General features: G+C 41.9%; 1 protein-coding gene across 1 annotated transcript; it reads left to right on the forward strand.

The window, feature by feature from the left end:
- Positions 1-29612: 29612 nt before the first annotated feature.
- FAM241A (family with sequence similarity 241 member A) lies at positions 29613-57779 on the forward strand. Its single transcript, XM_073340904.1, has 2 exons — positions 29613-29808; positions 54913-57779. Exons 1-2 carry the CDS (start codon positions 29707-29709, stop codon positions 55156-55158), a joined length of 348 nt encoding a protein of 115 aa, XP_073197005.1. The 5' UTR covers positions 29613-29706; the 3' UTR covers positions 55159-57779.
- Positions 57780-72089: the final 14310 nt, after the last annotated feature.

The raw sequence follows: 72089 nt of genomic DNA on the forward strand, positions 1-72089 counted from the left end.
TTTGCAGTGACACGGAACAACCTTTTCAAAACAAGCCATCACTTACTAGTAAACTAGAATACCGTATGTTAGGGTCCCTGGGTTAGAATGGAAAAGCAAAGTTTAGATGCAAAGCAATGCTGGCAGTATCACTTACCTCTCTTGCACAAACCCAGGATTCCATCTCCCATTGTTCTGGGTAGCAACCTACTTAACATAGGGTATGTCTACACAGCAGCTGGGAGGTGTAAGTCCCAGCTCAAGTAGACATATGTGTGCTAGCTTTGCTCAAGGTAGTGCCTAAAAATAGCAGGGTAGCCACCGTTACGCGGGAAATGGCTTGAGCTAGCCACCCAAGTGCAATCCCACCTAACCCCCTGGGTCTGGTCTTGGGTGATCAGCCCAGGCCACCACCTGAGCCACTGTGGCTTTTTTAGGCACTAACTCATCTTGAGCTAGTGCGTGAACACCTTCCTGAGCTGGGAATTACACCTCCCAGCTGCTGTGTAGACATACCCACAGTCTGCTCCTGCCTCCCACTTTTGTTTCAACGTGCCGATTCCATATGTTCTGCCTTCCCATCTACCAGTCATTAAAAGTTAAAGTCCAGTTGTTGGTCTTCCATTGTATTGCCACGGTAACTCCATTCACACGTTGGCAATTTTTGGTAATTCATTCACACCAATGCAGATGTGCCTACTGCCTGTGTGACTCCTCTCCAGTCCCCTATCCCAGGGAAGAAATTAACCCTTTAGCACTGAGTGAGTAATGATACAACAGGAGTGGAGAAACCAAGTCATGGATATTTTTCCATAAAAATAATACATAAATTCCCCACGGTCTGGCTTTCCTTTATTGTAAGAGAGAGATCAGATTCTGGTCTTCTATACATGAAGCCATGAGATATGCAAAATATACAATGGACTATGTCTTCTGTGGATTTACAATTTGATTTGACTGTTCCTAACAGTTTCCTGACCACATTAAAAGCCATAAGAGGGAGGGGGGAAATTATCTCTTTAACCAAAAAAAGTGACAGAAAACACTAAAATAAGTTATTGTCCATGAAAATTGTAACAGGTCCCAAGGTCATATCAGGTTTCATTAGTTAAATTATTTTAATTGTCATCTGCAATATTAGCTATGTACAGCTGATCACTCTAGGAACATTTCTTCCAACATTTCAGTGTCTGCACTGGCTCTTGTGCTTTGAGATATGTTAAATCAGAGTTCACACTTCTCCTTTACTTGGAAATCTGTCACAGAGCTTCTTGTAAAAGATCTTACATTTTGTATGAAAAACTGAATATAAGCACTGTAATGTGCACTCCCTGGGCTCTGGCTGCTATCCAATACACTGGTGCACATCATTCGGGCTACATACTGTATCTGGACAAAAATTAGTGATGATACACCTGTGTACAAGCAGAGATTTTTTCCAAGGTACACTGCAGTGCACAGCTTTGCACTGGCAAGACAATACACTGCATATTGAAAATTGCTCCAGCACAAAGGACTTGTGAAGATTCTGTTTCTGTTCCAAGCTTTTAGTTTCTACATAGGACAAGATGGGTTTGAAAAATCTCTTAAAATCTATGCAGTTAGTGCCAGATTCTGCCCTCTGCTGGTGCATGCCCAGCTCTCACTAGTTTCCATGGGACCCGCCAATGCACATGAGAGGACAGAATCTGATCCAAACTGTTCACTCTACTACTGAAATATACTATATACCTTTGTATTGTGACTGCATTTCAATTTACTGTTCTCCAAATATTTGATAAGTACAGATTTCTCTTCCACTATTTGTAGGTCTTAGGTTATAACAACACCTGGCACTTTTAATCTTCAACATGCTTTACTAAATCTAAATAAGTTTCAGTGGTACATATGCACTACATATGGGTGTGTTCTCTTTTGCAGAGAGGTAAACTGAGGCACAGACTTCACTAAACACACACATGGGGGAGGACAGAAGCCATAGCTATAAAAGCAGGATTAGAGTTCAGTTCCAGGAACCTACTCCTTTGCTCACACCACTAATCCACATTCATTATTGAGGGAACAATGCACTTTTCACCCAAACAAGAGAAACCTGAAAAATCAGCAACCTAAGCAAAGTAGTAAATCATGGTTCATGCAAAAGGCATGTTTACAGTTATATAATTATCATTAAGTATATTATCATAATTGTTGGTACAGAACAAAATATATAAAGGTCTCAATAGTATTACATTTTGCAAAATTAGTATAACTCCAAAATTATGTGCTTTTTTCCTCTTGCCAACTCTCCTCCTGTTTCCCCAAGGAAAATCATAGAATATCAGGGTTGGAAGGGACCTCAGGAGGTCATCTAGTCCAACCCCCTGCTCAAAGCAGGACCAATCCCCAATTTTTGCCCCAGATCCCTAAATGGCCTCTTCAAGGATTGAACTCACAACCCCGGGTTTAGCAGGCCAATGCTCAAAACACTGAGCTATCCCTCCCCCCAATCATGTTGCATGTCACCTGCTTTCTGGGTGCTACAAAGAACACTCATTCTACTGAGTATGTGAATGTATAATTCATTCATCACATGCAGATTTTGCATCCCACAGTATTTATTAAGCTGAAAGTAGCATCAGCAGTTGGCTTTTCAAAGGTAGGCAGAGAGGTAGGGAAATCCAGAACTGATCAATCCTGTTTTTTCTGTTTTGACTCTCTTTATTAGGTTTTAATAATAAACATGTACATCAAAATACGGAAATATTGACTGTTTCAGAGCACGTTCACTAACAGTCATGTGACACTTACTTCAACTAAGGTATAGCTACCTTAATTCTAAACATTTGGCTGTATTAGGCAACCAAGTCTGCAAAAAGGAAAAAAAAAGTCTGGTATCTCCTCTGTTAATTGAAGGAGGCTAGAGCACTTACCAACCTTAGGTATGTATAGACTCTACAAAGTCTGACTAGAGCGGTAATCTGTGCTAGTAGCCCCAATGATGTCAACATGACTGATTGTGACACTGTTGTACTAAGTGTTCTCAGGCTCATGTGCTCATATTCCTGCCCCACTCCTTACTCAGGCAAAATTCCCATGGAAGTTTGTCTTAAATAAGAATGCAGGTTAGAGCCCTGTCATAGGGTGGATTGGGCCCTTTAAGAGGGACCTGGTCCAACCCACCTGTGCCTCATTACCAGCCTTGGATAGCACCTGATAGAGGGCAGCTGGTCTCTATAAAGAAGCGGGAACAGAAAGCTGTAGTATAGTGTTGTTACAGAGAGCAGAATACTTCAGCAGAGTTTGAGATGCTAGCAGAAAATATTCCAGCCAGGTAGGATGGGGTTTGACCTACTCAGACCAGAGATGAACGAAGCCTGAGCACTGAGTTTTTCTAATTCTATAAGTAAATAACTTAAAGCTAGGAGGTGAATGTTTTAAGGGCTTTGCACTGGTGGAGTTTATAGAGCCCTGAAGAGGGAAAACTGAGGTAATAAGCTGCAGAACTGCCCCTGGGTGTGAAAAATGGACAGTTCTCTTACAGGTCCATGTAATGTTTAACACAAAAAGGTGGTTCCATGAACTACAGAATACAAATAACTGCTAAGCTGTGGCTTGCTCCTTCCTACTGCTCTTTAAGGTCCTGATCCAGCAAAGCACTTAACCATGTGATTAACTACAAGCATTTGATTAATCCCATTGTTTCAGAGTGTCTGCTTATATGTTTAAAGTTAAGTGCATGCTTTAAATTCTTTATGGAACAGAGTCTAATGGTATGTCTACACTGCAATTAAAAACCTGCAGCTGCCCTGGCCAGCTGGCTCAGGCTCTGGCTAAAGGGCTTTTTAATTGCTGTGTAGACACTACCTGAGCCTACACTGTGTAGACACTACCTGAACATCTACACCACAATTAAATAGCCCAAGCCCCATGAACCCAAGTCAGCTGCCACTGGTGCGTTTGGGGGGGGGGGGGGGAGTTGTGTAAACCTACCCAAAGGCACTGTCTTTGTTGCAGAGTTAAGCTGGCTGATTTGGCACTGGGATTTCAGCACCTCAGTTAGTCTGGTCTAGGTGCGCACATCCCCATGACAAAGCCCAGTCTATGTTACTTGGTCCTCATGTTTCTGCACTTCCCTGTGTGTGTCTGGGGGTGTATTTCTTGGCTTTTTGTGCTGAGATGCTCTTGGGCTCTTTCCCAGTCAACTGAGGGAGGACATAGCCTTCTCACAATTCTCCCCAAGACAGAGGTATCAGCACTCAAGTGATTTTTGCCTACATCCATACTGCAAAGTGGGTAGGTTCCAGCCTGAATTAAACTGAAGTCTGGGTTCTAATCCACACACCCACCTGGATAAGCTAACCTAGATTTAAAGTACCTCCAATGCCAGGTCAGAGGTTTTTGCTGTGTGACTGGTACAGTGACTTGGCTAAAACATAGCTAAGAGCCTGGTTTGATTCTGCAGTGAAGCCTTGCCCTAAGTGTTTTGGAGAGAAAGAGAGTCTCCATTTTCTACTGCTATGACCTCCTTGGTGTATAGGCATGCAGAAATCCCTTGCCACCTAATAAACATTATCTACCTTCTATATATTGCTTTTATGCTTTCAAAGTACTGTGCAAGCATCAACTTTCAGAAAAGCACAAAGCATATAGGTCTGCTAGATTTACCCAATTGCTACAATTTTAAGTTCTCTTCTGGGGTAAAGAACAAATGAAACAATTTGTGGTGTTGCCATCTTGGGGTTTTATATCAAGCCAGAGTCATGCCAAGGATCGTCACTCTAAGTAAAAATTAACCCTATGTATAAGGTGAAATAGTTCAATATGGCCTGTGTCAAATGCATTTCTCCAAGCAGAACATTCTCCTATAATCTACTGTATTCTTCCTTCTATTTTAAAATAAAGATCTCTATTAGAGTAGCTTTTCTTGCTAAACTAAGGTTGCTTTTGATAAATTGAAAACAGTGAAGAATGGTGGTAGGAAAAGTTGAGGTCCCCACCCCATGGGAAAAAAAGTTAGGATTTAATTTAAAACAATGGAAGAGCTTCTCTCATATTGAATAAACAATCCCGATTATTTATGCTGAAGAATTCCAGAGAAGATTCTTCTGCTTTTTAACATGTTGCCTTTAAAACGTATGTGTTGTATACGCTTTGTCTGCTTTTTTAAGTGCAGATCCTATTGATAGCCATCACTGCCGTGAGTTTTAAAAAGCTGTGTAGACGTACCCTTAGAAAGTATCTATTACTACCATGGCATATGCTTTCGCAATGTTAGTTTAGAGATAGAAGGGCTAGTGCCCTTTATTTAGCACAGGCTTGTGAACTTTCTATGCATTCCCACGCATTACTCTGTAATAGAGGTGATGCAGACCTGCACCATCCCAGGGAGTGATTCTGCCTCTAGAGTTGCAATCTCTCCCCAAGTTCCCTGATTAGCCCAGTGTGGCTAATCTGCTGTATGGGCCCGTGTGGCTGATCTCTATAAAGAAGCAGGAACAGAAAGGTGCAGAGATGAAGCAGTCCCTATGCTCCCCAAAGTCCTGGGACTCCAAAAGTGGTTAGTCCTTAAGCAGATAGTGTGAGAGGGGTGGGGCAGGGAAGACTCCCTGTGCATTCACATAAGGGCCAGATACAGTCTGGTCCTATGTCACTTAATGTTCTCACAGGAGTAAGGATTAGGATTAAACCCAATAAATCCTGGTTTCCATCTTGAATGTAAATCTTCTAGGGCTTGTTTCTGATGACCTTACGTGTCCTGAGTAGTGCCTTCCTCCCTGGCTATGAAGACTTTTGGAGAGTAAAATTCCACTAAACACAAGAAAGGGAGTTAGTCTGATTCTGCTGGAATTTGCTATTGTCAGTTTTGTCATTGACATCAGTGGGAGCAGGATTGGACCCTTAGGTTGAAGTTGAATTTCTACATCTCTGGCACAGAAGTCACTCAGCCCAAAGAGCATTTCAGTTTCTTGCCACTCCCACAAGCAATACAGATATGGAGTGCACCTCCTGCCTTCTGTCATGTCAAACGGCTGTCATGTGCACCTCATCACAAGCAAAGCAACATGTCAGATATGCACAGATGGAGCAACCAACAATTCCCATCACTGTGGCAGGATGATGATCAGGTAAGAGTCAAATGACTTTTTCCCCTTGTTGATTTAACCCTGAAATATCTTAAATTCAAAAAATATCAGTCTGGTATTTTCCATGGGGGATCACCACCATCCTGCTCTTGCATTGGATTAAAATGTGGCTGAATCCAATTTTTTTTTTTAAATTTAATCCTACAAAATACCCTCCTTAATAATATCTCAGATGGAATAGCGAGAAATGATTCAAGCAGCCTGAAAGGTGAATGTAGCAGTGCAGTCAACAAGGGCAATCGAGCTGGATCCACTTCTTAGAAAAGACAGGGCAGCTGGCAGTAGTTTCTAGGACAGCTTCAGGACTCTGGAACTTGCTTTCCCCTTGGTCAGACACAGTCCAGATTGGGTGACCTTCCAGATGTGTTGCAAAAGACAGCTGTTTGACAGCGTCTTTGGAGAGGGACTGAAGGTATATTCCCACAATGATGAAGGGGTGGAAAAGAGTCTCGGTAGGTTGCTGGCTGTGTTCCTGTTGAATTGATCATTTTAATGCTGTTGGAATTTTATTGTATTATTAATGATGTTTTAGGGCCTTGGATCAGCATCTATATTTTTAAATCTAAATAAATAACACAAGGGCTGGATCCTGTGAGGTTATAAGAGCCCTCCAGCAAACGGAGTACCCAAACTCCAAATCAAATCCATGGGCACTGAAGGAGCTTGACGCCTTGCAGGATCAGACCCTAATTCTTTAAAGATGTCCAGGGCTCACTAAATGAAACTGCACGTGCTGTAATGATAATACACACACCTATTTGTTTCCTTAGCTGGTAACAGTGACGACAGCTTGGTGCTTAGCACTTCTTTGGCATTAATAAGCAACTGGCAAGAGTTGGTGGTCAAAGGCACAGCTTTTGGGCCACTAACCTCCAACTCTCAATAAGTCCCAGGAAATGTGTTGCACTTATGTAATTCACAAGAGCTGACAGGAAGAGGTGAACCTGCTTTCTCATAATTGTTACTTAATCAATACAACTTTCAAAAACTTCCATGTTCTCTTTAATCTTTCATCATCCCATTCATCTTTCTGCTGCCATGCAACAGATGGACTTGACTTTGGCATGAATGATGTCAAGTATTCATCTAGCAGTAGCTCCAGCCAATATCCCTCCTCTTGCCTCTGGTATGTGAATATTGGGTTTCATATAGAAATGAGAAAAATGCCTTTATCCTCATTAATGTGTGAAACACAATATATTTGCAAAATAAGCCAGACCTTGGTATTAATCATAAATCAGTTATGTTTATCCTTAACCTAGAAAGCACTAAAATTATTTCCTCATTTTGAAATCCAATATGATATTCACTGTAATTATACTGCTTTGAATATGAATCACAAGCTCATTGTAATCATTATTACTATGGCTGATTTGTTTTCTGCCTTGCGGTATTTGAAAATGTCTATTTCACTTGCAGTAGAGGGTTGGGGTTTTTTTTAGTTACGGAAATAAATCCTTTTATTAACCAGATTTTCTCTTTTTATCTTTGCTATAGGCTTTTTAGTTTATTCAGAATTTGCACCACAGAATTCTCATATTTGAGGCAAGTAGAAAGAGAGAACCAGAGGATCAAACCTACAAAGTGCTCTCAGCACCCTCTCCTCCTGGGGACTACATGGGCAGCTGAGCACCTTGCAGGATTGTGCCTTATGTAAATATGCTGCCCTAGGTCTTCCTGTTTGCTGCTATTAACTATTACTTGTATCACAGCAACAGTTAAAATCTCCAAATGAGTCTTGGGGGTCCCACTGTGCTAGCGTGTACAGACTCATAAGAGACAGTCCCTGTCCCAAGGAACTGACAATCTAAATAAGCAGGACAAAAAAATGTGGGCTGAAGAAAACACTATCTCTATATTGCAGATGGAGAACTGGGATACAGAAGGATTAAGGGCTTGACTTTTTCCTTTGCATCTGAGCTCTCATTTTTATGGTATTTTGGTTTTTCTATCCATATTCATTTCTGAAAATAGGTCAAGGTTTGGCAGGGGCTCTTAATTTATTTCTAAACCAGTTCACCCCATCATAGTACTGGGGTTCCATTTCTGATTCCCAATATGACTAATGGTGCCAGATAAATAAATGCACTGCACCTCACTTCAGTTTCTTGGTCAAAATATTAACTAAGCACAGTGATTTCTCTGCAAAACCATATTTAATTGTCAATGTCTAGAACTCAGGCCCCTGAAATATCACATTGTTCCATGTGTATTATGAAATAGGTGTCATGGAATCATCTCCTCTGTTTGGCTCAGACTCTCAGGAATGTAGAGCACGATCTTAGCATCATGCCCTGCTGCCCTTTTCACATTAAATCTGGAACTGTCAGAATGAGTGGAAACAGGTGTATGCAGCAAAAAGGATGGCTATATCTGAAATGATTTGATTCTGAGAGCTGAAACCTGGATGAAATTAGATCTGTCTGTGAAAGGCAACCAAACTTGTTCAGGCTTAATTGCAAGCCACAGTGGATATAGAGAAGTTTACCAGTTGAGTGTTAATAAAAGGCCCACCCCAGTGAGAGATACCTATCCCATGCCAGTCCCATTTATAAGCAAATAATTTCAGTTTCAGAATATCATTTTGTGAAATCCTTCTGTATCATTCTCAGTTTCAGGTTTTATTCTCTCCGATTTGAGATCTGCTTGTCCTTAATGTGTACTTCTCCCAGCTATTAAAGCCCCCTTTTTAGCTGGAAAACACTTGGGTTAGGCCTTTGGAATCTTCTTTTTCACACTACTGAATGGATGAAGTCGGAATAACATCCTTTTTTTAAAAAAAAAAATTTGCACTCAGGCATGTAACAAATATGAAACCATGTCTGTGTGAAGACAAATGACACTTACATCTGGAAATAAAAACACCAGGTGCAAATGCTTCAGAAAGTCAGAGCATCTAATTCTGCTGCTGAGTTTTAATTATTCTTCATTTAACTTGACTTTTAACATTTTCACATTTAAATGGTCTTATTCAACTTTTCTTCTTGAGGGTCTGCAACATTATTCACTAAAACATAGCAAAAAAAAACCCTGAAAATTTAAGATTAATAAAGAGTATCATGCTGCCCCAAAGAGTTGTATTAACTTTGATGGCTAGAATTTTCTTTTCTTATTCAGTTCTGTCAGTTATACAGAATTAAATGTGTAACTAGCTAAAACCATTCTAGTTAATATGGGGTTCAGTTGTACTTCCTGGGGCGATGTGAACATTACCACTTACACATCAGTTGATTTTATAAGCTATGTGAAAGAGTAAGTGCAGTAGCTAACTTGACAAGATTTGCAGTGATATAAACCCATATATAAAGGAGAGCTGAAGTACTAAGGAGCTTGAACTGCCAGTCAAATGGTCCATTATCATCATTTTTGTGGAGTAAGGTTGACATCTGGTGGCCATTTACATGAATTTCAGGAAATTATTTCTTGCATTTAACCAAAATAAGGTGCTATTGTGGAATTAGGGTTCCAGCTGTCCATTATTTTTCTTTATTTTTCTGTTCATAAATTAAACTGTACCAGACTCACAAGACTTATGTTGAAATATACTGCTGCAGAATTCTAACATTCTTGCTATTTTGGTTCCACTCCTATCAATTTCACAGCAAAATGCAGACTATGAAACACAATCAGATGTACATGCAATTTCACATATCAAACAATCCCAGATCAATGTCATTTACCTAAATGATCTCCTGATCTTTAAAAAGGTCTGGGAGATGGGGATGAGGAGAGGGATTGAGCAAGCACGAGCAATGCCTATTAGCGCAGGATATAGCAATGGTGCAATTAAAGACCTTAAAAACAAATAAAAAACTCGGTGTTACATTATTTAAGACTGAAGTGATCATGTTCTCAAGAATCAAACCCCCTTCATCAGGCCATAGAAATTCAATGAGGCAGGGCAAAAGGCAGAGTAACAATTTGGACATGACACATATATTTTAAGGTGCAGAAAATTAAAAGGAGCCTATCCAAAAATATCACATGGGACATAAGCACCTTAGTGCCCAGAAGGGTATTTAGAAATAGAAAGCAATAATAAAATGAATTGTGGGTTTCTTTCACTTCCTGTTTAATTCTTAAACTTTGCCAGCCTCCCCCTCCAAACTTTTTCAGCAACAGCAAAATTGGGACGTGCTGCTCTAGTCTTTTGCTTCCATTTAGATATCCTTCCCTCCCCTTCTGAGGATGATGCACCCTAGAATATACCCTAGAATATAAGGAACCCTCTGGACACAACAGTCCCAGAATGAGAAAATGGGTCTCTAAGTGGCAGCAGACTTAAGAGGGACATACTTCCACATCCAAGTGTTGCTGAACATGGGCTTGGGGGAGCAGACCACCTACTAGAGCTGCTGAGTGTCATGCTTCTTGTGTGATACTCATATATTTGGCATCCCTGTCATGTATTCTTGCATCTCAGTTGGATTTTCACACATCCAGCTGAGCTGCAAGTAAGCTCTGGACTACACTTAAATTGAGAGAGCTACAGCAGTCAGGTGTGAAAAATCCACACCCCTCAGCCCCGTAACCATGCCAACTTATCCCTTGGTGTAGAAGCAGTTAGGTCAATGGATGAATGCTTCCATCCACCTAGCTACCATCACGCAGGGAGCTGGCATTCCTACAGCCATGTAAAAGCCCTTCCATCATTGTAGTCTGCATCTACGCTACAGAGCTATAACAACATAGCTGTGGTTCTGTAGCTATTCTACTAAAGCACACATGGCGTAGACATGACCTAACTACAGGCAATGGCAGCTTGTGACTATATGGGCTACTGTAGTGAATGCTGAGCCTTCCCCCCCAGCCCCCCCCACAGCCTCCACAACACTTACAGGATCACAGCCAGGGAGGTGGCAGCAATGGCACCAAATGAGGAGCCAGATACTGGACCTAGTCAGCTGCCCCAAGGTTCCCCAGCAGCCCGAGAAGATTAGTGGGAAGTAAGCAATGACCTTTTTTTTTTTTTCTTCAAGTACTTGAAGAAATTAGTTAAGTAGACAGTAAAATTCTCAGGAGCTTTCTAATAGATGGAGAAGCTCATTTAATGGACAAGCAGAAGGAAATCCTCCCCCCCCCCCCAAATAAATAAATAAATCTTGGCTTTGCTCTTTTGGACCAGACACAGGCCACAAGAATATTTATTTTCAGAGGGAAGAAATAAAAACTTCTAAAGAAAATCAGAATCACACCAGAACAAGTGATAACAGTGGAATGTGTATAGCCTGACAAAGCTCCAGGGAGGATAGAATCCAGCTTGAGATTCTGCAGGAAGCAGGAAAAAGGTGGTTGTCGGTGACACATGAAGTGATCTCAGCACATCTTTCCAGGTGGCCATGCCTGCTCCATGCACCAGGCGATCCCCTGCTTGGAGAAATGCCGAGCTGCTGGACCTCATCAGCATTTGGGGAGAGGAGGCTGTCCAGTGCCAACTATGCTCCAGCCGTAGGAATTATGATACCTACAGACAGATTTCATGATGCATTACAGAAAGGGGCCATGACCAGGACACACTGCAGTGTAGGGTCAAAGTGAGGGAGCTGCAGAACACCTACCACAAGGCGCAGGAGGGAAACCGCCATTCCAGTGCTGCACCCACGAGCTGCCGGTTCTACAAAGAGCTGGACGCGATACTCAGTGGTGATGCCACCTCCACTGCGAAGGCCACTGGATACTTCGGTGGCTCAGGTGCTATTCGAGAGTGGACCGAGCCAGGAGGAGGAAATCTTGGATGAGGATATGTAGGGGGAGGAGGACCCACAGGCAGAGGACAACTCAGAGGCCAGAGATGCATGCAGCCAGGAGGTCTTCTCTACCCCGGAGGAGGCTAGTCAGCCACAGCTGTCAGATCTTGGTGAAGCGCAAACAGGAGAGACGCCGCTGGTAAGAGGCTTTGATTTTGGGACTCGTTGAAGCGAGTTGTTGGGGGCAGGAGAGTTGCAGAAAGCAGGCTTCTGACTGTATTATGCACGTACCACCACATGGCTAGTCTGAGTGGCGGAACAGGGTGTTGATTGACTCCCTCACTTCACGGGAATCTGCCTCAGAAATCTCCAGGAAACTCTCATGAAGATATTGGGCAATCTGCTGCCGCAGGTTCTTTGGCAGAGCTGCTTTGTTTCTTGCCCTATTAAGGATAACTTTCCCGTGCCACTCTGCCATCACTGGTGGGGGGCGGGGAAGGAACCATTGCTGCACACAGGCAAGCCACATAAGGGCTAGTGTGGAAGCTTCAGTCTTAGAGAAGACCCTCCCTTGATTCCCTGCTCCCCCTCAGCAGCGAGATATCTTCCATAATGAACACAGCTTGTGGAAAATGTGGGGACAGGAATGATTATAAGCCCCCCCACTACAGTACTGGCTCTACCCAAGAGCCGTGTGCCCAGTGTACAGTATAGTCCTGGAACACTGATTTTTTTCCCTACCCTTGCGGTTACGCACCAGCGCTGCGGCCTCCCTGTACCCACTGCACTCAACACCCATCCCTCTGCAGTTTAGCCCTGCTGAAGTACAGTACCCACTGCACTGTACTCCAAAAGAGAAGGTTGGATATGATCCCTCGACATACACAAATCTTTAACCGTCCCAGAACCCCACCTCTTCCTGGGACCTTCTCTTCCCCATCTCCCTCAGTGCTGCTGTGTGGTTTTTTGTCTCTCTCTTCCGGTTGTTGTTGTTTTAATAAAAGAATTATGTTGGTTTGAAAACAATCTTTATTCTATTAATTTAAAGCAAACAGAGCCCTGCAAAGCAACAGGCAGTTTTCTTAAACCTTCATAATGCATCGTCTGAACCAGCCACAATCATTTCCTAGCATTACAAGCACTGCACTCCCAAGCATAGCAACAAATATTAGTGGCTTTCCGCTTCAAATTGCTGCCTCAAGGCATCCCTGATCCTTATGGCCCCACGCTGTGCCCCTCTAATAGCCCTAGTCTCTGGCTGTTCAAACTCAGCCACCAGGCGCTGAGCCTCAGCAGTCCAGCCATGAGTGAAGCTTTCACCCTTCCCTCCACAAATATTATGGAGCGTACAGCACGCGGCTATAAGCATAGGAATAGTGTCATCGGCCAGGTCCAGCCTCCCATATAGGAAGTGCCAGCGGGCCTTTAAATGGCCAAAAGCACACTCAACAGTCGTTTCTGCACTTTCTCAGCCTGTTGTTGGACTGCTCCTTGCTGCTGTCAAGGTGCCCCGTGTATGGCTTCATGAGCCACGGCATTAAGAGGTAGGATCTCAATGGGCATTTCGACTTCCCCATGGTGATCTTCTGATCCGCGAAGAAAGTCCCTGCTTGCAGCTTCCTGAACAGGCCAGTGTTCTGAAAGATGTGTGTGCCATGCACCTTTCTGGACCAACCTGCGTTAATGTTTATGAAACACACACAGTGATCCACAAGTGCCTGGAGAACCATAGACAAATACCCCTTCCAATTAATGTACTCAGTGTCTCGGTGGTCTGGTGCCAGAATTGGAATATGCGTGCCATCTATCGTCCATTCCGCAGTTAGGGAAGCCCACTTGTGCAGAGCCATCCAAATGCATGTTGCCCAGAGTCACGGTCTTTCGGAGCAGGATGCGATTAATGGCCCTGCATACTTCCGTCAACGTGAGTCCAATGGTTGACTTTCCCACTCTGAACTGGTTAGCGATGAATCAGTAGCAGTTTGCAGTATCCAGTTTGCACAGTGCAATCGCCACACACTTCTCCATGTCCTTGCGCCGCAGGACTGGGGCAAGCTCATCACACAGTCCCATGAATGTGGCTTTCCTCATCCGAAAGTTCTGCAGCCACTGCTCATCATCCCAGACGTGCATGACGATGTGATTTCCCCCCCACTCAGTGCTTATTTCCTGAGCCCAAAAGTGGCGTTCCACTGTGACCAGCACCTCCGTGAATGCCACAAGCAATCTCATGTCATAGCTACTACATGTGGAGAGATTAATGTCTCACTCCTCTTGCCTTTGTAGTTTAAGGAATAACTCCACTGCCACTCGTGACATGTTAGTCAGAGCAAGCAGCATATTGGTCAACTGTGCAGGATCCATTCCTGCAAATTGAAGAGGCAGAGCCCAGTACACAAACCGAAAGATGGCGCTATATGTGGACAGAAGCACAGGGATGCTGAGATGCGAAGCAATGCATCACCGGGCATTGGGACAGGTCCCAGGATGCCCCCTGACCCCTTCCACCTTCCCACAACTCTTAGCAGCAGAAGAGGAAGAGATGCTCTGTGGGATAGCTGCCCACACTGCACCTCTCCGAATACCAGTGAAAGTGCCGCAAGTGTGAACACGCTATTGCGCAGGCCGCTGACAGTGTGAACACAGAACAGCAGTTTCAGTGCTCTCTGGGTGGCGATCTAACTCTGCCAGTGTAGACATATCCCAAATCTCATGCGACAGCCTGATTTCACTCTCACGCTCTTCAGTGTATGCATTTCACAGTTGTCACATTATGGCTCCTTTTACCGTAGAGTCAGCTCTCTGACATCCCAGCCCCAGGCAACACAAGCACTTCCATCTCAGCCTGTGCAGGTTCCAGTGGCCCTCATACAGGTTAGTGATCTGCAGACTCCAAACCCTAAGTCCTCCAAGCATCCTCCTGCAGTGTCCAGCCCCTGTTCCCCTGGACATGCAGAATTCACACACCTGCTATTCCCAAAGAATAGTACATACCAGCATATCAGTTTCACCTATATAATGCTACTCTGCTTAACACACAGCACTTAGATATGTTTATTCCGAAAACAAGGATTTGTTTATTTAACAAAGAGAAGGTCTGAGATAAGAAGTAAGTAAAATTAGGATTACATATAAAATAAAATCATAGTACATTCTGAAGTTTAAACTTAACTAACAAGAAGCCCTCTTGTCTAATAAGAAATGCTTACCCAAAGTCCTTTTTACAGCATATTCTACCAGGATGGCTGAGCCCCTCCTTTCATGAGACCAAGCCCTCTGGCAGCTTGTCTCCCCAGACAGATGCTAGGGTGTCTTTCTGCACCCCTAGGTATATTAAACCATTCTCTTGTTCTTTACCTGTAAACGGGTTTCCCTCTTCTGCTGTTCAACTCTTCCTGATAATTTCCTCACTTGAAGTCCCAGCAATCTCTTCATTAGCATTTGACTTGGTATGCAAATAGATTTCCATTTCCATGCAAATAGATTTCCACAGTATACAGAGACCAACCAGAGAGAGAAATGTCTCCCACCTCCTCTGGTGGAACCTGTCTGAAGGCATATTACTGCTGGATGACCTACCTTTACCTTCAAGACTTTAAAAACATAATTTCCAGTATATGTACATAACTCCTTACATATTATCTGTGCATACACTTTGCAAAGATTATGACGACCAGAGTGATGCAGGCATTCAGCAGAAACCTTACATGACATTCTTTGGTGAATTAAAATATAAATAACAGACACGGGCTCCCTGTACCCTTACGCACCCTTGTGCCCTCTGCCAGTTGGCAGTAAGAGGTCGTTGGGTCACAGACACTTGTCTAGGTCTCCAACACAAATTTTAAAATAGATGCTTGTTTATAATAGAGATCATTGACATAAACTAAAAGATTTCTATGCAATCCCCTTGCCACTGAAGCGGGGGGAGGGGGGGGAGAGATCTTTAAAAAGAACGGGTATCCGTGTCAGCAAATGCAATATAGAATCAGATGAATTTTTCATGGCGTCAGGTTCCTTATGAACATTTCTCACGATTGATGATGTACAGTGGGCTAGATCAGCCAGGGATGGGGCTGGTATAAATCACTATAACTCCTTGTAAACCAGTTAACACCAGCTGAGGATCTGGCCCAATAGGTGTGTCTATAGGAATATAAAGTACATGTTCACACATATACTATTTACTGTGAACCTGCAAGAAAATATTTTAAGGGTTCCATGTTCCTCGCAGATTAACACTCCCCCCCCCCCAGCTCAGGAGAGGAAGAAAATCCTGTGGGAGAAGCTCTGAAAAGGCAATATTCCCTTAAATTGAACACACAGGAAAAGACATGACATTTATAGTGCAGCAGTTTATTTCGAAGGGATTAGTGGATGAGATTTTAGAAATAAATACAATGTACATTAGGTTTAGAAAAAGCTTTTCCCCAGAGTACTGGAAGTGCCATTGATTTCTGACACTAGGTTTGTAAACTTAAAATGTAATGCTGAGTCAATAAGAATAGACTATGCCTTGTGCACCAATTGCTTCAGCTACAAGTGTTTTACTGCAGCAGCAAGAGGCCTAGCCATGACTGTAGCTTTGACTTCTAATTACATCCATAACATCAGTGGGCCAAATTAATCCCCGATGTAATTCCTTTGCAATTAATGAAGTTAATTAATTCAATTATCAATTTAAAGTTTGGTGTTTCCTTTTATTTTCTGTGGCCATTGAGCTTTTGCTAAATAGCTGCCAAATTCACAAGGCTAAAACAATGGGATTGTGCTCTATGGGCCTCCAGCCAAAGCCCACTGAAGTCAACAAGAATATTTCCAATTATTTCAGTAGGTTTTGGTCAGGCCTTAAATTTGCTGTTCAGTTTTAAGTGTGTGCTATTTGTATCCAGAGCTCCTTATTATTGTCCCAATCCGGCTGCGCAATTAAGCTTGTACTTAACGTTCAGCTTGCAAGTAATTCCACTGACGTCAGCGGCAGTAGTGCCTGTGGTTGCTACAGCTGTAAAACAAACTGTGGTATAACTTCTTGGCTCTATATAATTGTAGAGGGCGTTGAGCAAACTACTTGTAGCAAATAGTGTATTTGAATTTTCTCTTTTCAAATTATCAAACAGACATTAATTTTTATTAATTTGTTCAGTATTCAGAATTTTCCAAAAACCTTACACAACTGTGGTCCAAGGGTTATTGACAAACTATTTGTTCTGACTGTGGTTTTAACTCTTCATTATTCACTGTGTGCAATTGTTCTCCTAAATAGAGCTGGGTGAAATTTTTTTACCAGAACGTTTTTGGCTGACTTCCCAGGCCAGGTCCACAGACTTGTGCTAGTGGGGCTCACGCTAGCATGCTAAAAATAGCTGGGTAGACCAGTGGTTCTCAACCAGGGGCATGCATGCCCCTGGGGGCAGGGCCTGCTCCAGCATTTTTGCCGCCCCAAGCGGCAAAGGAAAAAAAAGAACTATGGCCTGCCGACTTGGACCTGCCGCCGACTTGAAGCTGGAGAGGGAGTGAAGGGCCCGCCGCTGAATTGCCGCCGAAGACGCGGCCGTGTCGCCTCAATCATGGACAGAGTGCTGCCCCTATCTATTGGCCGCCCCAGGCACCCGCTTCCTTCGCGGGTGCCTGGAGCCAGCCCTGCCTGGGGGTATGCAGAGGTCTTCCGTGGGTACATTAACTCATCTAGATATTTACCTAGTTTTACAACAGGCTACATAAAAAGGACTAGCAAAGTCAGCACAAACTAAAATTTCATGCAAACAATAATTTGTTTATCCTGCTCTATATACTATACACTGAAATGTAAGTACAATATTTATATTCCAGTTGATTTCTAATTATATGGTAAAAATGAGAAAGTAAGCAATTTTTCAGTAAAAGAGGGCTATGACACTTTTGTATTTTTGTCTAATTTTGTAAGCAAGTAGTTTTTAAGTGAGGTGAAACTTGGGGGTACGCAAGACAAATCAGAAAGGTTAAGAGCCACTTGTGTAGACATTGATTTTAGGTTGGAGCTTTGGCTCTCATGTGGTTGGGGAAAGGCTCCTATCTGAGCCACAACCTCAAAATAATACCTACACAGCTATTTTTAGCACACTCACGTGAGCCTTACTAGCATAAGAGTGTGGACCTGAGCTGGGAGGCTCACTCCCACATGCTTTGGAAGAATAGGCCGGAAAGTATTTCTTCTGTGAACTTTGCCCTGGAGCTATGCCCACTCATTATTTAAGGAATGAAATGCCTGCTGCTTCCTGCTACAGCAAGGTTTCTTTTGCCATCAAAATTGAATTGACATTTTTCCTTTTTTTTAACCAAAATATTATTTTATTGTTTTCCCTTTCCTCTCCTCCCCTCCCTTTTCCTTTTTACAACTGCTCTGATAGTTTGAGAAGTCATTTAGAGGGGCATTTATTTTTGAGTATAGACTTTAAGGTCAGAAGGGACCATTATGATCGTCTAGTCTGACCTCCTGCACAACGCAGGCCAAAGAATCTCATCCACCTACTCCTGTAATAAACCCCTAACCTATGTCTGAGCTACTGAAGTCCTCAAATCATGGTTTAAGGACTTCAAGGTGTAGAGAATCCTCCAGCAAATGACCTGAGCCCCACGCTGCAGAGGAAGGTGAAAAACCCCCAAGGCCTCTGCCAATCTGCCCTGGAGGAAAATTCCTTCCCGACCCCAAATATGGCGATCAGCTAAACCCTGAGCATGTGAGCAAGACTCACCAGCCAGACACCCAGGAAAGAATTCTCTGTAGTAACTCAGATCCCACCCCATCTAACATCCCATCACAGGCCATTGGGCATATATATCGCTAATAGTCAAAGATCCCATAATACCATCGCCTCCATAAACTTATCAAGCTTAGTCTTGAAGCTAGATATGTCTTTTGACCCCACTGCTCCCCTTGGAAGGCTGTTCCAGAACTTCACTCCTCTGATGGTTAGAAACCTTGTCTAATTTCAAGTCTAAACTTCCTGATGGCCAGTTTATAACCATTTGTTCTTGTGTCCACATTGGTACTGATCTTAAATAATTCTTCTCCCTCCATGGTATTTATCCCTCTGATATATTTATAGAGAGCAATCATATCTCCCTCAGCCTTCTTTTGGTTAGGCTAAACTATCCAAGCTCTTTGAGTCTCCTTTCATAAGACAGGATTTCCATTCCTCGGATCATCCTAGTAGCCCTTCGCTGTACCTGTTCCAGTTTGAATTCATCTTTCTTAAACAAGGGAGACCAGAACTGCACACAGTATTCCAGATGAGGTCTCACCAGTGCCTTGATTCATGGTACTAACACCTCCTTATCTCTACTGGAAATACCTCACCTGATGCATCCCAAGACCGCATTAGCTTTTTTCACGGCCATATCACATTGGCGGCTCATAGGCATCCTGTGATCAACCAATACTCCGAGGTCCTTCTCCTCTGTTACTTCCAAGTGATGCGTTCCCAGTTTATAACAAAAAATCAATAGGACTACTCATGTGAAAATGGTTGCGGGTCCTGGTGTCATGAGATAGTAGTTTTGCATGTGTTGAAACCTGAAGCCAGGAAAAATTTGATATTTTGTTGAGTGTCTTTGAACCCGGAACTTTAAGAGAAACATAGATGGCCCAAACCCTGCAAGGTTTTAAGGAAAGATCTAAAGGAGGATAACATAGTGACTTTGCAGTTTTTTTACTTGGCGCTCTTCCCAGACATAAAGGGGTGAGAGGGGAGAAAGCACAAAGGATTTTGGGGGAACGTTGAACTAATGCATAATAAAAGCTGGTATCACTGTCAGAGTGGAGGCAGGTGTCATGTTTAAGGTATGAGTGGTAAGGTAGGATTAGGGGAGAAGAATGTTAAAAGTGAAAGCAAATGAAATATTTGCATTGGGAGAAAGCAAAGTCAAACTTTTCTAAAAATTCTTAGATGATGCATGAGCCAGAAAGGAATACCACTCACACTCCCAGAGCTTGTGGTTCTGTGGAGCTAAGCAGACCAGCATAAAAATATAATAGTAAATATTTGTTTGTTCTCAAAGTGGCTTGGGTGACACTAGATACGCACATGGTTTACCTTCTTCTGCCTTAGAAGAGTTTAAATTGGGAGGTTGACATCAGCAGAGTGTAAAGCTGAAGTAAGTGAGCAGAGAAATAGGCCTGGTGGCAGCTGGTCTGTTTGAGTTAAGAAACTGCTATTTTAACAGTCACTTTTCCTGTGTAGAACTGGGATTTTAAATTAGTTTTAAAATGCTTAAATTTACATGTTTTGCATAGTTTTGTCTGATGTTAAAGTGAATTTTAATGCTTGTAAGAGGTGTAGTGGTTGACATGTCTTGTGCTGCTGGAAACTAAAGTTCTGTTTCACCCTTGAACAGGTCCAGCACAGGCAACAGCAGAAAGAGCTACCCTGCCCCTATGCCTCAGACCTATTCAGAAGGCATTCTCCAAAGTTGAGGAAGGAGTTTAACTCCATGTTCAGTGCCTCTTTTGCTGTTACCTCCAACAGGAGTGTCAATGGTAGTGATTTGTAGATAGAAATGCCTGTCCATACGAAACTGCACTGAGATCACCCAGCACATTTCACACAGATCATCACACAGCCATCATGTAATTCTGTGCTGGATAGGTTCTTAGTACTGTGCTTAAAATTATAGCAGCTGAGTACCTTTCAGTAATTAACCTACCTGGGGCTGATTTACACTGGTGGAAAAAAGGTTCTAAGTTTCATGTTAGTCTGCCTGTCTCCAATTTTGCCTTATCTCTGTTGACTTGCATCAGTGATGCGGCACACAGCAGTGAAAGGATTGATCTAGCACAGAATAACCCATTTAAACTCCCAACACTTGACCACCTGAAATGTGCTGAAAGGGGCATGGTTTTCATTGGTCCTTTTCAAGAGCCTAAAACTGCCATTCCCTAGATGCAACATTTAGAGGTAGAGCACTTACCGAACCCAGGCACATGGTTTTTGTTGAAAATTGCAGCATTAATTTCAGGTTTTTGCTGAAAATTGTTAGTGGCATGACTCAAAAGGCCCACACTGAATATTGATTTTGAGTCTTGTAGGAGGACTCTGCATACGAGAAAAGAAAGTCTAACAAATGTAGTTCTCTTTCTACAGAATGGATGAATGTACACTGTGAAGTTAAGGCTTTACATACGTATAACCGGCATAGAAAGCTGCATTACACCACCCAATGTTTTACTATTAAGAAGAACTACTGCTGGGTACCCTTTAGTTCAAGTCAGCAGTATCCACATGGGGCAGTTATAGGTTTCTGTGCTCTCTGCCGTTCGCATCCTGATCATCCGCACTATGGTGCAGTGTAGATGTAGCCTCAGATTGTGGCAGAAAATGTAATCAAATAAGCCTTCCTACACAAGAGTACAACTGTGTGGTAATCTGCACTAAGCACTGGAATCTGCCAGTCTACATATTGTAAACAGAGACACTGGGCTAGAGCTGATTAATCCGGTTGGTCAGACTGGGTAATTTCTAACAATATGACAGCATATTGTTAAATGTGCCATTCACATTTCTGTTATGAAATTTTGTTTTGAGTACATAGGGCAAAGAGAGACAATAGGAGCTTCTAAAAGAGCTAATCCCAGCTGAATAACTGAGGACAGAATAACTTGGAAAAATATAAAAATGAAGGAAAAACAGGAAAGGAACTGAAGTGTGCATATAATACTATGTTTAAGGACCTGTCTACACTTAAAATGCTGCAACTGTGCCACTGTAGCACTTCAGTGAAGACATTACCTAAGATGACAGGAGGTAATCCACCTTTCCAAGAGGCAGTAGCTAGGTTGATGGGCACATTTTCCTGTTGATCTAGTGCTGTCTACACCAGGGTGTTGGTTGGTTTAACTGCATCACTCAGGAGTGTAGATTTTTCACATCCCTGAGCAATGTAGTTATACTGACCTAATTTCCTAGTGTATACCAGGCCTTAAATGGGCTTCAGCATGACTGCACTAGCTTTTCCAAATGTAAAGAACATCTGGACCCTACTGCAAAATATATTTGGAAACAATTCTGCATAGCAATGACTTTGATATTATGAATTTTTCTTCTGTTAAGAAAAAACTGGTTTTTGTTTTACACCTTGTCTGGTTTTGCTGCTATTTGCCTAAGGTAGGTGCTAGTTCTCCATTTGTAACATCAGCCCCAGTATAGCCAAGGGCATGATTCTGCACCACTAGAGTCATTCAGAGTAGCATCAGGCCCCAAATGCAATGTCACACTTTTGGAATAAGTAGTAGTAGATGAATTTAAGAGGCACTATTTTTTCATGCTAGGGTCCTACTGGATATTGTCATCCCCAAGTGTTCAGAAATCATTAGACACCAAAAATCATGAGACTTTTAAAAAAGAAGTGTTCCTTTTATCTGCCATCTGGTTTCTGAACCATTTGGGTGCAGTTCAGTCGTGTTTTCAAGCTTTGCTCCACAGCCCAGATGACTAGAAACTTTTTTGGTTTTGTTTGTTTGTTTTACGTGAGAATCTTGGCTTTCATTTAATGATTGGATTCTGTGTACTGAGGATGTGAGAAATATATCAAATGTCACCAGACTCTCAATTAAAAAAATCACAAGAATTGGCAACACAAAGACCAGACATGACCCTAAGTCATAAAGTTTGGATACAGACCCAGACTTTCCCAAAGTTTGGAAGTATTTAGGGGTGGTGCTTTGATTTGAACTTATCTGTAATGAAGAACAGGAAAAGAAAAATAAAGAAAATTCAATACCAGTGTAAGGGCAGAACTGGTTCACTGTAGCAGTGGAGCTCAAATTTTCCAGGTTCTGTATCTAAATCAAATGGGAACATGTGTATTCCAAAAAGAATAAGGCAAAACAGATGCAGTTATCCACCATCTACTCTATTCCTTCTCCCCCCAGTCAGACTTCTACCCTTCAGCAGTACAATCATCCACACAGTTCCCCTCTGACCTTCCTTCTTGGAAGACCCAAAACACATTGCAGTTCAGTTCCTCTTCTCCCAGTCATAGCTCTCTACATGGCAGATCTTGGCAGCAGCTCTAGCAGCAAACATCAGGGCTAGATAAGCACTGTGACCTGAAGGGGAATGGGAAAGATTATTGTGCTAAATGAGGACTTTTTGCCCCCACTGAATTCTTTAGGCTGTTTGGTGAAGCCTCTGGGGGTCTGGCAGAGAAATAGATTTGCAAGCCGGCCTCCTTCTGGTGCAATTTTGCAAAGCTACTCTAAGAGCTTGTGTACATAAGGAAATTGATTGGAGTAGGTATTGCAGAATAAGATACCCAGCAATAGCTATTCTGAAATAGCTCTCTCTGTGCACAATACTCTGGAACAAAAGTGATTGTATTCCAGAATAATTACTCTGCTTTGGAAGTGCACTAATTATTCTTATTTTTATTTGAGAATAGGGTGTCCACGCAGGAAGCTATTCTGAAATAGTTTATTCCACAAAAGCTATTTTTATTAATTTCCCCATGTAGACCAGTCCTAATCTAGTGTATCCACCCCAGGTTTTGAGAAAGGAGGACATGTGCACCACATACCATACATTAGCGATTTATTTAAAGAGGAAGTATGATCTATTGGTTAGAAAACAGAACAGTTTTTCAGCTGGGCCTATCAGACTAACATGGCTGGCATAGGGGGCTGCAACCCAGAGATGCAGTCTAGGAGTAGTTGTACTGCATGATTACACCTAGAGCAGGGGTGGGCAATAATTTTCACAGGGAGGCCACTCCACGTATTTTGGTAAGTCGTCACGGGCCGCACATTTCTACTATATTAATGGAGGAGGTGCAGGGTCTGGGAGGGAGTTTGGGTGCAGGAGGGAGCTCCGTGCTGGTGCAGAGTGTTGGGGTGCGGGAGAGGGTGAGGGCTCTGGGAGGGAGTTTGGTGCAGGAGGGGGCTCTGGGCTGGGGCAAGGGATTGCGGTGCAGGTGAGGGGTTCAGGGTCTGGGAGGGAGTTTGTATGCAGGAGGGGGTTCTGACCTGGGACAGGGGGTTGGGATGCAGTAGTTGGTGCAAGGTGCAGGCTGTGGCCAGGAGGCACTTACTACAGGGGGCTCCCAGCCAGCACCTCAGCAGGGCTCGAGCAGGCTGCCTGTCAGCCGTGGCCCCACATCGCTCCCGGAAGCGGCTGCGGCTGGCTGCTGCTGGCACTTCTTTGTGTGCCCCTTGGGGGGAGGGGAGAGTGGGTCTCCGTGCGCGGCCTGTGCCCGCAAGCACCACCCCCACAGCTCCCATTGGCTGGAAACCGGAGCTACCTCCCCCCCCCCCCCCATGGCATGCAGAGACATGCCAGCAGCAGCCGGCCACTTCTAGGAGCAGCCTGAGCGCCCCGCTGCGCCACTGGACTTTTAACGGCCCAGAGGTCGCCAGGGGGCAGCCAAAGAGCCTGGCAGGCCAGACAGAAACATTAGACAGGCTAGATTTTTCCCACCCCTGACCTAGAGTGATCTGCCAGAAGCCAGGCCTCCAGAGGGACTAAAAGGGGTCTAATGCATGGGTCATTCAGTAACCGTGACATTAGGGGTATGTCTACACTACAAGCACTGCAGCTGCATCACTGTAGTGTAGGCATTTAATCCATCAATGGAAGGGTTTTTTCCATTGCTGTAGTAACTCCACCCCCTCAAGAGGTGGTAGTGGAATTCTTCCATTGTCCTACCTGCATCTACAGCGGGGATTATGTTGAGCATTACTGTGTCGCACAGGGCATGAAATGTCCCTTCCCTTTTCTTTCCAATTAGCTTATCCCTCTTAAGTAACCCTAACCCCCAACCGCCCCCTCCCAAAAAAAATTGAGGAACTAACGTGATGTTTGCTGCCATCACACTGTTCATTCTGCTTGTGTGCTTTATCCTTCCTGTATCTTCTGTCTGTCTTTTCTCTAGATTGCAAGCTCTTACTTCTATATTTGGCACTGGTATGACTGCTGCTGGAATACTGTGAAGAAGCGAGAGACAAAAAAGCATCCTTTAAAAAGTGAAAGTTAAATCCCAGTGAGGAAAATAGAAAGGAACATAAACTCGGGCAAATGAAGTGAAAACATATAATAAAGAAGACCAAAAATTAGTTTGAAGAACAGCTAGCCAAAGACTCAAAGTCATAGCAAATATTTTTTTTAAGTACATCAGAAGCAGGAAGCCTCCTAAACAACCAGTGGGCCCACTGGACGATTGAGATGCTAAAGGAGCACTTAAGGACGAGAAGGCCATTGTGGAGCAACTAAATGAATTCTTTGCATCTGTCTTCGTGGCTGAGGACGTGAGAGAAATTCCCAAACCCGAGCCATTCTTTTTAGGTGACAGATATGAGGAACTGTCCCAGATTGAGGTGACGTTAGAGGAGGTTTTGGAACAAATTGATAAATTAAACAGTAATAAGTCACTAGAACCAGATGGTATTCACCCAAGAGTTCTGAAGGAACTCAAATGTGAAATTGCAGAACTACCAGCTGTAATTTGTAATAATTTAAATCAGCTATCCTCCACTTATTTGGTACAGAAACTAATGTGGGGCCAATTTTAACAAGGGCTCCAGAGGTGATCCCGGTAACTACAGGCCAATAAGCCTGACTAGAGTACCGGGCAAACTGGTTGAAACTATAGTAAAGAACAAGACACTTAGATGAACATAAGTTGTTGGGAAAGAGGCAAAATGTTTTTTGTAAAGGGAAATCATGCCTCACTAATCTACTAGAATTCTTTGAGGGGGTCAACAAGCATGTGGACAAGAGGGATCCAGTGAATATAGTGTATTTAGATTTTCAGAAAATCTTTGACAAGGTGTCTCACCAAAGGCTCTTAAACAAAGTAAACTGTCATGGGATAAGAGAGAAGGCCCTTTCATGGATTGGTAACTGATTAAAAGTTAGGAAACAGAGGGTAGGAATAAATGGTCAGTTTTCAGAAGGGAGAGAGGTAAATAGTGGTGTCCCCCAAGGGTCTGTACTGGGACCAGTCCTATTCAACATATTAATAAATGATCTGGGAAAAGGGGTAAACAGTGAGGTGGCAAAATTTGCACGATACAAAACTATTCAAGATAGTTAAGTCCCAAGCAGACTGCAAAGAGCTACAAAAAGGATCTCACAAACTTGGGTGACTGGACAACAAAATGGCAGATGAAATTCAATGTTGATAAATGCAAAGTAATGCACATTGGAAAACATAATCTCAACTATACATATAAAATGATGGGTCTAAATTAGCTCTTACCACTCAAGAAAGAGATCTCGGAGTCATTGTGGATAGTTCTCTGAAAACATCTACTCAACGTGCAGTGGCAGTTAAAAACGCAAACAGAATGTTGGGAATCATTAAGAAAGGGATAGATAATAAGATCGAAAAATATCATATTGCCTCTATATAAATCCATGGTACGCCCACATCTTGAATACCGCATCAGATGTGGTCGTCCTATTTCAAAAAAGGTATATTGGAATTGGAAAAGGTTCAGAAAAGGGCAACAAAAATGATGAGGGGTATGGAACGGCTTCCATATGAGGAAAGATTAATGAGACTGGGACTTTTCACCTTGGAAAAGAAATGACTAAGGGGAGATATGATAGAGGTCTATAAAATCATGACTGATGTGGAGAAAGTAAATAAGGAAGTGTTATTTTCTCCTTCTCATAACACAAGAACTAGGGCCCACCAAATTAAATTAATAGGCAGCAGGTTTAAAGCAAACAAAAGGAAGTATTTTTCACACAATGCACAGTCAATCTGTGGAACTCCTTGCCAGAGGATGTTGTGAACGCCAAGACTATAACAGGGTTCAAAAAAGAACTAGATAAGTTCATGGAGGATAAATCCATCAATGGCTATTAGCCAGGATGGGCAGGGATGGTGTCCCTAGCCTCTGTTTGCCTAAAGTTGGGAATGGGCAACAGGGGATGGATCTCTTGATGAGTACCTGTTCTGTTCATTCCCCTGGGGCACCTGGCGTTGACCACTATTGGAAGACAGGTTACTGGCCTAGATGGACCTTTGGTCTGACCCAGTATGGATTGGATGCTTTTCTAAAAGATTTGCTCTCCAAATTACTTTGGGGGAATTCTATGGCCTGTGTTATATAGGAGGTCAGACTAGATGATCATAATGGTCCCTTCTGGCCTTGGAAACTACAAATCTATGAACCAAATTTATTTTTAAAATGATTATGATTTGACAAATACAACTTTTCTATGTAAACAAGACCTCAATTTAGGTCTAAGGTGTTAAAACCATATGCAGTAATACCTGCTATTTATAATATACAACACAAAATGCTACACACAGTATGTACCTGTTCTACGTAATCTATAAATTTATGTGCAACAAAAGTTGTGCACTAATAAATTTCTATTACCATCACATACATGATCCATACTGTCTGAACTGTGGTTCCTTTAGGAACTATGACCTCGTATTTCTGCTTGTGTTTTATAATCTATTGTGTTTGAAGTTAAACTTTCTTTGTATTGACTGTATTAAAACAAATAACAGAATTCACTTTGTATCAATTACATAAAAAGTTGTTTACGTACTCATGTACTACAAAGTAAAATTGTGTGGGAAAAGAAATCAACAATGAACAGTCATGGCATATGACAAATAACTCTACTTGCTGCTTAGTTGAGTTCCTTGCAATAGAGCACAGATCATATTTTAACTCAGAAATTGTTTAGTGAATCACCTATTCTCCTGTTCAAAACTGTGCAGACTTATTGCGCGGAGGCCTGTAACTCTAAATTGGCCCCAGTTAACAGAAGTCCAATTCACCCTGTTATATAAAATTGTTCATAAAAGTCTGCACCAAATAGACTGGCACAAACTGGATTTATTACATGATTAAAAGAACTATGGTAAGTGGTCTACAAGACTCCTGGGAAAGTCGTGGGCTGGCATGACAATGAGCTGAAAGATTGTAGAAATTGGAGGAAGGGGACTGGTGGACTGGAGGAAGCAAGATTCATCATAATGGCTGGCAGCCCCTCTGTCTGCTGGGATCCACAATGACACTGTTGGGCCTTCATCATACTGATCCTGGAAGATGTCCTGACCAGACAGGGACAGAAAGTGGGAACCAGATGGTATCACCACTTTCATTTGTTTCTCCTTTTTCTTGTCACTCTCCTTTTACCTTCTATCTAAGGGTATGTCTACATTTTGAATTGGAGGTGTAATTCCCATCTTGAGGAGACATACCTGTGCTAGCTCTAGGAGGGGCTAGCCACTCCAACTATAATCCCAGCCAAAATGCTGAATACATCCCTGGGTGCACCCTCTGCTGCTGTGCTATATTTTTACAATGCTAGTTCCACCAGAGTTAGTGCAGGTATGCCTCCTCAGACTGGAAAGTACACCCTCAGCTCAAAGTGTAGATGTACCTTAAGAGTCTGGCTTAGCCACAAAGACAACTCCACCTTTTCAAACAATGCTGTGAGCCTGTGAGTAGAAAGACAGCTAAAATCAGAAGCTGCATTTTCTCTTGTGGGGAGAGGTGTAAGAGAAAACAGGACTGGACTCCAACAACAACTGTTTCGGACCATCTAAATAATAGGTAATACCATTTAAAAGACTGTCAGAGTTTTCTCTGTATAAAAGACTATGTACAGCTAAAAGGAAAGGGAATAAGGAACATTGTTAAAGACGAAAGCTTTATTCAATACTTTACATTTCAAACCTTGTAACTGATTTTTGTTTTTCTCTGTCTAATCAAAAGTTTAAAATATTAATGGTGCTTGTTACAATGGAAGTTGCCATCAATACCTTGACATACAAGCCTGGATCATATATAACTGTTTAATGTTGTAAAGTGAGGAAGGGTTTCATTAAAATATTATCCTTTGCTGGTCCGTAGACACTGACGCCCACTTGTCTAAACGACAGATCATCTCCTTTCTCATTCACCATCATTGTTGCAACTCCCTATAGCCAAGGCCAGATTTCCAATTAGGCATAGTAGGCACATGCCTGGGGCACCTAAAAGTTAAAAGTCGGTTAGAAGTTTCATTTTTTACTGAAAACAGGAAGGTCAATTGTAGGTGAGAAGGGGTGTGTCCTGAAGATGCTGTGCCTAGGGTGCGTAAACTGTAAATCTGGCCCTGCCTACAGCCATTGCTTAGATTATAGAAGGTGATAGGAACATTTTTAATATAGTTTTGGCTTTTACTGGGATTTAGAAGCTAGAAATAAGGAGTAGCATGTTGCACTATATAACCATTCAGCTCTCCAGCATATGATCTGATGGCCACCGCCAGCAGTGCTGTGGACTACAGTTTGGAAACTCTAGGGTAGAGCATTACAACTGTGACAAGAAAAATAAAGAAGTCCCAGTGTGTCCAGTGGGGCATTCAGACGACAATATATTAAATTCTGACTGCGTCAGGGCCTCATTCTCCCGGACAGTAGGATATGAATAGCTTCCCCTGAAGTCAGTAGGAGTTAGCTAGATCCTGCAGGGAAGGGCTCTAGCGCTTTGTCTTTAATTCTGTGTTCCGACTGGCAGGGCTGGAATATGAAAATTCAGCCTCTCTTCACACACACACGCCTCCAAAGAAACGCCCACTCAGCCCCAGCCAGCTCCCTCTCCTCAGCTAGACGCACACCCAGGCGGGGTCCTCCCGCCTGCCCCCAGACACATGCCGCCTCAGGCACCCCGCCAGCCCCACGGGTCCCAGCCACACGCCCTTCCCCACCCCGCTCTCTCACACATGCTGGCGCTCGCCCCCGCCCCCCAGACCCCGTGACAGCACAGACCCGCCCTGCCAGGCGGCGGCCGCGGCGGGCATTGTGCGGCTGAGCGGCGCGCTCCGGGCTCGACCCTCCGCCCGTAGCGCGTCCCGGGCAGAGGCGGCGGCGGCGGCGGCGCTGCGGGCAAGGCTGCCCCGGGGAGCAGAGGGCGCTGGTGTCGGAGGGGAATGGCCTCCATGGCGGGGCTGCTGCCGCCCGGAGACTGCGGGTGCGAAGGGGACGCGGAAGCAGCAGGAGCCCGGCACAGACACTGGCAGCCAGAGGAGCGGGTCAGTTTCACCTTCCCCGCCTGGGGCACAGGGCAGGGCAGCCGCGCCCCAGAGCCACAGGCACCAGCTGCTGACAGAGAAGGCAGCCGCTAGCCTCTTCCCCCAGCGCCTGGGGGGAGGGGGGGTTGTAACCAGGGGGCTGTACCCGGAGCGGCGCCATGTGTGTGAGGGGGTTGTACCCCCTGCCTAACCCTGGTGCAGGTTGGTGTCTCTCCCCCCTGCTCCCCGAGCAGCAAGTGGAGCACAGGGCGCGGACAGACCCAGCGGGGCCACCCCATGCCGTGCTGGAGCGGGCAGGGGGCGCGGCCCCGCCCGGCCCAGGGGCACGGGGCGATGCGGCCTTCGCGCCGCCTCCTGCCCACGGTGAAGGGGGTGGGCATAGCAGGGAAGCGGAGCCCCGGGGGGCGAAGCGGGGAGCGGCTGTGCCTTGAGACCTTTCCACCGGGGCGGCTGCTCGGTGCAGGGCCGGCGAACTGGTGGGTGTGTTGGGTGCTACGATGTAGTGTAGGATACCGCTCCGCGTAGTAACGTGCTACCGGTAGCACTTATTGATACGTGTAGATTGTAAGAAATCCTATTGTACGAAATTGCTACCTGATTACTACGCAGAGCAGTATCCTACACTACACCGGGCAGCCAGGGAAGCGTAGAGCTTGGAGCGAGGGTGGCTGAGGTACCGGTGAGTGTGCTGGACCTCAGTGTGCGAGTCACCTGGCAGCCTGGTGCTTTGGTCACCTGGTCTGGAAAAGGGAGAGGATGGGTGATCTTTCTGATGAGCTGAGGCTAGTTATTCAAGGGGTTTCAAGATTTTGGTATCTCCCCTGCAAATTTATAAATTATATCAGATTCATCGTTTTTTATCTCCCTATCTCAAAAAGATCTTCAGTCACTCCATCTTAAGCAGGAAAACTGCAAACAAGATTTAATGGTATCCAGCTTTAGAGTATGAATCCTTAAAAAATAGTACAGCTTTTGTATTGTGTGTAAGCCATCAAAATCAATTTTCTGTGGTTCCTGCAGCTGTGCACACAACTTCCTCAGTTAGCAATTTCGGTTCGTGACTGGTCTGAACTGCAAGAGAAAATTGAGGAGCGACCAAATACATTAAAGACTCAAAAAGACATTACAATAATGCAAAGTGCATGGGAGGCAGTAAGAAAATTAGGTGATCTACTTGAAATTTATTCTTTAGATTGAGGCAAAAGATGATTATGAAACCACTTAAAGCAAACTTCCTATAACAACTCAAATTGTATATTATAGGACTGCAGATTTTAATCATGTCAACAACATCCTTTTATAAAATGCAGTTACATAGTACAGTAACATTTGTTATGCCCTCTAATAATATAACTACTTATGTGGTGAGGTGGCATTGTTTCCCCCATCCCCTTAATAAGAGAAATCAGATTTGGTAAGGAGGAATGTTTAGAATAATTATTGATATCTTCACAATGGTTCCAGTCCTGCATCAGGCTCTGCTAGTACATACGCACCTGAATGTAGTGTTCTATGCTAATAGAATGGAGGCAATAATGACTTTAGATGTAGGTCCTGACAACAAAAAAGCTTTAAAACAAGTGTTGCACTTCACATCAATATTTGGTTGAGCTGCCGCAATTAATTAAAAGGACTTTTTAAAATGGCAGTATTGTAGCCATGTTCTCTCAGGATGTTAGAGAGACAAGGTGGGTGAGGTAATATCTTTTATTGGACCAACTTCTGTTGGTGAGACACACTTTCAATCTTACACAGAACTCCTCAGGTCTGGGAAACCTATTTAAAGCGTCATTACTAACAAGGTGGAACAGATTATAGGTGGAATAAATGGTAACTACTCACCTACCTTGTCTCTCTGATAACAATGGGGTTTATGAAAACTGAATAATTATAAGAATTTAACTAATTACTTAGTTTGTTTACACAGGTTATGCATTTAACATCACTTAGGGAAATTCTGTATTTCACTCAACTAGCCAATGAAAACAGACTGGTTAATTTCATTTTTGTTTAGAGTTACTTTCACAGTGGGTAATCACTAGTGCCCTACCGATTCAAGGTCCATTTTGTTCAATTTCGTGACCTGGAGGTTTTCAAATCAGTCAGTTACACGTTTTCAGATGTTTACATCTGACATTTCACAGTATTGGTAACTGTGGTGGCCCCGACCCAAAAGGTGGTCGGGGGAGGGTCACAAGGCTATTGTAAGGGGGTCATAGGATTGCCACCCTTACTTCTGCGCTGCTGCTGGCAGAGGTGCTGCCTTCAGGGCTGGGCAGCCAGAGAGGAAGGCTGCTGGCCGGGTGCCCAGCTCTAAAGCCAGTGCCACCAAAAGCAGCAGCGCAGAAGTGAGGGTAACAGAGTATGGGGGGTGGATTACCACATGTCTGGTTTTCCCAACAATCTCCTGCCCAAGGTAGGGGCTGACAGCTGGAGCCAGAGGCTCTCCACGAGGGGGCAGGGGTGACAGCTTGACCGTCCTGCAGCCACAGGTGGGTCTGACCCACTCTGAGAGCGGCCCCTGCTGGAGAAGAGGAAGCCTTGTTTCTCCCCATCCCTGGCCAGGACTAGTAGCTGGAACTCTGAGCAGGGTAGGAGCCGCCGGCTGGGCTCCAGATGTCACAGGGAAGATCAGATTTCACTGTCCGTGATGTGTTTTTCACGGCTTTGAATTTGGTAGGACCCTAATAATCACATTTTACATCGTGGCAAAATGTTTGGGTTGCAAGCTCTGCAGATGATTCAAGCAAAGAACAGTGTTCATTACGCATTTACAATATTATGAATATATTTGTATTTACATAAGAGTGGCCCTACTGGGTCAGACCAAAGGTCCATCTAGCCTAGTATCTTGTCTTCCGACAGTGGCCAGTGCCAGGTGCCCCAGAGGGAATGAACGAACAGGTAATCATCAAGTAATCCATCCCCTGTCGCTCATTCCCAGCTTCTGGGAAACGGAGTCTAGGGACACCATTTCTGTCCATCCTGGCTAATATCCGTTGATGGACCTGTCCTCCATGAATGTATCTAGTTCTTTTTTGAACCCTGTTATGGTCTTGGCCTTTACAACATCCTCTGGCAAGGAGTTTCACAGGTTGACTGTGTGTTGTGTTAAGAAACACTTCCTTTTATTTGTTTTAAACCTGCTGCCTGTTAATTTAATTTGGTGGTCCCTAGTTCTTGTGTTATGAGAAGGAGAAAATAACACTTCCTTATTTACAGGTTTCAGAGTAACAGCCATGTTAGTCTGTATTCGCAAAAAGAAAAGGAGTACTTGTGGCACCTTAGAGACTAACCAATTTATTAGAGCATAAGCTTTCGTGAGCTACAGCTCACGTGAGCTGTAGCTCACGAAAGCTTATGCTCTAATAAATTGGTTAGTCTCTAAGGTGCCACAAGTACTCCTTTTCTTTTTACTTCCTTATTTACTTTCTCCACATCAGTAATGATTTTATAGACCTCTATCATATTTCCCCTGAGTCGTTTCTTTTCCAAGGTGAAACGTCCCTATCTTATTACTCTCTCCTCATATGGAAGCCGTTCCATACCCCTAATAATTTTTGTTGCCCTTTTCTGAACCTTTTCCAATTCCAATATATCTTTTTTGAGATGGGGCGATCACATCTGCACACCATACTCAGGATGTACTGTGGATTTATATAGAGGCAAAATGATATTTTCTGTCCTATTGTCTATCCCTCTCTTAATTATTCCCAGCATTCTGTTTGCTTTTTTGACTGCCGCTGCACATTGATTGGATGTTTTCAGAGAACTATCCACAATGACTCGAAGATCTCTTTCTTGAGTGGTAACAGCTAATTTAGACCCCATCATTGTATATGTATAGTTGGGAGTATGCTTTCCAATGTGTATTACTTTGCATTTATCAACATTAAATTTCATCTGCCATTTTGTTGCCCAGTCACCCAGTTTTGAGAGATCCTTTTGTAGCTATTTGCAGTCTGTCTGGGTCTTAACTGTCTTAAGTAATTTTGTATCATGTGCAAATTTTGCCACCTCACTGTTTAACCCTTCTTCCGGATCATTTATGAATATGTTGAATATGACTGGTCCCTGTACAGACCCCTAGAAGACACCACTATTTACCTCTCTCTGTTTCCTATATTTTAACCAGTTACCAATCCATGAGAGCACCTTCCCTCTTATCCCATGGCAGCTTACTTTGCGTAAGAGCCTTTGGTGAGGAACATTGTGAAAGGCTTTCTGAAAATCTAAATATATCCACTGGATCCCCTTGGTCTACATGTTTGTTGACCCCCTCAGAGAATTCTAGTAGATTGGTGAGGTATGATTTCCGTTTATTAAAACCATGTTGACTCTTCCTCAACAAATTATGTTCATCTGTATGTCTGACAATATTGTTCTTTATTATAGTTTCAACCAGTTTGCCCGGTACCGATGTCAGGCTTACAGGCCTGTAATTGCCGGGATCACCTCTGGAGCACTTTTTAAAAATTGGCCTCACATTAGCTTTCCTCCAGTCATCTGGTACAAAAGCTGATTTAAATGATAGGTTACAGACTACAGTTAATAGTTCTGCAATTTCACATTTAAGTTCGTTCAGAACTCTTGGGGGAATACCATCTGGTTCTGGTGACTTATTGTTGTTTAATTTATCAATTTGTTCTGAAATGTCCTCTAATGACACCTCAGTCTGGGACAGTTCCTCAGATCTGTCACCTAAAAAGAATGGCTTAGGTTTGGGAATCTCCCTCACATCCTCAGCCGTGAAGACCAATGCGAAGAATTCATTTAGTTTCTCCGCAATGGCCTTATCGTCCTTGAGTGCTCCTGTAGCACCTTGATTGTCCAGTGGTCCTACTGGTTGTTTAGCAGGCTTCCTGCTTTTGATGTACTTAAAAAAAAATGCTATTACTTTTTGAGTCTTTGGCTAGCTGTTCCTCAAATTCTTTTTTGGCCTTCCTAATTGTATTTTTACACTTCATTTGCCAGTGTTTATGGTTCTTTCTATTTTCCTCACTAGGATTTAACTTCCACTTTTTAAAGGATGCCTTTTTTCCTCTCACTGCTTCTTTTACTTTGTTGTTTAGCCAGTTGGTTTGCTCTTTTTTTAGTTCTCTTACTATGGTTTTTAAATTGAGGTATACATTTAAATTGAGCCTCTATTATGGTGTCTTTAAAAAGTTTCCACGCAGCTGCAGAAATTTCAGTTTTGTCACTGAACCCTTTAATTTCTGTTTAACTAACCTCCTCATTTTTGTGTAGTTCCTGTTTCTGAAATTGCATGCTACAGTGTTGGGCCGCTGTGGTTTTTTTCCTGCCACAGGGATTTGATGTTGTGTAAAATATTTCTGCATAATCAAAATTTTGAATTTAAACTATTTGATATTTCCCTTTGTAATTGCTTTAACAATTTCTCTGTTGAAATATAAAACAACCAATAATTCATCCATGTTAGCATACAAAGCTACTTCAAACCAAGATACAATCAATATTGCTTTTTGTTGATTTTTATGAAATTTCACAAAATGGAGTGGTGAGTGCACTCAATCATGATTCGTCCTTTTCATCGGAAGAAGAAGCTTGCTTGATACTTATAGAATGTGTTCTTTTCTTTTAATCGTAACTTTAGAGACAAGTAGGAATATAGCACAACTTTGTTGAATTAAACTGACATCAGTGCACCTATCTTTTAAAAATGTTGATCAGTTAGAGGGGCCAATGCTTCCTTCCCATTCTCCTGTAAAAGAGATACAAACAAAACTATGGGTGGAACTGGTGTGTGGTAGGGAGGTATACAACAGAAAGAGTAGTGGGTCCATTGCACACTTCCTCCTCCTACCCTGTAGCCTGTGGGAGGTCCTTATACAGGATACCATAGAATAGGGACAGGAAATAGAAGGAACAGACAGTGGTTGCTATACATATTATGCTTCCCTGGTACAAGAAACAAACTGCCTCTGAAGTTAATGCTGCAGGTTCCAACATTAACAATTCCAGTGAGGAAGGAACTTCTTGCAGACTAGCAAAATAAACCACAGTGACAGAGCCAGTGGTAGGAGCAATGCTACCAGGAGATAGCAGAATCCCTTGCGAGAGCACTCAGGGAGATCATGTCCACATGTTTTATCAGGTGCCCATGGCATTTCATCATGGAACCTGAGCCTAAATGATTATGGCCATGCCCTTTCTACCTGTGCAAAGCTGCCATCCTGGAGCCACTAGAAGGAGAGTGTGATGACGACAAGCACATTTGTCTGTTTAAAGCATCTCTGTCCCTCTTTTTTTATGCAGTGAGGATGATCTTCATGAAGGGACAGGAATCTTGTTAAAATGTATAGGCAGACGGGGGAGTTTTAATTGCCAGCTAAGAGAAAATACACCTTCATATTTTTTAGAAATATTTCATTCGCTCTAGAGCATGTTTTCTCATGTGTTCAAGTGCTGAACAATGAGCAAATAACAAAGCAGATGCAGCATTACAAAACGCAACAAAATCAAGGGCATCAGAGAGTTTTCAGTAAAATAATAGGAGGAAAAATCTTTAACAACTTAAATGTTAATAAGCCAAAGAGTCAGCAATACAAATAACTATTTCATATTTTTGCAAATGAGCTAAAAATTTTCTTTGTTCAGAAGAGCCCAGCTGATTTTAAAGTGGGGTGGGCAAACTTTTTGGCCCGAGGGCCCCATCTGGGTAATAGAAATTGTATGGCGGGTCATGAATGCTCACACTACACTGTAGTGTAATGCCCCACGCTACAAGAAGGATGTGGATAAATTGGAGAGAGTCCAGCGAAGGGCAACAAAAATGATTAGGGGTCTGGAACACATGAGTTATGAGGAGAGGCTGAGGGAACTGGGATTGTTTAGTCTGCAGAAGAGAAGAATGAGGGGGGATTTGATAGCTGCTTTCAACTACCTGAGAGGTAGTTCCAGAGAGGATGGTTCTAGACTATTCTCAGTGGTGGAAGAGGACAGGACAAGGAGTAATGGTCTCAAGTTGCAGTGGGGGAGGTTTAGGTTGGATATTAGGAAAAACTTTTCCACTAGGAAGGTGGTGAAACACTGGAATGCGTTGCCTAGGGAGGTGGTGGAATCTCCTTCCTTAGAAGTTTTTACGGTCAGGCTTGACAAAGCCCTCGCTGGGATGATTTAATTGGGTATGGGTCCTGCTTTTAAGCAGGGGGTTGGACTAGATGACCTCCTGAGGTCCCTTCCAACCCTGATATTCTATGATTCTATGAAATTGGGGTTGGGGTGTGAGAGGGGGTGAGGGCTCCAGCAGGGGGTGTGGGCTCTGGGGTGGGGCCAGAAATGAGGAGTTCAGGGTACAGGAGGAGCTCCAGGCTGGGGCAGGCGGGGGTGAGGACTCCAGTTGGGGTGCGGGGGCTGGGGATGAGGAGCTTTGGATGTAGGAGTGTGCTCTGGGCTGGGACCGAGGGGCTCGGAGGGCGGGAAAGGGATCAGGGCAAGGGCTTGGGACACGGGATGGATAGGGGCTCTGGCTGGGGATGAAGGCTCTGGGGATGAGGAGTTTGGGGTGTAGGAGGGTGTTCTGGGCTGGGACCTAGGGGTTCAGAGGGCAGGAGGAGAATGGGCAGGGGGTTGAGGCACAGGGGGGTGGCTCGGAAGCGTGGCTTGGGGTGCAGGCTCCAGGCACCACTTACCTCAAGCAGCTCCCGGAAGCAGCAGCATGTCCCCCTCCCTCCGGCTCCTATGCAGAGGTATGGCCAGGCAGCTCCGCTGCATGCTGCCCCATCTGCAGGCACCACCCCTGCAGCTCCCATTGGCCGTGGGAGCTGTGGGGCAGCGTGCAGAGCAGAGCACCCTGGCTGCCCATACGCATAGAAGCCGGAGGAGGGACATGCCGCTGCTTCTAGGAGCCACGCGGAGCGGCCCCCGACCCTGTGCCTAGTTGTGGAATATTTCATCAGGGAATATCTGCCCAGAATGCTTAGTTATTCTGAAAAAGCACAGAGCTGTGTGGACACAGTGACACAAGGGAAGTAGCTTAACCTAGAATAAACAAGGCAGGATGAACCCACTCTTTTACTATAGCTTTCTGCTTGTTATAGTGGAGAAACATGAAAAATCTTTCCCATGTAGATGAGGGCTAAATGTCATATTATGTTCTGTATGTATTGTATAAGAGAAAAGATGAGGATAGCAAACAAACTTTGTATTGTTAACTAGCATAGAACTATAAATGCCTGTTACTGATAAAAGTGTTACAGATAGGCAGGCACCATGTTGGTTTATCAAAACTGAAACTAAAACCTACATTAAGAGCTGTAGATTCTAAACGTCTTTTATCATCAAACCAGAAAAATACTGCTTTGTAAAAGGGGGGAAAAAGTGTGTCATGCAGATTGTACCAAAAGCTCTTTATGTCTCCGCTCAGAGAAGTCCACATTTAAAGTCTTCCTTCACTAAGGGTATGTCTATACTACCCGCCGAATTGGCAGGCAGCGATCGACTCCCGAGCACTCTCCTGTCTACACCAGTACTCCACCAGCACGAGAGGCGCGGGTGACAGGGGAGCGTCAGAAATTGACTCACTGCAGTGAAGACGCTGCGGTGAGTAGATCTAAGTATGTCGACTTCAGCTACGTTATTCACATAGCTGAAGTTATGTAACTTAGATCAATGGCAAAATTCCCATTGACCTCACTGAGACCAGGATTTTCACCCCTGGTTAAGTGTAGTGAGGTGTAAGTGGCTTCTCCTTTAGCTCAGCCACATGATCACAATCCTGCATTTCCTCAGCCATCCAGACAGATAAGCCAAAAATCTGACTTCCTCCCAAACATGGTATGTGGTGTAGATGCAAGAATTAATGTATGGCATTTTTGCACATAGAGTAGTTAATTGATCCAGGCACACACCTGTACCAAATGTAGCGTGTCATTTTTTAACAGTATTTTATTTCCAAAAGCATGTTTCTTCTTGGTGTTTTCCTTGGAGAACTTTTTTTATTTATTTTTTTTTGAGGCAGAGAGATTTCAGATTATAAACTCAGTTATTATTTGTTCAGCCTGTTTAGGTTTTGAAGCTCTGAAATTTTTAAAGAAGATTTCAACGAGCTATGCTACAAGTATTTTTCCAGTATGGAAAAAACAGAGGTTAAGTCAAAGAGGATAATTTCAGTGACTACAGATGTGGCCTTTACGTTTTGCCTTTGCGTGATTAGCAGCACTGGCAACTTCTGCCTTGCAGGATATTTTATAGTTCTCTGATGTTTTAAGTTCACTCTTATCTTGCTGTCTCCAACTCACATTAACTTGACAGAGGCCAGTGTTGTGTCAGCCCACTCTTAGACGTTTCATCATTCGCAGAACTGTAGGATCAATGGACACTAATAGTTTTCCTTTCTCTACCAGAGCCAATGACCACATCATTTAAATCATAAACTACCAGAGGATCAGCGAGTTTTCAAAAGCAAATTTCTACCATTAAGAATAGAAATTGTGGTGCCTCAAGTACTGTTTCTGGTTTATTCCAGACCCAGTTAAATATAAAACCTAATGGTCTCTCTATTTCTCATCTGCAGTATATGGGTTTATCTCTATGCCCAATTAATACTGTGTCTGGTCGGACATCTTTTAAAAGTTTTGACTGGAACATTTCCAATACACATTTTAAAGTTGTTTTTGGTTAAAGGGTCTATGGCTGAAATCCTTCAAAGGGGTCTTTCAGTCAACAGAGGACCTTGATTTCTTGGCAATTATGCACATAGAATTACAGCACTAGAAAATTGGTGAAAATGGTATGTCCTCATACATATTTTTCCACTAATTGAATGCTACTTAATTTTACAGAATTCCTACCAAAATTCTAGTGTCCTGATTACTTATTCTTAAAATGGGATTCAGCAGTGGCAGGGAAAAGGGGGAATTCACCTCACCTATTCACTAGAATTTATACAACATTACATATTGGAAACTGCACACAGTAGGTTATAGCCCAGTCTTGCTCTAAATTACATCAGTGTAACTGTAATAGTAGAAAATTGTACAAGTATATCTGAGGGCAGAACTTGGCCTTTATATATTAAACAGTTTTCCAGACAGTAGTCCAGTATAGTTTTTTCCTTCTCTGAAATGTTTTTTTAATAACACTTTTTTTGGGGGAGGGGGTCTCAAGTGCTTAAAGGGTGTTTAAATCTGGAGGGTTGTTTTGGACATACAGTATTTCAATTTACTACAGAAAAAAATGGGTAGCAGTAATTTATTATAAAAATATATAAACACCTAAGTGTGGGATGATATGTACATTTCAGTAGATTCCCAAGCATGCAGAGGGACATCTGCAAACGGAGTGGAGGCTTCATCTGTGACTGTAATGGTCTCAAATAAGTTTGTGCTATCACTATGAATGTCTTGGCTCCCTACTGAAGAGGCTGCCATGTATACAGTAATACAGTGCTCTGTAGCTTCCTCAACAAGGTTTCAGTGATTGTAGCCACATGTTGTTTACTGCAGTAAGTTGTTTTTTTTCCCCCTCACAACTGAATAGCGTGTTAAGTATTAACATGTTCTGTTCACTTTTGTAGTAAACTTCTCCAGATTATAGCTTTTTCCATACACTTAAGAAGTTGTCTGTTGTTCCTTTATAATTTGAATTTGAGAATAGATCAGTGCCAGGATACATATGTGCTAAATTGTAATTCTTTCCTTTAGCTTAGAGTGCTGCTGTGTAAAGTTGACTTGATTTTAGAAGGGGACATCGCTAAAAGAAAAACAAAATCCTGAGGTTATTAGATGCCTCAAGCATATCTGGACATGTTTAAATACAAGAAAAGGCTTTATAAAGAAAGGACCAGCGCAAAAGGGGCTGAAATCAAATATATATTTAAAATAATATGGATGGGATAAATTTCTAATGATAGCAATAGAGGCATCTTAGTATAGTTTGACAGAGAAGGAAGATGGATCTAAAAGAAACATGGAGCACAACTTCTAAAATGATTTTCCTTCTTGCTGTCTTAAAATTTCCTGTGTTTTGTTTTTGCCCTATTTTAATGTTTTATTTGATGCAACATGATGATAAATCATAGGGTGGGGTGGGCAGGTCTAGCTTTGTGTTTTCATAAAATATTATTTTGATCTAAGTTCCTTATAGTATACTCTTTCACAAAGATCTGAATGCGCAGGAATTCAGACTTGTGGATAGTGTTCACTTGGTTGCTGTGCTCAGATTTCAGTTGCCATAACAACTTGAGGCAGTACTCTTAGATTTCTTTTTTCCTATGGTTTGCATCATCGTATTTGAACTTTAGTTGCCATTTCAGCTGAATACAACTTTTGCATAGCAGTTGCTTTTCTTTTCATTGTTTGTCAGTTTATTCCTTATCTCTTTGGTCAGTCTTACAAGCTTATTCTTGTTTCTCCTTCTATAAAAACAAGTCACTTATTGCTACTCAGACTTTATTTCTGGTTGTTCAGGCCTTTGTATCTTATTTCTTTTGAATTATATGTAAATTAAAAGCACAAATACTAAACTCTCGGTGCCTGTAACAAATTTTAAAGCACAATCTATAAAACAATCAGCAAACTTTGCAGCTAATCCAGCCTAGCAAAACAAGGCTAACAAAAAGGATATTTTAAAACATAAAATAGCTCACGCCCAAATACTACTAACCTAGATTCATCTCCCCTTGGCTAAAAGGCAGAGGACATAGATGAAATTTGCAGAATTCTCTAACATCAGCAAATTCTGGTTGTTTCAGACCAAGGGAAGTGAATTCCAAAGCTGAAAATCCCTAGAGTTAAGAGACCATGATCATGCTATGCGCAGAGGCAAATTATTAGGTATTTTAGGACTACTTAGGTCCCTGTCCTGAAAATAGATCCACACACAGAGAGGCCAAGAATTTGAATCAACATGGACTACATTCTTGCTCTTAAAGAGTGTTCTTTCCAGGTTAGGGCTGAAGTACATTTGTGGATGATGTATGGAAAGTTACACTACTCTTGTCAGGGTTGTACCTGTTACATGGATAGATAATTTCAATATCCAAGGCAGGCAACACATTAATACAAAATTTATTTAAAACTTCTGCTGGCATTTTGAAGCTTATTGCTGCTGATGATGATCTTGTTGGCATGTGTTATCAAATGTGGCATCGACAGGGAGGTAGTATGACTACGATATGATGGTTTTCATAGTGTGCTCAAGTAAGTCTCTCATTTTTACAAAAATATATTCATTTTCAAAATATGAAAGATGTTTATATACTTTTACTGTGATGAATACTGGACCCAGATATCGTTCTGTGTTAATACCACAACATGTGCTTTGTTGAAATTCCCTGTTTAAATTTAGAAAAGAAATCTTTAATGGATACTATTTCCAGAAATACTGGTGGTCTTGGCAATTTTCCTATACAGGAAATCTTTGCTCATTGTTTGTTCTATCATCTGCAAGCACTGTTTAACTGTTCCTCATTTGCTTTCCATCTATTAGCCTTTTAATTTATATGCAGAAGAATAAATGTTCTAGGGTAGTGAACCTGGTCATTTTGCCCAAAGCAGTTTAGATATTTACTGTTTTTCTGCCCAGTATTCTATTGCCTGAATATCAAAATCTATATTGTCACTTAGACCTGCACAGTCAAAGACACTAATCATCAGTTTTTGAGGCTGCAGGCTGCATTCTGCCATCAATCTGCATGTTAAACTTCAGTGAAAGTCAGTGGGAGTTGTGCATGTGAATTCTTTGTAGGGTATGTTCCTGTGGCTGGGGAACAGCAAGATTGGTTTTATAAAGTATTTTGAGTGAATAGGATGCCAAACTTTCATAAAAGCTAACATTTGATGAAAGGTTACTACATTTCCTGTATGATGCTCCGTTCTAACTTAATGATAGAAGAGGGAGGAAAATAGGAAAAGCAAAAATATCCTTGCTGGTTAACTCTTAGCCAAATCCTGTTGTGTTTAACCAAGTAAAATAATAAGTAGTAGTAGTAGTAATAATATTTTATTATTTTGATGTTGTTATTATTCAAAGTTATGTTTGGAAACATGTTGAAATTCTGACCTTCCCCACAGCAGTGGAAAGCTTAAGAAACAGCAGAATTGCTCTGGTTTGAGAACATACATCATTAGTAAGCCGAGTGCCCATGCATGGCAACCTTGTATGCCACGGAGCAGAATTCAGTGGAGGTAGTCTTCAGGAATGCAGGCAGAGGCTATATGTAGGTAGCCCAAGCGATTGTCAAAGGGGTAACTGTAGCAAATGGGATCACAATCTAGCCAAACCACCATCTTGACCTATCTAGCAGATCACTCTGAGTGCCTGGAAAGTTGAGTATTCTACTCTTCCATTTGTTGTATTAGCAGCTACATATCCAGCAAACATCCGTTACATTTGTGCTCAGGATTCTGTTTCCCAGCCTTGATTGTTGTGTTGCTCTGAATACGTAGCCTGGTTACCTAATTTGGGTCCTTCCATGGGAGGTGAAGGTGCTCATGATTGATTCCTTCATGAATATCCCTGACATCAGCTTTCGTAATCTGTTTTCTCATATTTTTGGTCAGATTTACACTTAAGAACTTCATTTTACCTTGTATTTTCTAGAGACCCTGCTTTGTCACATCTTTAGAGCTTCCTGTGTTTAATGTTTTATCATTCAAAAAATTCTGTTGAGTATTTTTCAGCAAATAACTATAAAGCTAAAAAGTCAAGTTTCATAGCATTTTTTTTTACATTAAAGTATGCTTGCCATCAGCCATACACACTGCTTCTTGATGTGAAAATAACCCTTAGTGAGATAAAATTAGTAGCTGGGTTATGTTAAGGCTAGAAACTGCAGGAAAAATTTGTGGCCTTGCTTGGTTTGGGTTTTTTTAATTTTTATTTTGCCATTTATTGGTGGTAACCTTTTTTTTCTTGTGCCTATTAGACATTTATTATTAAATGTCAATTCAGATTTAAATCCAAAGCTTTTTTTTTTCACATTTAAGGTGAATGTGGTGATAATCTTAAGTGCGCTATTCTTTCCATTATTTCTTTCTTTTGGTAACTTTGTGCATGTGACTTGTCCTCGTTTATGGCTTATGCCATGTCTTGACAGTTGAATCAGCTGTTCTGGAGATAGTGCTTCTTGTCTGTAATCTGACAAGAGCTTTTGTTTCTGGTGGAAATAAGGATAGCTCAATGGTTTGAGCATTGGCCTGCTAAACCCAGGGTTGTGAGTTCAGTCCTTGAGGGGGCCATTTAGGGATCTGGGGCAGAAATTGGGGATTGGTCCTGCTTTGAGCAGGGGGTTGGACTAGATGACCTCCTGAAGTCCCTTCCAACCCTGATATTCTATGATTCTAATGTTTATCCCATTACTTACTGGCAGCTCCCCACCCTGCCCCTTTTTTTAAACTCCCTTTCTCTTCCCTCCTCCACAACCCCTAGTTCTAAGTTTTGCATTTCCTCCCTAACCTTAAAAATACAGTGGTTTTAAATTGGCAAAAGTTTATGGGAATCTTACATTTTCTCACACCACTATGTTTTTAGACATTCCCCCACTGAGGGAATTCACAGTTCTGCTACTGCTCCTTCAGACGGTGCTGATGTTGTACTAACAAGAAGAGAAAAGTGAAACTGATAGCATTCTAGTCAGTTCAACTCTTCTGCTCTTGTGGGACAATCACTCTGTGAGATTTTTTTTTCTTTTTAAATAACCCATCTTTCTGAAATCTGAGCACACAAAAGTGCACTTAAAATCTCTTAAAGCATGAAAAATCTTGGGATATTTTTGTTTTGATTTGTTTTGAAATACTCCAATAACTAAAAAATGGCTGAGTTGGGTTTTATTTCACAGACTTTAAGGCCACAAAGGACTATTATAATCACCTAGTCTGGCTTGCGGAACACAGGCCATTGAATTTCACCCAGTAATTCCTGCACCAAGCTCAATAACTTATGGTTTTTCCCCATACAAAAAGTCATTTTTAAACGAAGAACAGACATGGTAGAGGTTGGACCAAATCGTGTTTCTTCAGAAACTTACACGTCTGAAAACAAGGACTTTTACTAAAACTGTAATACCAACCATAATCATTGCTGCAATGCTCTGATTAAGTTAGTTATCTTAATTCATCTGATTTCTCTTCTGTTCATTGTTGACGCCCTCTAGCAAACTTGATTTGTAGATAACAGAAAGTGAAAAATGAAAGCCCCTCTATATTAACGTACTACACCCTGCAATGTGCAGTAGAAAGAACTAACTTCTTGAGCTTGAAAAGTTATATATTTCCTATATGTCCAATTCTGCCATCCTTATTTATGAGTTCGTGCATTACTTTGCAAGTAGTACCATTGAAACTCCATGTGACTTAACATTATAGGCTGCACCTATAATAACTTCAGTAGCAACAGAGGTCACGCAGCACCTTACAGAATTGGGTCTTGGAAAAGAGATATTTGCAAACAACGTTGTTAGCCTTAGATTTATACAGTAATCTGTTTTAAATTATTTAGAAGTAAAAGTTCAAAGCTAAATTTCCTTAATCTTGTTTTAATGTTGCTTGAATCATATTATTTCATTGTGGGATTTTTATACCTAAGTTTTATTTGGGAGTTTATCATGTTTTAATGTGCCATAATGGGATCTAATGTATAATATTGACTTTTTAAGTGGCTAAAATGATGATTATCATTGGGTCCCTATTCAGGAGTAAATGGTGGCGAGAGAGACCATTTTAGTTAGAAACAGTGCATTGCCTACTAACAGTATGTAAACCACAAAGTTGTCATGTGGTTTCCTGAAAATAGACAACAGGCAGTCTTGTAAGTCTGTGAATGGCATGGCCAACCTGCCACAAGTAAAATGTAGTGAGACTTCAAATTATTTTTTATACTGAGCGGATACAAAAATGTATGGACATCCTAGCTTGAAAAGCAAGCACATTTGTGACACCAAGGTTAAGTGTTCCAATTTAATCATTGTACGATCATCACCTACCTGTACTAGTCTTTATGTAAAGCAATTTCAGAATAGCTAATTAGATAAGGGAGATTTTCAAAAGTTCCTTAGTGATTTAGCAGCAAAATGACCTATTGTAAATCAGTGGGATTTGTGCTAAACCCCTTCAAAGCAGTTTACATCAAAGTGCACAAGGGAACTTTTAGTATTTGGTGGCAGGGTCTACATGGACACTTAGTGCATGGCAACCTCATGTGGTGTAGATTTACACTTCAGCTTGCCATGAACTAATAGTTCGTTTAGACAAGCCCACAGCCTCTTAAGTGCCTACATCACTTTTGAAAGTGGGACTTAAGCTCCTAAACCATATAGGTGCTTTGGAAAATTTTATGCAGGCTGTTTTAATACAGTTGATCGCTGCCACCACATTAGATTAATAGCTGTAGAGAGCACAAAGCGAAAGGTTATACTAATTCTTCAGAAGCGTTTGACAGATCTTACCTGGATTACTGGGTATGCCAATATAAGAAAATTTCCTAAAATATTTTAACAGCATGTTTTTATAGTGGTGTTCTGTTCCCTAGAGATAAGCAATTGCAAAAATAAATCATAGACTGAGCTGATGGTGATGTCTATAGTTAAGATCCTGTTTTAAAACTTGACACAGAAATATACAGGTTTTAGGAGAAAATGTGTTATCTACTGGTGAAAATGTAATTGTGAAGCTCAGTTACTAGCAATAAATCGGTTTTTTAGGTGATTAAATGCTGAAGCAAGGTGAGTATATTCTCCCACCATGAATATTGTTTCTACAATAAAAGACAAAAGATGGTTCAATAAACTGCAATGTACAACTTGGTTTTCTTAGTTGGTTCTCTGTTGGTGCTTTCTCTGACTTTCCATTGACATTACTTTGGGGATTGGATTCAGGTCAGTAAAGCTCTAATCCTCGAAAGACTCACGCATATTCTTAACCTTATGTATCCTGAATAGTTGCACTGAAGTTAAGCACTGAAGTTAGTATCTGGGTATTCAGGCAAAAGAGGTAGTGAAGGATGCAGATCCAATGATGGATATCCTCAGCCCCTCTGGACCAGCACATATTTTGCTCTACCCCTCATAAAGGCCATTGCTGACACCACAAAAACCTTGTGGCAGATCCCGGCTTCATTGCCCCCTATGCCTACGCGAAATGAAAGATGTTTCTTTGTGCCGTCCAGGTGCTATGAGCACTTGTATACCCATCCTCCCCAGATTCCTTGGTCGTGGACGCTGCTAACCAACATTAGCACCAGGGCTATTAAGGTCCCTCACCAAAGAATTGGGAGGCAAAACTACTCGACCTTTTTTGGTAGAAACGTCTACTCCACTGGCGGCTTGCAGCTCCGCATTTCTAATCAGCAGGCCATTGTGAGCAGGTACTGCTACAATACATGCGGGGCAATGGCAAAGTTTGCAGAGCTGCTGCTGCTGCAGGACTCCCTTGCTGAATTCTCAGCCCTTGTGGAGGAGGGCAAGCTCATTTCCCGAGCTTCATTGCAGACCGCTCTGGATGGGGCTGATGCAGCCACTCGGGTTATGTCTACCGGGATTGCCATGAAAAGGCGCTCCTGGCTCTAGGTATCAGGTCTGCCAAACGAGGTCCAGCAAACCATTCAGGAGCTACCCTGTGAGGGTGTGACTCTCTTTTCAAAAAGATGGATGAAAGACTACATAGCCTAAAAGACTCAAGAGACACCTTCAAATCGCTGGGCCTCGACACCCACACCACGCAGTGGAGGCATTTTAGGCTGCAACCTCCTCCACGGTTTTACCAACCGCAGAACCGGCAGGACAGCTCAAGAAGGAGAAACAAGAGCAGCAGGAAGAGGCCGCACACATATTCGGGCCAGGGCTCTGGCTCATCTGAACCTTCAGCTGGCCGGAAGCAGGCCTTTTGAAGGTGCAAATGAGGACGGCACACCAGAACTTGGACTGGATCCAAACCACCTTACCTTCTCGTCCCTACTATCCCCTTTCTACGCTGCGTGGACCCGTATCACATGAGACCGCTGGGTGCTCCACACGGTAGAAAGGGGATACTCCCTCCAATTCTCTGCCCTCCCACCCCCCTTTCCCATCCCTCTTCAGGGACCCTTCTCATGAGCAACTTCTCATACAGGAGGTGCATTCGCTCCTATCGCTAGGAGAAGTGGAAGAGGTTCCTCAGGGGCTGAAGGGAAAGGGCGTCTATTCCCAGTATTTCCTAATACCAAAAAGCGGGCTCAGGCCCATCCGAGAGCTCAACAAGTTCATGAGGAAACTGAAGTTCCGCCTGGTCTCTTTGGCCTCCATCATCCTTCCTTGGATCCAGGGGACTGGTATGCCGCCCTTGACTTGAAGGACATGTACTTTCATATAGCAATTCCACTGTCCCACAGAAGGTATATCAGATTTGTGGTGAGCTACAAACACTACCCAGTTCACAGTCCTTCCGTTCGGCCTGTCAGCGGCGGCTTGTGTGTTTACCAAGTGCATAGCAGTCATGGCCACATTCCTACGCAGACGCCAGGTACAGGTGTTCCCGTACCTCAATGACTGGCCGATCAAGGGCCACTCCAGGGCTCAAGTGGAGGCACAAGTCGACTTCATAAGAATGACGTTTGATGAACTGGGCCTTATCCTGAACATGGGGAAATTGACTCTGGCCCCTGTTCAGTGGAAAGAGTTCATGGGGCGGTGTTGGACTTGACACACACCAGGGCATACCTCCTGGAAGCGAGGTTCTTGGGCTCTGGGTGACATCATTCGAAGTGTCAGGCAGTTTCCCACCACCACAGCAAGGAATTGCCTGAAACTTCTAGGACACATTGCCTCTTGTACCTATGTGTTGCAACATGCCAGACTCAGACTCTGGCCTCTCCAATCGTGGCTAGCCTCAGTGTATTGGCCGGCTCAGGACAGTTTGGACAGGGTCATGCCTCTGCCTTGCCTGGTCCTCGATTCCCTCCTGTGGGTTGAGCCACCACTGGTAGTGTATGCAGGGGTCCCTTCACTTGTCCTCAGCTATCCCTCTGGCTAGTGTCGAACACGTCAGCCTTGGGCTGGGGAGCACATCTGGGAGACCTCAGGACACAGGGCCTCTAGTCTCAAGTGGAACTCACTCTCCACATCAATATCGGAGAGCTGAGAGCGGTACATCTGCCATGCCAGACTTTCCAAGCCCACTTGACAGGGAGATGATAGACAACACCATGGCAATGTTCTATATCAACAAACAGGTGCACGCTCCTCTCCCCTGTGCCAGGAAGCCCTCACGCTGTGGGACTTTTGTGTAGCTCATTCGATACATCTGCAAGCATCGTACCTCCTAGGAGTATAGAATGAGTTGGTGGACTGTCTCAACAGGTCTTTTCACAGCCACGAGTGGTCCCTACGCCCAGGTGTCACGAACTCCATCTTCCAATGTTGCGGCTTTCCCCAGATGGACCTGTTCGCCTCGCCACGCAACGCAACAGGAAGTGCCAACAGTTTTGCTCCTTCCTGAATCACAGCCCGGGCACCATCACAGACACATTTCTCCTCCTCCCCTGGGGAGGCCGTCTCTTATATGCATTCCTGCCCATCCCTCTCATTCACAAGGTGCTCCTCAAGATATGGAGGGAAGAGGCTTCAGTGATATTGATAGCTCCAGCCTGTCCCCACCAACACTGGTACACAAATCTCCTGGAAATGTCCGTGGAAGCCTCAGTTACCTTGCCGCTCCTCCTGGATTTGATAACTCAGGATCACGGCCGTCTCCAGCACCCAAACCTCGAGTTGTTGCACCTCACAGCGTGGAAGCTCCATGGTTGAGCCCCACGGAGTTCTCCTGCTCAGACCCAGTTAAACAGTCATCCTTGGTGGTAGGAAACCCTCCACCAGGGCTACCTACCTTGCCAAGTGGAAGAGATTCTCAATCTGGTTGGCACAGCATCACCCATCCCCGACACTCACCTCTATTCCACTCATACTAGACTCCTTTCTCCATCTCAAGTAGCAGGGGCTGTCCATGTCGTCAGTAAGGGTTCACTTGTCCCCCATCTCTGCCTTCCATCCAAGCTAAGAGGGCCGGTCGGTGTTTGCCAACCCTATGGTCAGCCGTTTTCTGAAAGGTCTTGGCAGGCTATATCCGCACGTTCGGCAACCAACCCCAACCCGGGACCTCAATCTGGTCCTTTCCAAATTGATGGGTACGCCCTTTGAACCGCTGGCGACGTATTCCCTGCTTTACCTGTCATTTAAGATGGCATTTCTGGTGGCGATAACCTCAGCCAGGAGGGTGTCTGAGCTCAAGGCCTTAACATGAGAGCCTCCTTACACCGTGTTCTATAAGGACAAGGTTCAGCTCAAGCCACATCCAGCTTTTTCCCAAAGGTGGTCTCCCAGTTTCACATCAACCAGGACATCTTCCTCCCACTGTTTTATCCTAAGCCACACTTGAATGCAGAGAGCAGAGGCTTCATTCATTGGATGTCCGCAGAAATGTAACCTTTTACATTGAAAAAACGTTTAGGAAGTACATTCAACTGTTTGTGGCTGTGGCAGACGGGATGAAAGATCTTCCAGTCTTCTCCCAACAGATTTCCTCGTGGATCACATCCTACATCCTTGAATGCTATAACCTGGCAGAGTTGCCTGCCCCTCTGCTCGCAGCGCACTCCACTAGGGTGCAAGCTTCTTTAGCCGCATTCCCAGCGCAAGTCCCAACCCAGAAAATATACAGTGCAGCGACGTGTTCCTCCATACATACTTTCACCGCGCATTATATGATTACCCAGCAGGCCAAAGACGATGTGGCCTTCGGTGGAGCAGTGCTCCAGTTAGTGGACAGCTCCGACTTTCTTGTAACTGTTCTTCAAGATGTGGTGTTCATGTCATTCCAGTACCCACCCACCTACCCCTCTGTCGGAGTAGCTGGCAAGAAGGAACTGAGGGGCTGGCAGGTCGGTCGGGCCCGGACCAACCCGACGGGGAAAAGTCTTCCGGCTGCCATGCACACACACACACCTGGTTGGAATGGACATGAACAACACATCTCGAAGAATGGCAGTTACGAGAAGATGAGTAACCATTTTTTTTCTCTCTTTTGAAAACATTGTTATATTATGGCAGCACTCACAAAGGCCCGGCCTGATTCAGCAAGGTTTAAGACATGCCTAACTTTAACCGTGTGAATAGTCTCATGGAAATCAATCGTGAATAAGGGTCTAAAACAGTGACAGATAATGCTAAGTGTTTGAAAGTTCATTTTTGAACAAAGATCATATACACTCACTAACACTGCAGTCCTACAAACACTGACAATTTACGTAACTTTATGCTGCTTAGTATTCTAGTTAAATTCAATGGGACTACTTATGAATAAATTTAAGCTTTATTTAGTAATATTTCTTTAGCAGTCTGAAGTATCATAACCAATTGTTGGAGTTTTATATTAACAGTACTCCCACTGTAGCTCCACTGGTAAAGAAAGTACTTGGCAAGAATATGGAATGATTATGCAGCATTAGTGAAGAAAAATGTGCCATCTATATTTTATGGCTGGTAATCTGTTTTCAGTTTCACTTGTTTTTTGATACTCTGCTGAAGCAAAATTGCTCATCTCAAAAGTCTTGGAAGCACATTTTCAAATTCTAATTTTAACTCAGATCTGTACAGAGACTAGTTTAGAAATATGTTGAATTACTGAGGAGAGCCCTACATTATTTCTCTTTATTAGATTTTTTCGGTCCAAGGAAAAGATTACTAACATGCTATCTGCTTTAGCAGCTTTCCCCTAGATGAAGAATCTCATTTTTGAAAGTTACTTTATAATCTGCCACAGATATTACAGTATCAGAAAAATGGGTGACATTTATTCTGCCATATTAAACATGCCGTACAATGAAGGCTTTTGTTCTAGTTTTAATGTGCTTCAGTATCTATTTTACCTCAGAGATTCAGGAATACAAGATTGTTTGTTTGTATCAGTGCTTAAGAAGTGGGGAATGAAGTAAATGCCTTCATTTAAAAAACATTTCTAGAAGAGACTTTTAAATTTTGTAATATAGGCTATTACAGAATAATAGGATATTGTATTTATTCATTGTTCTGATGTAATAAAATGTATGTGATTTTGCTGGCTTCAACCTTTCAGAGTAAAGTAATACGAGAGAGGCAAGGACTACAGGCTTTCCCACCAATGGCCTGGGACTAATTCATGTCACATGTATAAGACAAAAGTAAAACTCTAGGCGGTCCTGAACTAAGTTTGATATGTGCGTCTCCATAAAAAATCTGACAGTACTCTGTAGTGTTAATCTATGTTATGGGGAAGAATTCAAATCCATAAATTCAGGGGTGAACTATTATTTAATGTTTTCAGTTGTTTCCTCCAGGCTATCAAAATTTGTTCAGTCCTCCTTGTGGAGATTGAAGATAGTTCAGAACTGTTGGCCTGATGAGGTGATGGTTCACTTAAGGGTCTTGCTGAAGGTTTTGCCTTTGTCCAAAAGGCCAACTGAGCATGGTGTAGCCTGGATCTTGGCTGCTACCCTCCCGTAGTGCAAGTATCAGGGAAGTCATTGCATTGCTTGTGGCATTGAACAAACCCCATGGGATGTGGCCCTGTCAAGGTTCCTCCCCCACTCTGAACTCTAGGGTACAGATGTGGGGACCTGCATGAAAAACCTCCTAAGCTTATCTTTACCAGCTTAGGTCAAAACTTCCCCAAGGTACAAAATATTACACCCGTTATCCTTGGACTGGCCGCTACCACCACCGAACTAATACTGGTTACTGGGGAAGAGCTGTTTGGACGCGTCCTTCCCCCCAAAATACTTCCCAAAACCTTGCACCCCACTTCCTGGACAAGATTTGGTAAAAAGCCTCACCAATTTGCCTAGGTGACTACAGACCCAGACCCTTGGATCTTAAGAACAATGAACAATCCTCCCAACACTTGCACCCCCCCTTTCCTGGGAAATGTTGGATAAAAAGCCTCACCAATTTGCATAGGTGACCACAGACCCAAACCCTTGGATCTGAGAACAATGAAAAAGCATTCAGTGTTTTACAAGAAGACTTTTAATAAAAAATAGAAGTAAATAGAAATAAAGAAATCCCCCCTGTAAGATCAGGATGGTAGATATCTTACAGGGTAATTAGATTCAAAAACATAGAGAACCCCTCTAGGCAAAACCTTAAGTTACAAAAAAGATACACAGACAGAAATAGTTATTCTATTCAGCACAATTCTTTTCTCAGCCATTTAAAGAAATCATAATCTAACACATACCTAGCTAGATTACTTACTAAAAGTTCTAAGACTCCATTCCTGGTCTATCCCTGGCAGAAACCAGCATACAGACAGACACAGACCCTTTGTTTCTCTCCCTCCTCCCAGCTTTTGAAAGTATCTTGTCTCCTCATTGGTCATTTTGGTCAGGTGCCAGCGAGGTTACCTTTAGCTTCTTAACCCTTTACAGGTGAGAGGAGCTTTCCCCTGGCCAGGAGGGATTTCAAAGGGGTTTACCCTTCCCTTTATATTTATGACAGGCCCTATCCCATTTTGCGCTGGCCAGCTGTCCAAGACCAGTGTTGGGACAGAAGATGCTGTTTCTCCAGGAAGGAGTAGGAGTTACTCCTACAGGCACTCCCAGAAGTATTCTGTCTGCATCAGCATTGCACATGGAAAGTATCTCCAGCCACGTGTGCGGTGTCTTTCCATGCGTGCTCACTGTGATCCTTGGAGCTGCAATATAGCCCTTAAGTGCAAGTGCTTTACACTAATGGGAATTCAGCGTTTTAAAATTATAGGTTATCAGATTCTGTAATGGGGACCAGATCCCACTATCAGTTACCCAGGTAGTCTCCATGAGGCAGCCAATTACTATCTGCTGTACCCACAGGAAATAGGTGGACTTCTACCCTTAGATATAATTGAAGCTGTGGTTAGAAATTAGCTTTTGAATATAAATCCAGACTTGACACAGTACTCCCTCTTCCATAAACTTTGCTTTATGATGAACACTTAATAACTATAATTAGGGTTTACATCCAGCCTGTTGGAAATATTGATTTGTTGACGGAAATATTGATGCGGAGCTTCGTCTACACTGTGATAGCTACTAATGGAAGCATCAGAAAAGGCATGTGCCTGAGCTACTTTATCATCTTGAAAGTGTGCTTATTGAACATGAAATTCACCCCTCTTCACTCAATTCCCAAGTATTTAGGTTTTGCACAATGAATTCCATAGAGCTGCCCCAGCTCTGCAGCCGCTGTTCCAACCCATGTGATAGAATAGTGACTTCTGCCCCTCTATGGCTCTTGTACAATGGTGTTTGTACCACTGGATTTGCATACGTGAAGATCTGCATAAGTGAAGATCCAGTTGCCCCCCTCCAATCTGTCCCATTTGGAGCTAGTGTGGAGCCCCCTTTAATGGTGCAAAGGTTCCCTGGTAAATCACCTGTGATTTTCCTCAACCCCTACTGCAGCCTACCGCTACCTCTGGAAATAGTGGGAGGTTTCCACAACTTCTTGCACCATGTATTCACACTAGTATGAATTTCAGCTTTCCCTGTTGCTAGCCTAGCCCATTGTCTTCCCTGGCCATCTTTCAATAATAAAAATCCCTTCAGTTTTTGTCTTGTGCAAAATACCTAAAGGTTTGTAGTCTGCTAGTAGAGGTTATTCATGCAGGTTCAGTGGTTCTAAAGTCTTACTGGAAATGACTTTTTCAATGAATCCACTGTATTCACTGTTGACTATGTTAAAATACGTGACTCATATCAGGTATTGAATTTAATGAGTTCCTTTTTACATCTACTTTTTGGTATATTTTATTTGACTTTTTTTTCCTAATTCTTGAAAGTAGAAACAGCTGAGATGTTTGTAAATTGTAAGACACAGACAATAATAACAGTATCGTATATAGAAAAGGAGTACTTGTGGCACCTTAGAGGCTAACAAATTTATTTGAGCATAAGCTTTTGTGAGCTACAGCTGAATGCATCCGATGAAGTGAGCTGTAGCTCACGAAAGCTTATGCTCAAATAAATTTATTAACCTCTAAGGTGCCACAAGTACTCCTTTTCTTTTTGTGAATACAGACTAACACAGCTGCTACTCTGAAAAGTATCGTATACATATTCTATATGTCCAAACTATTTCCTGCTTTTGTTTTCTGTCTACAGATCCAGCAAGAACAAAGAAACCACGCTGTAGAGCCTGTTATAGATGACTATAAAAAGATGGGGACTCTCTTTGGTGAACTAAACAAAAGCCTTATCAGCATAGGCTTCACAAGGATGTATTTTGGAGAACGGATTGTGGAACCTGTAATAGTCATATTCTTCTGGGTTATGCTTTGGTTCCTTGGCTTACAAGCTCTTGGACTAGTTGCTGTTTTGTGCCTTGTCATTATATACGTGCAACAGTAGAGTATGGTGAATGGCCTGCTGGATAACATATTACAACCATGTCACCTTTCAGTGGATTTATGTGTTTAAGCAAACAGTGGCATATTAAAGGCTGCAATTTTCCAAATCATGCTACACATTACATTTGTGAGACTAAAATTTACATACTCATTTTAAAGGAAGTCATCAGTCCTAGCACATATCCAAAGGGAATGAAAAGGATATGCTCTCAATAATGGTACTGTCCAAAGTAACTTACTCTTTCGAAGGCCTTGTCTACACAGTACGTTAGTACACAGCAAGCCAGGGTGTGAATCTACTGTCAAATACTAACTTGGTGTGGACAAGCCCTGAGTGAGGGTATGTGAGCCACTGCACCCTTGAGGGCTCAGTCCTAGGTTGTCTTTTTATTAAATGTGGTATAAAAACACCTCCATCCAAATGGGGTCAGCCTCTCTTCTATGGTGTGGCTGATATTTTGAAATGACAGGTTCTTGTGTAATGGAAATTCCTCTCTGTTTTGAAGAGTACAAATAACCATGAGTTTTATGTTCTGTTATTTTTACATTGTTCTCCTGTAAGCTTTTTGAAAGCTGGACCCTGAAATCTGTTAACTAAATAAAAATGTGTTCTTCCACTGGCTTGTGCGTGTGTGCACACACATTAGTTACTGTAATGCCAGGCCTACATTAGAAAAGGTTTGTCAGTCTAGCTATACTGACATAGCTATCCCAGCTTATACTGGCAAAAAAGCACTGTTGCCAGTATAACTGTATCTACCCTAAGGCTTTTGCCAATATATAATTATGAGAGAAGAATCACACCCCTAACTGACTCTGCTGTGCTGGCAAAGTTTCTAGCGTAGACTAGGCCTAGGTCTACTCGTGTGCTTGGCTTTGGCCATTAATGCCTTTTTTAAATATCAGAACAGTTCTCTTAAAAGAAATAATTTGGGGACTTTTCAAATAAATATAAATCCCCACCCCTGCAACTACTATTCCAGCTAATGTGCTTGAATACTGACCACAGTCCCTCTACACCTCATGCACAGGAGGGTTGAATTACTAGTATTAAATGTGAATCTATCAACTTTGATGGTGATTCTGGTTTACTGCAGTCTAGGCCCAGTCCTAACTTAGATGCAAGTTTTGCTTGTACAAGCACAGCAGACCCAGGCCCTATTGTAAGATATAAGCAATTACACAAGTAAGATAAGTATAGATAGATTTCAGCTGCAGTCTTACTCAGGAATTTTTGGTGTTTGATTTGGAAATATACCATCTAGAGATGCATGTTGTAAGCTGAAATATCAGAGAATAAGATATAATATTGTATAGAGTTTTAAAATAAATCTGTAAAATCCACTTTGGTAATGTAGGATCCAATCCTGAGAAGTGCTGAGCAGAGGAAAGGCCAGAGAAAATCTTCACTTAATAGGCTAAAAATTTAGCACCTCTCAAAACATTGTATTTATTTTAAATACAGAATTGACCCTATCCATATGCATTTTATCATTATTACATTTGTTTAAATAAAGCAGTTTACAATTTAAGATATAAGCTTTTGAAATGCTACTTTACTTTACTTTTGTTTTTGCAAACATTTTTGGATTGACGGACCTTAACCATGTGTAGTTTTAGTTATTTACAAACTATGGGCTTCATCTAAAGACCATTGAACACAATGAAAACAATCTCTATTGCCCTGATCCTTTAGTTAATTGGGTCCTTAGGAATATTGGAGTCCATGGCCTGCACACCTTGATCCAGTTGCAGGACCTGTGGAGCCATTCCTTGTAAACTTTTACAACCATTGAAACCAATTACTGTTTGTGGTTTTAAGCACTAAGGCCCCGATCCTGCAACATTTCATGTATATGTTTACCTCTGTAAGTAGCCCCACTGCATTAATGAGACTGTTTGCATGTGAGAAGTTAAGCTCAGCTGTAAGTGTGTGTTGACTGGGCCCAGGTTAAAGAATATATCAGTCTGTACATGAGTAAAATAAGTATACTGATGACATAGGAATACTGTACATCATAAAATATTCTCATATATACTTTACTCAAACATTGCTGGAAATCTGGATTTCCAAAAGCTAAGTATGAATACAATTTGAATGTAATGGAAGGAGCTCTGGACCCACAAGTGCCTAAGGATAAACATTTAAAAATCCTTTAAAAAATAATATATACATAGTATGTTTGTGTATTGTTTATATATAGTTGTGGTTTTGTGTGTGTATCTATATATGTATATATGGGCTGTATTACAAAATTTGCTTATTTTTTACATGTCATGTCTTTTTCCTCCTATACAAGTTATTGTTCAGAGCATTTCATCTGAACCCTTTTGCCTTGTAGGGAAAAGGTCAATGTCTTGTAGGATATTCCCTGTTGCTGAGACTGTGTGTGCACAGACTGTGTGTTGTGATGCAGAATACACTAATTTCTTGAAGTGAAAGGAAATCTTCCATTGTTTTGGAATTTAAGGAATAGCTGGCCAAAACTGGGGCTGCTTGATCACAGGCACAGAAATGAAGTAGGGAAGACAGTATAGTTATCTGCATATAATTTGTTGTCTATGCATAGTAATGATCACAAACAATATGCATATAATCATCCCAGTAGCTCTCCTTCCCACGCGTCATGTAACACACATTCATAAAAAGGTGGTTCTTTCCTTTTGAACTAAAATCAAGTATAGTGTCAGCTATGTCTGTCCTCTTTTGAAGGATACTATATTCTGCCCTACAGGTCTTTCATATCTGCATTTTATGACCCTTTTAAAAAAAAATAAGCTCCCTCTATTATTGAAACTTAACGTGGAATAGATGGAGATGGACAAATCTATCATTTGGATGCCTCTCTCCCTCCCTTTTCCTCTTTAAACCCCCCCTCCCCCCCGCTTTCTGTAATGTCCCCTACTTCATTACTTATAGTCTGTATTGTATACAGGATTGTCCGCCTTTAATATCTATATGTTACAGCATTTCCCTTCCCTGTTTTTCTTTGTTTTGGTTGGTTCTTTTTTTTTATTTTTGAGGATGAACTGGGGAAGACATTCCATTATATTGAAAATGGCTTTAAATGAGCAACGTAACTGAACAAAGATGTATATCAAAAGAAAATATGTTGTAAAATTGTGTCAAATATTGTGAGAAAATGTATGAGTAGCCTTTGTATTGCTTCTTCCACCCACCCCCAAAGTACAGTTTGAAGTCATTGGAAGTTTTGGATATGCAAAGAGTGCAGAATAGAGTCCCTAATTCAGAAATAAAGGGAGAATGTAAATTTTGTTTGGATACAAGGGGTATAGTCTCATGCTGAAAATCATTAAAATTAATACAGGCGACTCAGTCTCTCTCTCCAGTTCTAATTACATATCTATGTATGTTTGTATACAGTGATTGTATAAAAGAATTACATCACCCAAATTCTTATTAAATAATGAACTGTGTAATCCTTATTGGTCTTTGGGGCAGATAATAAGAACTGTGTCTCCAAAAGAGTCTTCAGATGCTTAAATGTTTGAATTACTATGTACAGGGAGGAAACTGCACATACAGCAAAGCTGATGGAACCTCATTTGTACTGCAAATTGACATATTGTAACTGTCCATAAGGGGGAAAATGTGGTTTCCTGGAGATATTTGTGTGACATAAGTCTTATTGAAAGAACTTTGTTACTCTTTCTAATAAAATGTATTCTGTCCTCACATGAATTTATTGTTTTTCCCCTCTGTGGTGTTCTGTCTTACATTTGGAAGCGGCTAACTGATTAATAAAATATATCTGATATGTCTTGATGATCCACTGATTTCAACTGAATTTAAAATTACTGTAAATCAGCTATGGAAAGGTCCACAGATGCTCATCAGTGGACTATAGCAGCTGTTGGTAACTGCATACAGCATCACATAACTAAAAGTTAAAATGTCAAAGAATATAAACTGTCTCATTCCAAAAATCTGTGTAATCTCGTTTCAGCTTCAGTGGCTGGAGGGTTTTCTGGTTAAGGGTGCAACCTGTGGAGGAACTAGATTTGGTCAGTAGCATGAGAGAGACTTTATAAGCCCATAATTTGTAGACCTCTAAATAGTCATCTTTGTTTAACACTCGTGAATGATACACAGCCCAAGATATACCAAAGTGTATCCACATCAAACTCTTCTTTCTCATTCATCAACCCAGAAGTTGTTTCATTTCAGGCCATTCCAAAAAATGCACGTGTCTACCAGTGGTTCTCAACCAGGGGGTATGCATACCCTATGGGTACACAGATCTTACAGGGGGTACAGCAACTCACCCTAGATGTTTACCTAGTTTACAGTAGGCTACATAAAAAGCACTAGTGAAGTCAGTACAAACTAAAATTTCATACAATAACTTGTTTATACTGCTCTATATACTATACACTGAAATGTAAGTGCAATATTTACACTCCAAGTGATTTATAATTATATGGTTAAAATGAGTCAGCAATTTTTCAGTAATAGTGGGCTGTGACACTTTTGTATTCCTTTGTCTGACTTTGTAAGCAAGTAGTTTTTAAGCGAGGTGAAACTTGGGGGATACACAAGACAAATCAGACTCCTGAAAGGGGTATAGTAGTCTGGAAAGGTTAACAACACTGGTTTATACCACACAAAAAGCCAGAACTGGTAAGGCAACATAGGGATTGATCTGCTTTAGAACAATTGTGTAGAAGGCCTTGGGGCCCAGTTCTGCAAATTTATGTGAATAGTCTTACTTGAAGTATGAGACCGCTCGCATGAGTAATAGGTTGCAGGATCAGGCCCATGGTCATTATTTATTTTCCAGTAAAATTCCTTGCAATGTGGGATGCTACCGATTTCCCAAGCATCTTGGTTAACTTCTCTGTATAAGTATTTTTAGTCCTATGTACTTGTGCCTTTAAGAGTAATTTAGTTTTTGTTTTATATTCTATAGCTTATCTATTCAATGTGTACCTAAATTCTATTCTTAGAAAACTCTAACTTTCTTATAATGGGGACAGAATAGTTTCAAAAGGGAAGCTTACAAATACTCTAATCGGTCTGGTTATTTCTAATGCACTTTTATACTTGGTGTCTATTGTAAGGTAATAAAGGTGGAAGAGGTTCATGTTTCACCACAACACACTGAAAATCTAACCCTTCCTTTCCGTCCCAATGGTGAAAACACTTGTTCACACCCTGCTAATTTCCCATCTTGATTATTGCAACTTCTCTTTTATCTGGCCTCCTTGACTCCCCTTTGGACAGTCACTCCAGAGTTATGTTCCGCACTCACCTATCAGGCTGCATCACCAGCTCCCTCTTGCCTACCACACCAGTTTTAAACTTCCTATTTCCTTGCACAACTTTGCCTCGGCCTACCTCTTGGATCTCATTTGTTAGCTCCTTTGCTCCGTCAACAAAGACAGCCTGATCACCGCCGCCTTTCCTTCGCCTGTTCCTAGCTTTGTCTTTTCTCCATGCTACTTCATGTGCCTAGAACAACCTGATGAAAGTTCCACAGACACTAATTTTACTGTTTCAGTTGTCTGCTCTGCTCTAGCTTTATACCAGAGATGCATATGGAAGAGAGGACTTCTTACAAAAAGAACTGAAGTCCTCATTTCTTAGTGTGTTCGTCTTGTCTGTGTCTGCCTTATAGGGTGCAAACTCCATGGAGCAGCAACTGTATTCGTTTGTGTCTTGGATGACCCTGATTACATGTTTGCTGCTTAGCAAATTAATGCTGTCAGGTGCAGTGTTTAAAAATGTTTTGTCAAGTGCTTGCAAAACATTTTCTCAGAGTGAATAAAGTGAAGAAACTGGAAGAATAGAGTCATCTGTCCAAGGGAAAGTTATTTTAAAAGGTTAAAATGTTATGGGTCAATGGGAGAGAATACCTTTCTGATGAGGCAGTTGCTGACCTATGTCCAGCTGCAGATGAATTAGCTTCCTTCCAATCCACCAGCTACCAAAGCTAATGGGGAGAAAGGACCATCTCTCCCTACAAGGCCCAAGGAATCAGTGAGGTCTGTTTTAGCAAGATGCTGATGGCAGCTTGGAGTAGAAGGGCATAAAAGAGGGGGGATTGCCTCTCCACTGGCCAGGAATTGGTCCAATGGCATTAAAGGGAAATAGAGGGAGAATTAATACAGGACTGAATGCAGGATCTAGGATTTGTTGTATCCATTCATCTTGTATTTTGCTTTCTATCCTGGGTGTGAGAACAACCCGGTGGTTTTGTTGCTTGTCTTTGCTTCCCAGTTTGTGCCCACAACAAGCACTATTTGCAAGCAATTTGTGTGTCTGCCTTTCTAACCTGCCTTGCTGTGTCCTCTGTCAAGGTATTTTAAATATACCCCTTACTGTGTATCTATTTTAAAGCATTAACAGTGATTGATCTAATCTCCCAAACCCCATTTTTAGGAGCTGGAGGTATCATTTGTTTTGTGCAGTAGGAGCCGAGTTCATCACTGAGAAACTGCTCTTGGCTTCCCAGCAAGGGAGGGAACTGATTATTTCAGTATGCCTGTAGCAGTTTGGGTTTCATAGAGGACTTCTGAGAGTACTATGGAGAAGAGCCTGTTGGATCCATACGAGTATACCAGGATAGGAGGTGGACATCAGCCTTCTTCCTCCCTTCATTTACAAAGACTACCTGCTTGGGATAATTATTTCTGCTTTTTAGTAAACCTCTATTCTTTTTCTCACAAAAAAAACAGCTTGTCTCAAAACAACACAGCCATGCCTCCCTCTGTGCTTGCAACAAAGGAAATGTTAGGAACCAAAGTCCCATTTTCAAAAGAGACAGGCAGTCAGGAATCTTGGGGCTCAGCTACAATAATATTTAATTTGTGGCAAGCGGAGGTGTGGATCTAACCTACCCTAGCCTGCCATGGTCCAACAGTCCATTCTGGTGGCTCACACTGACAGTTTGTTAGTGCATGAACTGTTAATATGTGCCAGCAGGGTCCACACAGACAGACTGTGGGAAGCTAATGTGAGGTAGATTCATGCCTCAGTTTGCCACAAACTAAATGTTTATGTAGATAAGCCCTTTGTCTTACTGACTTTCTATGAGACTCAAGTGCCCAAGTTACTTTTGAAAATGGAACTTTAAACTCCTAAATAACTTGTTTTTGAAAATTTTATCAGAGTGAAGCTAAATCCACTGATTCATATCTCTTTAAAAATCTGTATAATCGTGTTCTTTTAGGATCAATACTTCCCCCTCCAAATTACTGGTTCTCGAAGAGTGAGAAAATCTAGACAGTGTTTAAGGAACACTGGTGCAGGTTACAGTAAAGCGTTCTGGCATATCTATATTAATGCTGTCTTGCTAATGTCACACACTAAAACGAGTTCTCCAGCATTTCCTTTACAGTCACTTTGTGTATTCATGCATCTTGTAAAAGGCCTTGCTAGAGCTGACATCAGCCAAGTATCTGCTTTCTTCAGGCATTTTAGCCCTTTAAGCTCAGGACTGTATGTCCCTCCTCCCTAGCTGATCTTACTTTGTCTGTAGATAGCTGAGCTCCAGAAAATGGCCCTGCTTTTCCCTAAAGAGAGTAGAAATACAGTTTAGCAAACTGCATCCTTTTCCTGGTCTTAATAGGATTAGTAAAAGCATATGATGATGATAAAATTTTTCAGTAAGAATAAACCTTTCTCTGCCCTAAAGCTTGAATTTATTTCAATAAATATCTTCTACAATTGCACTGTTGCTGGAAAAAAGATTTAACAGCTTGATTCTATTACCTAACTCTGATTTCTAGCCCTCTAATTACTTATGCTAAGTGGTGCTGTTTAGTGTCACCCAACATAATTAAATAATATTCTAAGTTTGTACTCTGTTAATCATGATTCCTAGTTTCTCAATTGCCAGCAGCAATCAGAAAGGTAAAAAAGAAACTATTTGGCTCTGTTGTGTTTTCAGTGAAGCATTACCTAAGGCCTCATGCTTGATTGATTCTTATTGCAGCTATTCAAAAAACAAACACAAGTTATTGCTAACTGACTCCTTTGTTAACTTAACCTTTAAATCACTCCCTTATTTTTCCTATCTTGTGCAGTAGCCATCACCATTCAGTCCACTTTACACTTGTAACATCTACTGTCTTGGGGAATTCAGTTCCCATACAGGGGCTGCATTTGTCATGGTTATAGAACAGTTGAATAAGGCAGTGGAGGCAGGATTGTATCATAATTTAAGTATTCCTCAACTGTGCTTCAGCATTGGACTTTATCATTGTTCTGTCCTGTCTACAATGCAAGCCTTAGCCAGGTTTTTACCTGTCTTAAATGAATTCTGTGTTATAAGCATGTGGCTATTAATGTAAATAGGACCTTAAAACAGTAAGAACTTATTTGTGTATTGATTGCCATCTACAGTTTCCCATAGGACTGAGCAATGAACCATAATGGCAATTTTTGCAGGAATCAGCAACAAATAAGCTAAAAAATACTTTCAGGTGAAAAAACAGGGAGTACTTGTGGCACCTTAGAGACTAACAAATTTATTTGGGCATAAGCTTTCATGGGTAAAACCCACTTCATCAGATGCATGGAGTGGAAAATACAGTAGGCAGGTATACACAGTACATGGAAAAGATGGGAGTTGCCTTACCAAGTTGAGGGTCAGTGCTAATGAGACAATTCAATTAAAGTGGAAGTGGGCTATTCTCAACAGTAGAATACCAAGGGAGGAAAAATCACTTTTGTAATCAGGATCACCCATTTCAAACAGTTGACAAGAAGGTGTGAGTAACAGCAGGGGGAAATTAGTATGGGGAAATTAATTTTTATAGTGACCCACCAACTCCCAGTCTTTATTCAGGCCTAATTTGATGGTGTCCAGTTTGCAAATTAATTCCAGTTCTGCAGTTTCTCGTTGGAGTCTGTAATCCTTCACTAATCATTACACTCTGCTGCTCTATTCTTAAATTACTTTCAGGAAACTTAATTGTCTGTTATTAGATCCTTCATTTAGATGTCAAAGTTGGTAATATTGTATCTTTAGTGTTAAATAAGGTTGCCCTTGTCTCACATACAGGCAGGATGATACTTTCTCTGAAAGCTTCTTTAATGCCTCCTTATCCCATTTCCCACTATTCTCTGGGAATACAGACTGTGGAGGAAAATCACTTCAGCTCTCCTTCAATAGAATTCAATCACTTACACCACCGGCTTCTGGTAGTGCTCATTACGTTCTCCTGTGTAAGAGCCCCAGCTGTCTCATGGGGAAACTCAGAAAGCATTCCACTTAGAATCAGGTCTGTGTATGTATAGTAGTATACTCTGTATATTTTATGTGCTTTATTACTACTATTTAAAAACTAATTTTTGAAAACATTAATAGTTGTTTGAGTTCATCCCCTGCTGCTTATTTTCTATATAAAGTCATAGGACCACATTCATCCCTTGTGGAACTCCCCAGAGGCCTATAGAGTTTTCTACCGATAATAAATTTGGCTCATAGTGCCTGATCCTGTAGCTGCTACTCAGACAAAATTCCCAGGGCCAAATTCAATCCTTAGTGGAAACAACATAATTCTATCTATAGCCTTTATTGGAGCTGCTGATAGTTAAACAGATGAAATTCAATGTTGATAAATGCAAAGTAATGCACGTTAGAAAACATAATCCCAACTATACACACAAAATGTTGGGGTGTAAATTGGCTGTTACCCCTCAGAAAAGAGATCTTGGAGTCATTGTGGATAGTTCTCTGAAAATATCCATTCAATGTGCAATGGCAGTCAAAAAAATGAACAGAATGTTGGGAATCATTAAGAAAGGGATGGCTAAAAAGAGAAAAAATATCATATTGCCTCTATGTAAATCCATGGTACGCCCACATCTTGAATACTGCGTCAGATGTGGTCGCCCCATCTCAGAAAAGATATATTGGAATTGGAAAAGGTTCAGAAAAGGGCAACAAAAATTATTAGAGGTACGGAATGGCTTCCATATGAGGAGAGATTAATAAGACTGGGACTTTTCACCTTGGAAAAGAGATGACGGGGGGGATAGGATAGAGGTCTATAAAAGCATGACTGGTGTGGAGAAAGTAAATAAGGAAGTGTTGTTTACTCCTTCCCATAACACAATAACTAGGGGTCACCAAACGAAATTAATAGGCAGCAGGTTTCAAACAAAAGAAGTATTTTTTCACACCATGCACTGTCAACCTGTGGAACTCCTTGCCAGAGGATGTTGTGAAGGCCAAGTCTATAACATGGTTCAAAAAAGAACTAGATAAGTTCATGGATGATAGGTCCATCAATGGCTATTAGCCAGATGGGCAGGGATGGTGTCCCTAGCCCTCTATTTGCCAGAAGCTGGGAATGGATCACTTGATGATTACCTGTTCTGTTCATTCCCTCTGGGGCACCTGGCATTGGCCACTGTCAGAAGACAGGATACTGGGCTAGATGCACCTTTAGTCTGATCCAGTGTGGCCGTTCTTATGTTAACCCTAATTGAATGTGGCCTTCTCCTTGAGTAAGAATTTAGCCTGATTAAGAACTGGAAAGTTAGGTCCAGGACTCTGTTTCTTAATTTTATAACCCTCTCTGCAGCAACCAGTTGTGCAGTCACATACACAGCCGTATGACTTTAGACTGCCACAGGAGCTGATAAGAAACCAGGCTCCTAATGACTAATGCTTTACAAATTTTTCCATTAAGTATTGGCATTCAGTGTCGGAAATTTCCACTCTCTCCTCACTTGACACAGCTTGTGCTTTCATTACCATATTCCTAGTATTTTGTGTTCAGAGAAGAGAAGTTTGAGAAGTGCTGATGTTTGCGCTCTGAGTAATGTGCATCTGGTTCCAAAGCAGCCCTGGATGCATGGGCATTCTAGGGTGGGCAGAGTAGAAGCTGGGCATGGGTGGACCAGAGGAAGGAAGGGGTGTGGCTGGGACAGGCTTACATCCTGGCTATTACGTCCTGCAAAGACCCGTGGTGGGTAATTGGGTCAGGGAGCAAGTTAGAGCTGTTCTCAGGGTTGCCTTAGTCTGTGCCAAAGGCCACACCAGCCTGCAGCCTCCATGACCTTGAATAGGAGGCACAAACTGCACTCCTGTCCCTTTGCTGGGGCCTAAACAGGAATGATTGTGGCTTTAGATTGGGTGTTACTGGGACTATAAAACTTCTGGCTGGTGATTTGGGATAAGTCCTTTGCCAACTGCATATTTTCATGGATTAAAATAGAATGGAAGCTGACCTTTATGTAAAAACTTTTTCCTTTAAAGCTTTTTAAAGGACTTTTGAAGGCTTTGAAAACATTTTAGTTTTTCATATAAGGGAGTTACATTTAAAGTTTAAATTTTAAATGGTTCTTTTAAAACAAAACACAGGGAATCCTAAAATAATCCTACAGCCCCAATAAAATCCTGAAGTTTCCATACATCTGAAATTTGTCTGCAGAGCCTCTAAAGCTACACAGCTACAGGCTCCTACCTCTTACAAAATGACAGAAGAGAAGGCCAAATAATTGCATTTATAGGGTTCCCAAGTCTGTGTCCATCCCAGGTGTCCCAAACATAGTCTCTATACCCAGTTCATGGCAAACAGGCTCATTGGATTGATGCTGCACCTGCCTTGACAATTTTTAAATGGGCCTTGTGATGCAAAGATGATATTTCATTGCTGGACTCTGAAAAGCATCTCACCTTAGAGAGAAAAGATGGGGTGCATTAGGCTGAAGAGGTACATGAATACACACAAAGAGAATGGAAGGAAGATGGTGTCTCCCTATGCTGGGAGCCCCACGCCAACCCTCACTCAACAGTTTTACACCCCATTTTGAGCTCTGCAAGTTCCTGCAGAGGTCTGTTATTAGTATTAGTCATGTACAGCCTGGGCTAATTCAGCTCACTGCACAGTCTTCTGAGGCCTGAGTGCCCCAGAGGGCCACATAGAATTTATTCTGAACCGGTTTCAGTTTTGAAATCGTCCCCCAAAAAAATTTTTTTAATTGCTGAGTTGTTCTAAGGTAATTTGAAATGTCATATTTGATCTCTTCTGTCATTAGATTTGTTTTTATGCATCTATTCATATATACTTTTGAGTGTCTTTTATATTCATTTTTAGTACTTATACAGCAACTTCTATTTTAAATATATGATCTTGGAATATGTGTGAATTAATTACTTGAATACCAAATTATCCCCCAAAACATTTGAAATATCAGATGGAATAGAAATTATGATTTTCACTTATCTTTATTTAGCGATTACTCTCCTAGCTTGACTCAACATCCACGTCTCCTCAGTTGGAGACTGTGTGAGGTGCAGCACAGGTTTCAGTGTCCTGTGATGTCATGTTTTTTGTCCTTTAAAGACTGCCAAAGTCAACCCACAAGAAGAGGAAAGCCAAGACCTGATACTCCTAATGTAAAAAAAACCAAAATAATCTTGAATAGTAAAAAATTAAGCTTTAAAGTTCTCTGTTGTCATAAAGAAGCAGTAAGTAGCACAACTCTGTTTTTTCATTATGACTTTGCAGTTCTCCTTGAAGATACTGTGTAAAGATCTGGATGAAGTTTTAGTAATAACTTCACTGACTCAGATGTAGAATGTCAGGTAGCTAAGTGAAGAATTCAAGGCCTACCATTTTAAAGAGTGCAAAAACCATTTCACTGTTGTGGTTGTAATCTCAACCTGAGGAAGGACATGAGCAGTGGAAATGTCTTTGATTTTTTGCCCTCTCTGACTTCTGTAAAAAGCCTTCATCTGTGTTTTTTGGTCTTCTCCATTCTGATATTGTTGTGTATATGCTTAAGTGCTCTGGGGCTTATTGCAGCCTCATAAAACAAAAATCAAGTTACCATATGTTCTGTTTCTTCAGGAAGAAAAGTGTAAATGAAAAACTTTATAGCTTATGTAGCAGCTAAAAATGACTGCAATGGTACCTTGGAGTCACTGGGCTCACTGATGATATGGAACGGTTGTGAGGCATGGCATGGAAACTATATAACAGTCAAAGATTGTTTCATAAACCCTATGACTTTCTGGCCAAACATAGGTACTCACACAGGTTGTGTTCCACTCCCAACTTTCACTGAGAGCATTGCTGGCTACAGTCCCATGATGCCATTGGCTCCACTAATGATAAAGGTATGTACATGACTCCTCCAGTCGGGTTCACATGGCACATAGGTCTGATCAGAGAAGAATTAACTCATGTTTCTAATCCTGTAACATATGCTGGAATTTGAAGGCAACATGTTCCACAAAACTGCTGTTCCCCCACTGCTCTCACCATCCATACCTCTTGTAGTTGACATATTACCCAAGATAATGTACAGTTGCCAGGCTTGTTGGTGCTTCCCAGTGGGGATATAATCACATTTGCCCTCTGTGTGCCCTGCTTCCTTTCGCCAGGTGATTTCAGCCCAATTTTCCTATGTTCATTGCATAAGCATAAGGGTTGACAGTGTAAATACAAATAACTAAGCTTAAATAGCAAAATAAAACTGACCATAGCAGGAAATAATACTCTAGTGGCTGGTCTCCATTGTGCACATTAAGGACTGGAATTGGAGCCATAGTTCAGTTTCCTGATGATGTCATGTTGTGGCTTTTGAACATCGCTGTATATATTTAGTCCCTTGAAACCATCAGGGCAAGAGTTCCTGCTATTAGCACAACTGTAAACTGCATTAGCACATCCCCCTGGAAAAATCAAAACTGCTGGCTAAGGGTTAATAATGTTTCAAGAGTAGTCTGCTCTCTGCCATGCATCCTGATCATTATCTTTGTATACTTATTCCTTCTTCAATAACTTTATCAGCTGAGGTGTGCAAAATTCTAGCTCTACAATTGACAGATTTATAATATAGCTATGGCTGCTGTGATTAGAAAATGAATTGTAATATTTTTATCATGGACACAAAACTTTGGTGCAGTGCTCCCCCTTCCCCCCCCCAAAAAAGGCTCACTTGCTGATTTTTGTTTCCATGGACTCCCAAACTGACTTAAATAAATCAAGACCACGGTGTTATTGGAAATGTTGACACATTAGCTCTCAATTCTGAATGTCTCCTACTTGCTCACCAAGGCTTAAAATGCAATACCATTTGTGTGAAATAGCTTGTAAAGTTCATGTAGGATCTTACTTCTTGCCTCCTATGTGTTGAAAATAATATGTCTGCTTTTGCATCTGTGCATCACATTTCCTAGTTTTTCATTCAAAATGCTTCGCCCCAGTTGTAAATTTGGGCCTGCACACAGCTCCTTTAATACATCTTCTCATCCCAAAGCATCTTTACAGACACAGGGAGAAGTACAGCACCACCGTTCGTTCCTGTCCATGGCTTATTCCTCCATTAAGCCCAGCCTGATCATGTCCCTACAGATGATGTCCTGATAATTAGTCAGTAGTCAGCCTCTAGGTCTGACTGACCTTGGTTGCATTTGCATTACTTTCTTTGGCATCCTATCATTCTATTTGTCTTCTACAGTGTCCCCACCTCATAATATTTTCCATTGCAGTCAATCCCATATCCTGACTTCACATCATACTCTCTTTCTAACCTCTTTTTAAAAAATCATTCCACTTTACACCCGCTATCATCCAAAGAACTCTCCTCTCTACTGCCTCTAGCCTTCTGATGTTTCATTTAATATAACTGCTTCCAAACCATTGAGTAATATCGTTAGTACACAGGTTTGATAACTTTTCGTTTTGGAACCAAACAATTTTTTATCAGTCCATAATTTCATTAATTTCTGTGCAGCACTTGTAGCTAAAACCCATCTTATTTAAACCTCATACTTGATGGAATCACCAGCACTGCTCAGTCTTCCTTGATGCAAATAAGATTTTACTTGTTCTGTGATGTCACCTCTGCTGCATTTCAACATTTATTTATTATCCCTTTTCCAAGATGCAAACCCTTTTGTTTTCTTGTCATTTAGTGTAAGTCCAAGTTGACTACACTCATTTTCCAAGGGACCAATGAGCAACATAATAAATTCAAACATGTCTGCCAGTTTTCAGATGTCAGATGCATAAGCTAAAGAGCTTAACTCTAGATCACCCAACGTCACACCCTCCAATTTGTCTACCATTCTTAATGTCCAGTTTAAGCACATGATGAAAACCCGCCTTGTTTTACACCAAACTTTGACTTGAACCAATTGCTTAATTTTCTACCAGTTGTTATGGCACCACAGGAGCGGGGAATGGGAGAAGGTTAAGAACTGCTGTGAGGTGCACTGTCTGATTATTGGCATACTGTGTGTCCTCACAAAGATGTGCACATAGTTACATGAATTCACCAGGTGGTCAACCAAAAACCAGACTGACCATATTATTAGCAGTAAGAGGCATCGAAGGTCACTGTTGGATGTTAGAGTCTATAGGAGTGCCGAGTGTGACAGCAATCATGAGCTACTAATGGGAAAGATTAACTAAAAAGTCCAAGAAAAAGACAGGTGCAACTGGAGCCAGATTTGATCGTCATAAGTTAAAGGCTATCTCTCTGAGGGAGGTATATAAGAATGATGCTTCGAGGGTGTTTCGGTGCATTAATTTGCAATGATAAAGAAATCTCACCACTGACTGGATTGGTACTGTTCAAGGAAACAATACAAAATATAATGGAGGAAGTTATTAGAAGGCATAAGCAAACAAGGAAAAGCTAGACAAGTAATTAAACAAGAACATTACAGGAAAAGTGTAAACAATCCAAGACTGCTGGAAAGATTGAAGAAATGAAAGTGTTGCATAAAGCAATGAAGAAATCACAAAGATTGCACAAGCAAAAGGTTTGGAAAGAAGTTCAAGAGCTAGAGGAAGGGTCAAGAAAAAAAATTAAAACAATGTACCAGAAAGTTCTATGGAAACACAGTCAGACCAGCAATACAAGCAGTAAGAGAGACTACCAGAGAACTGACAACAAATACCAAAGAGGTGCTGGAAGTATGGAAGTAGCATTTTGACCAAGTGATGAACCCTGCCATTCTCCAGATGCAAGCAGTCTAGACACGCTAGATGAACAGTGCAAGGCAAAGTTGTTATCACCACTGAACCACCATCAGAAAAAGAAATAGAAAGAGCAGTGAAGCACTTAAAAATGGGAAAGCTACAGGAAGAGACAATATAACAGCTGAGCTGCTAAAATGTGGTGGGACAAGCTCTGTCAAAGCATTAAAGAAAAATATATAAGGTATGAGAGCAGGAGGAGGTACCAGATGACTAACTAAAGGCAATAGTTGTACCAATCCTAAAGAGAGGAGATCCTGTCGATCCAAATAATTGTAGCAGTTTAAGCTTATTATCAGTACCAGGAAAAAATCATTATGAAAGTAATTGTCAACAGATTAAGGCAAGTTTTAGAGGAAATGGTAGGCAAGGAGTACTATGGCTTCAGACAAGGACAAAGTTGCATTGATCGGATATTTGCTCTTTGACAAGTGATGGGGAGAAAAGTCAGAATCATAGGACTGGAAGGGACCTTGAAGGGTCATTTAGTTCAGTCCCCAGCACTCATGGCAGGACTAAGTATTATCCTGACCGTCCCTGACAGATATTTGTCTAATCTCTTAAAAATCTCCAATGATGAAGATTCCACAACCTCCCTAGGCAATTTATTCCAGTGCTTAACCACCTGTCTTCCCCATCTTCCATGACTTTTTGAAGATAATCACTAATGGCCCAAATATGTCCTCAGTCAACTCTTTGAGTATTCAAGGGTATATTTCATCCGCATCTGGTAACTTGAAGACATCTAACTTGTCTAAGTAATTTTTAACTTGTTCTTTCCCTATTTTGATCTCTGATCCTACCTCATTTTCACTGGCATTCACTATGTTCGATATCCAATCGCTAAGTTCAGTAGAAACTTTGCTTTTTGGTGAAAACTGAAACAAAAAAGTCATTTAGCACTTCTGCCATTTCCACATTTTCTATTATTGTTTCCCCTCTTCCCCCACATTGAGTGAA

This window comes from Lepidochelys kempii, chromosome 4, assembly GCF_965140285.1.
Source record: "Lepidochelys kempii isolate rLepKem1 chromosome 4, rLepKem1.hap1, whole genome shotgun sequence".
Taxonomy (NCBI): Eukaryota; Metazoa; Chordata; order Testudines; family Cheloniidae; genus Lepidochelys; species Lepidochelys kempii.

Coding starts and splice junctions, on each gene's coding strand:
- FAM241A (XM_073340904.1), top strand. CDS start 29,707: ATGGCCTCCATGGCGGGGCTGCTGCCGCCCGGAGACTGCGGGTGCGAA. Junction 29,809..54,912: donor ACTGGCAGCCAGAGGAGCGG/GTCAGTTTCACC, acceptor TTCTGTCTACAG/ATCCAGCAAGAACAAAGAAA.